We start from the raw sequence: 72,089 nt of genomic DNA on the forward strand, positions 1-72,089 counted from the left end.
TCTTTCTGCAACTAAAAGCCCACTTGACATCTGTGACTGTGTCAGTTCTGTGTATGCAGCAAGTGTCCCAGCTGCAGGGAAAAGATCTTAGTCCAACTCAGCAGTTACAATGTGATTAGGGCTGTCAGACACCTGAGGGCCAGACAACCTGTGATTAGGGCTGTCAGACAACCTGTGTAAAGTTGGTCACTCCTCAAGTTTTTCAAAAGAAAGCAATACTTATTTTCCAGGTGTGGAGAGGGAAGAGGATGGGGAGAATGGAACCATGATGTGGTGAGCAGTCTAATGTACAGTGCCTGAAGTAATGTCCATGAGAGCCAACTCCTAGTTCCAAACGGAGTTCAGAATCTCCTCATTCTTGATTACAATTTACTTTTTTAAATCCTTAAATCCTTCCAAAATAGGAAACTAAAGCCGAGGTGCTATAGGGTTACAGGGGCTCAGACAGGATTGCAAATAAATGTTTAGAATTTTTTAAAGAAATTGTTTCTCATCAAGGCCACCATTCTCCCAAATTTCAGGATTTTGGAATATGTTTTTGAAAATTGAGTTTGTGAAAGGACAGAAGGCTGCTGTAAAGAAGCGATGGTTTATAAACTATCATGTTGTATTCTGATTTGCCATAATGATAGTTTTCAGTTCTATGTTGTTATATATTGCTGTGTTAAGCCATCAAATTTATGAAAATCGAAAACAGTTCTGCAGCTAAAACAGCCAAATAGGAACATGCAATTTTGGTAATAAAGCTGCATGATATAATCTCTTGATTGTATGGAAAATTGATTAAAATACACCTTGCAAGTATGTATATGAGATCACAAGAAGATTGGCAGAAATATATGAGTTTATTATTTTGACAGGAAGAGGTCTCACAAAAAAAAAAAAAAAAACAACACCTAAAAGGTGTAGTTTTAAGTTGAAGTATTCTGCCTGTAATACTTGGCCTTTTTTTAACAAAGTATTTGTTTTCCTGTCCACCAGCTGTTATTTTAAAATTCATTTTGTGTTCTGTCAGGAATAAAACATCGAATACATTTAATAAAGCAAAACAACCTTGAAAATTTGGCAAGCAAATATAGTTTGCAGCAAATCACTTAATCCTGTTTTGTTCAACATAAAATCAGTTGGTTGTATGTTTTCCAAGTGCGTTTAAAAACTACCACACCTCCTGAAAAATGGAATAGAAGGAGCAAGAAGGTAGTGCTGGAGAATTCTAAGAATTCTATTTTATTCATCTAAGTATGCATGTTGCTTGTGGTAAATAGATCATATCACGTAACAGCAAATAATTAGAAAAGGTCCAGCTTACTTCAGGCATTGAAAATGAAAATTATAGCTAACTTTCATCTAGAGGAGAAAAGTGGAAAGAATAAGAATGTTTTCAGGAGAACTGGCAGCTACAAAGGAAGAATCTGCCATTGTAGTTTTCTTTGCTTCACTGTGACATTATCCCAGTATGCATGGTATTTTCTGTAGTTTCCCATTACTTTTATCCTCTGATGCTGTAACAACACATCCAAAAGAGGAAATGGTTGCCATACCAAATGGGACCCATACCCTTGAGAGCCAATGTTTGGAACATACTGAAGCAAAGCAGCAACACACTAAAAGCTATGCATTACCACAGTCTCTCTGAGGTTACAAATGCAGACAAGCTGGGTGAGAGAGACTGCTTTGCTCAGCGGTGTCCTGAGAACTTAATGAACCACTGCTGGTGTAACTATTCAGTCAGTGAGACTGAGCATCCACAGATGGGCTCTCCTCAGGATGGTCAGGCAGCTAGGCTCACCACAGTGCTCAGCTGCATGGGCATAGGCCTCCAGCTTTACAAGCTTCTCCCCTGTGTCCTGAATTTGTATTTAAAACAGTGCTGTGTTTTCAGAGTTGTTGGAAATGCTGGCTATTTTTCTAAGTGTTCTTGAAAGGTTTCCCCTTTATAGGAAAAGTAGCATTTATGTACTACAATAAAAAGGGCTCTTTACCAAGTGAAAATGTGCTAGTGTGATGAACAACTTACAGAAGGAATACAGGAAACCACAGGTGTTTTCTTGTTAACATTTATTGGGATAAAATCACCAAGTAAGGTCTTGTTATAATCAGATTTGTTTGTTAAATGTAGTTTCACACTGATAAACACCTAATAAATAAATTCCTTTCAAGGTTGTTTGTCTGTGTCAAAATGGACAATAACATGCTTTTTATAGTACAAAAGGTACTGCAGGCTTATTTAATTTTGAAAATCTATTTGCAATCTAACATAAATGTTCAGAAATTAAATTCCTCATAGTTTATTTGAAATTATTCCTTTTGAATAAAAAGTATAAATACGTCATTCTATGCTGAGCTTTAAAAAATATGAAAACTAAAGCAGTGATATTTTTAAATCCAGTTATATTATCTACTTAAAATTAAACTCTTAGCCCATCCCACCTACTACTTACCAAAAGATAAAGATCAGACAATTCAGTGGTAGAAAAAATTGCTTGATGGTGCCTGGGTGGTTTGGAAGATGATGAAAAACAAAATAATAATGGGATCTTTCTTTGCCTCCCTTTGACATCCAGAAATAACAGGTATTTGCACTAATCTTCATAGGACTCTGGTTCCACATAACCAAACAAATTGAATTTGCACTTAGTGAGCCTAGCTATAGAGCATATTGCATATTGAAAGCTGGCAGCTGGGTATTTGGCAGCTACCATGTTTATTCCTGTGAATAATATGGGGCCTATTATATGATGTACTCAGTTTTACAGTACAATTATATATGATTAAATTTCACAAGGAGATAATTGTATCAATCAGAGCACTATTACGTGACAGAAGTATTCTGTGGACCACAGATACTTTCTCCTACATGACCATCAAGAAGCTTTTTGAAGCCCACCCTTTGCATTAATCTGTGAATATTTGCAATCCTGCTTCAGCATACATGGCCACAACTCAGAAAGCCTCCCAGATGGGCTGATTAATACTGCAGCTGACTCTCCATGTAGTGAAAAATTGCCTGATTGCTTTCTGTGATGCTAGTTCTTTTTTCATTATCGTACCTATAGCAAGGAAAGTCACACATCTTCAAAAGAGTCTTGTTTTCCTTTAAATAAAATGATGACTAAAACCTAGCTGTACTTAAAGCTATTTTCAGATCCCATTCCTCAGCCTTTACTCAAGCAAAACTCTCTAACTGTAATTGTTAAGTGGAAACTTTTTCTGCATGGGGAATGTTGAATATGGCTTTTTAGGAGCACTAGAGTTTTATATATGTTTGTATGACACAAGTACGGACAAGTGTGCTGGTCAGGGTTAAAGGGAATATAGCTATGGGAGACATTACGGTGGGGATGTGTTACTGCCTGATCAAGGAGAACCTGCAGATGAAGCACTCCATAAACAGATAGGAAAAATCCTCACGCTCGCAGGCCCTTGTTCTCATGGGTGACTTCAACCACCCTGACACCTGTTGGAAGGACCGTACGGCCCGGCAGAACCAATCCAGGAGGTTCCTCGATTGTGTAGAAGACAACTTCCTTCTGCAAGTAATAGAGGAGCCGACAGGAGAGGTGCCATGCTTGACCTCGTGCTCACCAACAGGGAAGATCTCATTGGAAATGTGACTCTCCAGGGCAGTCTTGGATGCAGCGATCATGAGAGCCTCGAATTTGAGATCCTCAGGACAGTGAGAAGAGCATGCAGCAAGCTCACTGCCCTGGACTTCAAAAGAGCAGACTTTGGCCTCTTCAGGAACCTGCTTAGTAAGGTTCCATGGGATACAGCCTTAGAGGGCAGAGGGGCCCAAGACTGTTGGTTTATATTTAAGGATCACCTGCTACAAGCTCAGGAGTGTTGCATCCTAACTAGAAGGAAGTGCAGCAGGAGGGCCAGGAGACCTCCTTGGATGGATAAGTAGCTCCTGAGGAAAATTCAGTTAAAAAAAGAGGCATATAATAAGTGGAAGCAAGGACAGGTGGCATGGGAAGAGTACAGGGATGTTGTCCAGGAAGCTAGGGACCAGGTTAGGAAAGCTAAGGCCCAGTTAGAATTAAACTTAGCTAGAGGTATTAAAGATAACAGGAAGGGATTCTACAAGTACATAGCAAATAAAAAACAGACTAGCGACAATGTAGGCCCCCTCAGGAAGCTCTCGGGAGAACTGGCTACATGGGATTTGGAGAACGCTGAGGTTCTGAATGACTTCTTTGCCTCGGTCTTCACTGCCAAAGACTCTCACTGCACTACCCAAGCCTTGGAAGGCAGATGCAGGGACTGTGAGAATGGAGACCTTGTGCCCACTGTAGGAGAGGAACTGGTTCGAGATCATCTTAAAAATCTGAACGTGCACAAGTCCATGTCACCTGATGAAATCCATCCGTGGGTCCTGAAGGAGCTGGCAAGTGAAATTGCTAAGCCACCATCCATCATATTTGAAAAATCATGGCAGTCAGGTGAAGTTCCCGATGACTGGAAAAAGGGAAATATAACCCCCATTTTCAAGAAGGGGAAAATGGATGACCCAGGCAATTACAGACCAGTCAGTCTCACCTCTGTGCCTGGCAAAATCTTGGAGCAGATTCTCCTGGATGGTATGCTAAGGCACATGAAAATCAACAAGGTGCTTGGTGACAGCCAGCATGGCTTCACTAAGGGGAAATCGTGCCTGACCAATTTGGTGGCCTTCTATGATGGGGCTACAGAACTGATGGACAGGGGTAGAGCAGTTGATGTCATCTACTTGGACTTGTGCAAAGTGTTCGACACTGTCGCACACGACATCCTTGTCTCTAAATTGGAGAGACATCAATTTGATGGATGGACCACTCAGTGGATAAAGAACTGGCTGGATGGCCACACACAAAGAGTTGTGGTCAATGGCTCAATGTCTGGCTGGAGACCAGTAACAAGCGGCGTCCCTCAGGGATCGGTGTTGGGACCGGTCTTCTTCAACATCTTTGTCAGTGACATGGACAGTGGGACTGAGTGCACCCTCAGAAGTTTGCCGATGACACCAAGCTGTGTGGTTCGGTTGATCTGCTGGAGGGAAGGAATGCCATCCAGAGGGACCTTGACACGCTTGTGAGGTGGGCTGATGCCAGCCTCATGAAGTTTAACCATGGCAATTGCAAGGTCCTACACCTGGGTTGGAGCAATCCCAGGCACAGCTACAGGTTGGGCAGAGAAGAGATTCAGAGCAACCCTGTGGAGAAGGACTTGGGGGTGTTGGTTGATGAGAAAATGAACATGAGCCGGCTTCAGTGTGTGCTAGCAGCCCAGAAAGCCAACCGTATCCTGGGCTGCATCAAAAGGAGCATGACCAGCAGGTTGAAGGAGGTGATCCTGCCCCTCTACTCTGCTCTTGTGAGACCTCACCTGGAGTATTGTGTGCAGTTCTGGTGTCGTCAACATAAAAAAGGACATGGTACTGTTGGAGCAAGTCGAGAGGAGGGCCATGAGGATGATCAGGGGACTGGAGCACCTCCTGTATGAAGACAGGCTGAGGAAGTTGGGGCTGTTCAGCCTGGAGAAGAGAAGGCTGCATGGAGACCTCATAGCAGCCTTCCAGTATCTGAAGGGGGCCTATAGGGATGCTGGGGAGGGACTCTTCATTAGGGGCTGTAGTGATAGGACAAGGGGTAACGGGTTAAAACTTAAACAGGGGAAGTTTAGATTGGATATAAGGAGGAAATTCTTTCCTGTTAGTGTGGTGAGGCACTGGAATAGGTTGCCCAGGGAAGTTGTGAATGCTGCATCCCTGGCGGTGTTCAAGGCCAGGCTGGACAGAGCCTTGAGTGATATGATTTAGCGTAAGGTGTTCCCTGCCCGTGGCAGGGGTTTGGAACTAGATGATCTTAAGGTCCTTGCCAACCCTAACTATTCTATGATTCCATGATTCTATGATTCTAAATACCCAGATGTCCATTTATGTACCTTGCAGTGCTCCTAATTTGCATGGCTTTATAAAAACAGGCAGGTGAAAAAGCAAATCAATGAACAGTGTTTAGGCGTTAAGGCTTGCTCAACTTTGCTGCTTGGATTCTTCAGCATCTTCGAAATGACTTTAATACATACAAAATACCAAACTGTCTGAGGTGGGGCAGGCAATTCTTACAATGAAATCGTGCCATTGTGGAAATTCAGATACTTTAGAACTGTCAAGAATATTTTTTAGGGCAATATAACTACTCCTCAAAATGTAAATGAAAGAAATACAATTAACAGTTTTTAGTTTCTAGCTTTATATCTTTAGTCATGTTTTTACATCAGAGATTTTGCCTATACTAAGAAAGCTGGATGCTCACTGTCTTAGGGTAGTTTAATACTAACCTGTCAGACCCATCTGTTCCCTAGAATGCTTGATCTGGAATTTCCAGCATGATTATCTTAATCATGAATCTCTGGAGCTATCTTGGGTTCTGGCTTTTGAGGCTATCATTTTATTAAATGCAACCATATGCCTTCTGAGATTCATTGGCAATTGTGATATGTATCTCAGGAGCAGCATCATTTTTTCTGAATGCAAGCTATGGCTAAGAGGAATTGTTCTGCTTCTTCTTGCTTACAACAACATCAAGGAAATGCTAGTGTTTCTGTGATTGGTGAGTGCACCCTAAAGATTCAGTTTCACTGCAAAACTTAAATGAAATTGAAGGACAGAAGCAGAATAAAGGAGGGATGGACAGCAAATTGGATAAACAGGGGTTTCCTTCCCAGCAGCAGCCTATCCTTGCACTGAAGTAGACACAGACAGTTTTGGAAGACTGCTTAGAGTTTCAGATACATTCATTACCAAAGTATGATAGTTTTGGTTAAAGACTCCACATCTCCAAGGGTTTGCATCTTCATATCCTGGCCCAGTTTGCTTTTCTGAATCTTGCATGGAAGGGACAGGACCTGAATACAGCTCTATGCTCTTTGCACAAATGGTGTCACCAAGAAAAAGGAGTGGAAGTAGGAAATAATGGGAGGGGTTGTGGTAAATCTGTTTGCAAATGATTTATATTTATGATTTATAGAATATATCAAAGGATTGTGGGTGTGCTGCATCAGGTGGTGTGTGGCTGTGTAAATTTGCTTCCAAGATTTCAGAGCTGGAGAGAAAAAATGGGTTTCCCTGTAATAACTGTCTTTGAGAGGCCTGCTGTGTGAGTAGAGGATTGAGAAGGTATATCACCACAAATTCTGTCCCTCTTTTGGAATTCTTCTGAAACCAGGGTTAAAAAAAGTCAACAGAAAAAGTAAAGAAGAAAACTTGCTGTCTGATTTAAATAAATGAGTTTCCTAATATCAACCAGAAGTCATTATCTGTGTAGACTGCAGAAATCAGTACAGATCATTATTACAGCTGTAGCATGACAGAACATAAACACACTGAGAACCTGAAAGCTGCATCAACTGCTTACTGCCCCTGAGTGAAGACATTTGGAAGCTGTTGTAACTGACATCTTTAACCTCAAAAGATCAGGGTAGACAATGACACTGATGTCACCAAAATGGTAAGTTTCCCAGTATTTTCTAATGCTTGTGTAATTATACTACAGAAAAAGGACTGACTATTGAAACTACCTAATAATGTCAAAGCATAATTGCATACACCTAAGCATATATAAAAAGTATGGGGGGACAGAGAGTAAGGAAGAGAGCCGTCATTTGGGGGCATCCTTATCTGTTTATCTCCATGTGTTTTCTAGTATAAAAGAACTTTTGGGTGGACTACATCCAGAGTGAATAGAACTATGAGTCTCCTCTGAAAGTACTTATCACTCAGAGGGTAAATATTAACTTTTTCATTATAGTGTTTGAGTAATTTATCCATGTCAGATTTACTAGTGGTTTTATACATATTTTTTATTAACATTGTATAGAAATGTTTTGATCCAGATCTTGCAAAAAAAAAAAAAAAACAGAAGTGGTGAGGGTAATCTTATTATCTTCCTGTTGTGTGGCACTTTTTTGCTTTTTGACCCATTAATTACTTTCAAATCATGGATTTCATGCACTGCTTCCTTTCTCTCATGGTCATCTATAAACACATTGATTCTGTATTTCCTGTGAAGTGGAGGTAGAAATAGTATGATACAATTACTGTTCTTGGACAATGTGTGGACTGCAAATGAAGGCTCTTGCTCATTTTCACATTTTCATTGGTCGAACATAATATTGCCCTTTGTTTTGACTTCAGGGATTACTAAAATGCAGAACAATAGTTGTGTCTAGTGAATTGTATACTATTCTAGGCTAGGAAGATCTGAAACCACAGAAGGGCTTGTTGCTGTTCACATTTGGATGAGTACTAGAAATAACATAAATATTGTTGAAAACAGAATTACGTTTGAGCTGAAAATATCTAGGGTAACAAAACAAGAGCTGGGGTACTTATATTTGCTTAATTAAGGTGTAAGGCAATACGCAACTTGCTGCAACATACTACTGTACTGAAACATGGAGGCTATTTCTAAAATTTAAGGCATAAATAATGTGGCCATATTTAGGCAAGACAGAAGTTCTCCCCATCTACCCATGTGCTGTGTTTTCCATGGGAAGAAAACCTGGTTGCATGGTGTGGAGGGAACCTTCTTGCTGTCTAATGAGATCTCTGGAGATTTTTCTGGAGACATGCCATGAGATGCAACTGTCCTGCAACCTATGAGTGCACACAGAGAAGTTGGAAAGATGGAATGTGTTGGCATCGATCAGTTTCATCGTGTCAAAGCTATACCTGTTTATTTTTTTCCTACAGTATCCTTGCACTGCCAGAGATAAATCATATTGTGCTACTGGACACATGGTTCTGTCTGCAACCTTTTACTTTGGCTGTTCACATTCATCTAACTGTTTAAGTTCACACTGTAACCCACACTTTCTGTTGTGTCCTGCAGTTAAGGTTGTAGATTGGTCTTATTACCCTTGTGCTTTTTGAAGGATAGTGAACAGACAGTGAAAAGTCAGACCATACCTGGATCGAACTGGATTGAACTATATACTGGTCGTACTTGTGGTGTACTAGTGACTCTTCAGAAGTGTTTAGAAGATGCAGGAAAGTGCAGAAATAAGCTGCTTGATATCTTAATTCAGTGGTGACCTGACACCTGACATCCTTTGTGTATCATAATCTCCAGGGCTGACAAAATCAGACTATGATAAAATTGTGGCACCATGTTTTCTCTATTCCATAGAAAGTAGTTATAGCCTGGTTAAAAAAAGGGGTAGCAAAAAGTGGATTTCAGTCCAAAGTAATGAGAATTTGGTCCATACAGTAACTGAGAAAGTTACAGTAGGCCAGCTGAAATAAATGTTAGATATATGTAATACTGAAGAAGTAGAAAATGGAATAGCAATTGAAGCGGAAGCTAGCTTTTTTTTTTTTTTTTTTTTTAACACTCTTTCATCACAGTACTAACATGTTCTTTGGTTTTCTTTGCTGCTCCTACACTTATAATTAAATGGATGGTAAAGTTGTGTATTCAGTGGCAATAGAAAGATTTCTGAAAGCTGATTTAAATGCACTGGAGAGGGAGAGGTTGACAAAGATATAAAATTTTTTTATTTGAGTGATGTATTGGGCTATGGTGGGTTTAAACAGTGCTTACAACTAGCACAGACAAGCAGGTTCTATAAATACCTTTCTTTAGTTGAAGAGCACATTCTTTCATCCTTTATTTTAGAATGTCTTCCTAAATTACTGGTAATTTTCTGTGCTCTCAGCTATATAATCCTACTTGGTCAAAACATTTTTCTGGGAAGCTTAATAAAGAATGAATGCAACAAAACCATGCCTGCATGAACCCAAAACTGTAGCCTGAACCCAAAACTGTAGCCTGAACCCAAGAATGACAATAGCAAATATATGAGATAGTATTTTGCTGATTTGGGAAGAAAAGGAGTGAATTTGCATGTGACTTCTGAAGCTCTATCTCCATTTTGAATAGGTCATTTCCTGAATAGTTCCTTATCAGAAAGCTTCTGTGCAATGGTTTGCTGGCTGTGCAAAGTAACAGTTTTCTTCAGGTCTCCCTCTTGTCATCAACTCTTATAACTGAGAGAGAGAGAGAAACAGAAATAGGCAGTTTAGTATGCTTCTGAGGTTTTTGTCGATGCAAGACGGGTTTATTGTCTCTTTTTCACACACAGGAAATAATTATGGCTTTCTAAAAGTCAATCAAGGCTCTTTAAGATGTAAAGACTAAGTGTTTTTCATTCTCTAATACTTGTATCCATACAGCACTTTACAGAATTATAGAAAAATTACCTATAAGAAACCCAGAATCTATCTAGAACAGTTAGAAGTGGTGTTGATTGTTTTTTGGTTTTTTTTTTTTTGTTCTGCTTTTTGGTGTTTTTTTGTTTGTTTGTTTGTTTAGTTTTGGTTTTGTTTGAGGGTGTTTTTTTTCCAGAGTAATATTTCATTTCAGAAGGCATTTACAGCTTTTAAACACTTGTAGACTAGAGTTTTTGTTTAGAGATTTTATTTTGTTTTTTTTTAAATGCAGAATTTTTTAGCTGTAAATATTTTCTAATGTAAAATTTATTCCTGTTGTGACTTAGTTTGGTTTGTAGCAGTTATAACTGTAGTAGTTATAATTGAAACATTTGTTCCCTTCTCTTTTGAGTTTGTAACTTGAAAATGTTAGTGACTGATGGTGAGACCAAACGAAAGAAATTCAATGTTTTATAGTGATTCTAGTCTCATTTTAGAACACCTAATTTTCAGCTGAATAAATGCATTTTAAACATGTTAACAGTGATGTAAATAGGGAACTTCTGTTTTAAGTATGCTTTGTATTTCATAAAAGGGTTGTTCTGCACTTAGTAAACTGCATCTTCTAAACTTCCTTTTTAGTGAATAAAAACAGATTAAAGCATCATGTGGAGAAGTAGCTGTTGATTGCTGTGCTATTGTACTCTTAAATGAGATGAGTCATAAGCTATTGAGGAAAAATCACAAACGATTTTGCTTTATTAAAATATTAGAAGCTAATTTATTCTAGTGCTATTCTAAGCTGCAAATTCAAAAAGTCCTTCAGAAATCAATGTTTTTCATTTTCCTCCTGACTTGTCAAGGTGTCATTAACTTGAGAGCAAAGATAAAAACGCTGAAGATTTTTGATTGCTTTAAGCGAGGTAAAAAATGTAGAAACTTGCAAGTCACAATCATTTACATTTTGGTATCTTTTACGTTTTTCTCTGTGACTTTTGTGTCAACCACAAACCCTTGCTTTAAAAAAAAAAAATTAAATTTTTAAGTTGTAAAGTTTCAAAGAAAAAAGTAGACATATTGAGATGAGTAAGATTAAAAGAAGATGTAATAAACATCCAGTGAGTTAGGACTATACTGCACAAATTTTGTTCCTACAGATGCAGTAAATGAAATAGCATCTCACAATCTATGAACATAAAGTCAACTTGAGTCATCACTGAAAATATTCCATTCCAGTGTATTAAATATGTGTGTCTCCATGATCTATCATCTAATCTCTAATCATTAAGCTAGATGTGTTTTCCCATTTTCTTTGTCTCCCCTGAAGAATTTTGTAGTCTAAGATTCGGAATTCCCATACTACCTGATGTTTTTCAGAGTATTTCAGAAGGTGTCTCAGATTGTATTATACATTTTATATTCCAGTCTTCATGGAAGTCTAAACCTGTCGAGTCCTGAAGTAGGTTGTAAACACTTGCTTAAATTTACAGTGACACAAGTCTTTTCATGAATTTTCTTCCATTTCAGCACTTTAGTGTTTCTGATAACATATAGAATTGTCTGGACTGATCTGTTTCCAGATAAGGTATTTTTAACATAATTTTGCCAAGTTTTTAGTAAATGTTCTTTCCTAATCCCATGCTCTACAGAGAACAAGAAGTTTAATGACAGACAAGATGTCGTCAGGTTCTGTGATTTTACTGAAGCTTTTCAGAGAATAAATACAAGTTTAAATTGGAGAAAAAAATTAAAAACTCAGAAGGTCATTGAGGATTCATGATCTTTCATAAAACTCCTGGAAATGTATTAAGCTGTACTCTGTACTCTTCTATAAAACAAAAGACTCATTTAGAGTTTGCTTGTTTGAAGCAGCATTGGTCGAGCTTTAATCTCTTGTATTGTTAGTGCTATTTAAGTATATATGAACATATTTGTAATAGTTTTAGAAAATCCTGAAGTTTCATTGCAAAAGTGATTACTGCTGAAATTATTATAAAGCAGGGCTTCCTCAGGCAGGGTATGCTAGTAAGGGGTATGACAGAAAGCACTGTTCCCTGAAATATGTACCAGAGCTCCTGTACTGGCCTAAAGTTTTGACTTTTTCTACTGAAGTGTTCCCCTCTCCACTCACAACTCTTAATGTTTCCAGGGTGAAACTATCAGTCTCTGGACTTACGCATTCCAGCATTTGTTACAATTGATTGCCCAGAGAAGCTGTGGCTGCCCCTTCCTTGGCAGTATTCAGTGCCAGGTTGGATGGGGCTTTAAGCAACCTGGTCTACTGGAAGGTGTTCCTGCCTATGGAACCAGATGACCTTTAAGGTCGTTTCCAGCCTGAACTATTCTGTGTTTCTTCCCAATATTGCAGATAATTTTCTTTCATACCTATTTCAAAACTCTGTTTGGGGTTTGTAAGGGGGTTTTTGTTTTGTTTTGGGGTTTTGTTGGGTTTTGTTTGTTGGCTTTTTTGTTTCTTTTTTGCTTGTTTATTTTGAACAGTTTTAATGTTCACTTTTCATGACAAGTGCATTTTTGATCACTTGTACAAATATCAAAAAATCACAGTCTAACCTCTAGATTAATGTTGATTTGCATTGTGTAATTAGCTGTGATCTGAACTTGACAGAGACTTTTTTTTAAAAAAAAGTAAAGTACATGCTATGGCATAGAAAATGGATGAAGCTTTGATTTACCCATTTCTTTTAACTATGTTTAAAAAAAAAAATCCCAGACTTTCCCACATCCAGCCAATTTTTTTGTTGGAAAGTGGAATAAATTGAAATGAATGGATATGTAAGAAAAAGCATCTCCAAAGCAGTAACACTGAAAACAAAGAAAAATACCTTCTAGGAGCAAGGAAGGTGACCTAGAATGCTTTTATATTGATCTTGATTAAGTTTTTAAACTTGTGTTCATAGTTACAGCAGTGAAGACCATTTCCAAAATGACCCAAAGCTCTTGGAAAAGAAGCAGAAGATTGAGCCATCACTCACATTTAATAGCAGACAGACAATAAATTGTGTTTAATTTCCCTTTAGCCACACTTTTTTCCTTTGCATTTTATTGTAAACCGTAATATTTTTTAACTTTCAGTTTATACCTATAATCTGGAAAATGGGTTTGGTTAGTGCTTTTATTAGGCTGAGATAAAATGGCTGTTAGTACACTCAAAAGAAAATGTTCATTGTGATGAATGTATTTCCTGAAATACAGGAAAAAAAAAGGTTAAAGTTGACATAATAAATACAGGTCAGGAAGCTGATTAGGGACCTGCTTCTTTTCAGCTTGATTTTTCTCTCTATTTTAATAAAGCTTTTCCCAACTCACTGGTAGTGAGTAAGGAATGAAGCCTGCAGAATCTTTCAACAAATATTTTAACATTTTAAATTGTCAATGGGTCAGATTCATGGCATCTTGCTTCTGTACGACCAGCAAAACCTGTTAATGTTGAGATTTCATATTAATAATTCCTATAAGTAATTTTTTTCTGACTATTTAAGATATATAACCATCATCGTGTGGGGATATAGTGGCTATCTTTGTGTATAAAAATTTTCTAATATTTTCTTTGGTGTGTAGATGTCTAATAAAGTTATATAATTGGACATACATTCAAGAAAGTAGGCTCAGGGTACTTACTAACTCAAGGCATGAATTTAGGTAGTAACAGAATAATTACTTGCTAATTGGCATATGGTTACATTTTCATTGGCCTGTCACAACTATAAAAGGTACCCTAATTGCATTTCAAAATAATGTTGTACTCTTTCATGCAACTTTCTGTTTAACTGAATGGAAAATAAAACTATTTAAATACTTAGTACTGTTGATCTTCAAACTCTGGACATTAAAGGAGGTGGGGTTTTTAGAATGACCATTTGTGAAAACAAAAAAAAAAACAAAACAAAAACCAAAGCAAAACAAAATCTATTCCATTCAAAACTAAGTTTGAAGAAAAAAACCTTAGAGTGTAATGAAAGTCTGAAATTAACTTCCTAATTGCAGGATATTTCTGAACTCTTTATTGTATACCATCAGACTATTAAGGGTAATAACTTTTACATAATGATAGCAATTTAGTGAACATTTATCACTGAATATTTCAACTTACAATGTTTTAAGCTACACTGCTAGTCAATTTTAGAATCTAAAAATGGTGCTTCATAGCCCCAGGGAAACCACTTAAGTTAACCTAATGGCATATGGTAACACCCTGGGGAGGATGAAAAGTGTACACTAAGTGTTTTCTGCTTGGATCCCACTTGTGTTCTCCATCCAAAGCAGCAAATTGTAAAGATAGGCAATTCTCTGGGGAGATGCTCTTATGCCCAAAGCCTAACCTTCACAGTTGCCTTCATCTGTACACTCAAGGCTAATGGACTTACAAATTCCAAATAGCATTGGGAAATACCTGTTTTGCAAAAAGGAAGACATAGTGATGTGTACAGTTTTTAAAGCTGAAGCTTGGAAAAATTAAAAGCTCCTGAATGCCCACATATGGAAAGTATGTTTCTGCTTCCAACACTTAACTGTGGGAGACATTCAAATGGCATTTAAAAACCTCCTTAGAGTAATAGTCTAGTTCCATTTAAAAAAAAAAAAAGGAGAAAAATTGTGTGAGAGACAAAAATTTGTTTGTTTGTGTTCTTATAATACATAACAATGTAGAAATAAGTAACATGACTTTCCTGTTGCTAGAATAAATACAGGATGCCAGGCTAAAACCAGATCACAGAGGTCATAGAAGAATAAAATAAACAGGGGAGATGGGAGCAACATCTGCTAGGTCCAAAAAATTTTGCAGAGGTATGGAATCAGTGCTGCTGTTTTAACTATCTTTTAGTCCCCATGACTGAAAGCAAACATGGGAAGAAGAAAAAAATGCCATTTTTTTTTCAATTTCTTTCAAATACGTGACTTACAGCCTGGTAGCTGCTTCATGCGCATTCTATTTGAGAATAGGCCTGCTTGGGTATCATTTCTAATTTTAATTAATTTCAGTAACTGAGGAAGTGTAAAAAAGATGAGTACCATGTGTTGTCTTATTTCTGCTTCATGCATTAGTTCCTAAATTACGCTTGCAGTATGAGATGCCTGTTGTATTGAGAGCTGGTGTTTATACAAAATTTACAGATTCTAACGAATTTCTAAATTGCTCAGAAACCAGGTGGTTTTTTTTAAATCCATTTAGTTAAAAAGAGAAAGAACAACGATGTTTTCCTCCTAAAAATTTATTCAAAACCAGATTGTCATTAATGTGCATCAGTTCTTTATGACAGCATGTGTGTTATGAGATTTGTGTAAGGCTGTTGGCCTGATTAGTTTCCACAGTGCTTACAAGATATCTCAGTTCTTACAAGATACCTTGGTTCCTTTCCCTCTGAGATACCAAGATTCAATATTTTTTTCCATCCCAATGTGTTACAGAGAAACATATATCTTATCTTAAAAAACTCCTTCCATTGGAGTGAAGGCAGAATAATTTGAGAGGTATTGCTGCAAGATATTAGACTGATAACAAAGACTAACCAGACGCTCAATGGTAGTAAGAAGAAACACAAGTTCATTAGTATTTTTGCTGCTGCTGCTGCCAGTGTTGTCAACAAAAGTAGAATTTCTCTAAATAGTTGCCCTTACAGTCTGTGTACACTCTAGCTACCTGGGAAGTGTGTACAGAAGGATAAAAGAAAGCCTAGAAGGGTAGAGACTAATACTAAGAAACTTGACACAATAGGAGACATTGTGATCTTCCAAAATCTGGATTCCATCTGCAGGTGTATCATATTCTACAGTTACTATTACTCTCCATTTCAGTGTTGCATACAGGTTGTTGCACTGTAAACTGCATGGCTGTCACCTAGAACAGGTTACAGTACAAAATTGCTGGACAGTTTTTCCTGCTTTTCGCATCAATTAACTTTATCCTCATTTCTCTCTCCACTTCATCTCTCTGTTCATACAAGGCTCTTCAGGCACTTTATCCTTCATTGTCTGTAAGGATATATAGAGAATTTTTCACTCTCCCAGACAAACACAGAGAAGTTGCTCCACATTGCAGGGTATTTACTTCTTCTTCAGACTGCCTGAGATAAGGTATGGGAAAGTACCCAGTTTTTTACTATCACTCTTTTTGTCCATGTTTATTTTTATTAAAAACTGCTTCATTGAGACTTTACAGTCTAATGTGTCAAGTTTTGTTATAGACTGTATGTTACTGCCCATCTTGGTTCTAAACATCACTTAATAGCTTAAAATAGCTGTAGTTAAAGTCATGTGAAACTTTAAGCATCACTATGAAGTTTTACTTATGTGCAAAAATATGAATCTTGCTGAATCTGATGCTTAATTCAACCCCCAATATATCAAGGATCCTTTTTGGACAATTTTAACTTTTTTTTTTTTTAGATAATAGCTTTAGAAGTTTTCAGCCTTCTTCCATTTCTAAATGTGCTGCTGAAACACATATTTCTCTCTATTCTGACTCACCTCTTTGCAATCCCTAATGGCTTCTCCCTGCCTGCCTTTGAGTTATAGACCATTTCTGAAATGCTGTATGACAGCACTTTCTTGCAGTGCTTTCAAAAAAGAAAAACTAGCTGTTTATCTCTCAAAGTCTTGAAGAACTTTTGCTCTTAGCATTTTCAAGAGGTAGAGGGCCGAGGTTAGTTTCTCATTCCACAGTATCAGATGGGAAGACACCATAGGGAAAAGTAATACAGATAACTCTTTAATATAGGTCCCGACACTGCAAAGCACTAGTCTTTTATTAAGGCTGAGTATTCTCAGTTCCCACAAAAGGCAGTATGGGCCAAGAGCACTCAGTGGTATCATCACGATCTGAAATAAAATGGTGTTTAGCCTGAAATGGTGCATATATATTGAAAAGTTTCAGCAAATGGAAAACTACACATGAGGACGTAGGTGATCCAGTTTGGTGACTAACACTAATAATGAATAACTTTTCTTGTTTCTTAAATGAACAATAACCAACAGTAGATCTTGTACATTTTCACTTCTGATTGCGATTGTCTTTAGTAACAGATGACTTTTCTTGGTGAAGGGAAAAATATGAACCAGTGTAACCAAATGACCTTTGATCTGGTCAGTGTAAACTCAACATGATTACCTGTGGAAGTTCATCACTATTAAGAAATTTTCTGTCTTGAATATATACATTTTTACTGTCTGTGGCACATGACCTTTTAAAATATGGGCAATACTATGTTGTTAGAACAGTTATATGTTGTTATAGCTGACTTTGACAGTATTATATAAATCTGTTATCTGCCCTTCCTGGTTTAGTTTAAAAATTTTGATTTGTTTATTTATTGAGCCACAATTAATAAATCAGGGGGATATCTGCTGAATTGCTCTCAGCTCTTTTCAGTTATCATTTATGTACAATTTCTTGTGAAAATTTAAGGGGTTTCCATAATTCTTAAACATCGTATTGGGAGGGCTGTTCAGAGATACTGCCTCTAAAGGTACCACTCCAAACACGGAAAAAGTCTAGTCCCCTATTGTTTCTTTTCCATGCTGTTCCTGCACCCGTGTTTTGCTCTGCCATTCAGTCTATATTATAATTCTTCTGCCCACTTTTTGTCATCGCAGGAAATTTAACACATTGCTAGTTCTAAAACTGACTTTTTATAATTTGACTAGCACCAGAGTGTAACATCACAATACTGATAGTGCTTGTTCTGATTTAGCTTGGTCTTCCATGTATGGCTCTCATTTGCACTATATTTAACTTAATTTTTAATATTTTATATTCAGTTCTATTTTTTCAACTGCAAAGAATGACCTGTAAAGGAATTACCTGTTTCAGTCTTCTCTTGAAATTTGACATCACAGGATTATCATGGTCTTTTGGGGGAAGACACTTCAGAAGGAAACTGCCACTCATTTAGACTGCTTTAGGTGTTTCATTACTTGCATCCTTTTTCTTGTTTCCTCCCAATTAATTTTTTGTCATTAGCAAGTCCTTGACTGAACCATTTCGTGCAGAAGAGATGAAAAAGCCTGTAAATAATGAAGTAATGCACACTTACAGAGTGGGTACAGGTGGGCTGTTCGTAGCAGATTTTTGTGTTCAATGATGCTTAAGGCAATTTAATATCACAGAAGAAAGCCAGCCCCCTCCTTCAAATGAACAAAACCAAAATACAGATGTGGGGTTTTTTTAATACTGGCAGAACACTATGTGCATTATTTTCTTACTAATTTTTCTTTCCTGCAGTGAAATGCCACAGGCTATTCCTATTGGTGGCTGACTTTCTGTATTTTAGATCCTTCTAAAGGAAGTTCTTAATCTGAGAGAGCAGATTGTTTAACAGATATTGTGTAACAGATAAAGTGATAAAGAAAATTCTGTCAGGGAGAAAAAAAGTGAATGTGAAAACACTCTTTTAATACGTATTAATAAGTGATCCCCAAATGCTTTGCTAATCCTTGCAGTGCTCTTCATGGTAGAGAAATGTTACATGCTGGAAAGCTGAGTCACACAGAAGAGGTTTGAGTATGGGCTACCAGTGAAGAAAGAAGCCAGTCCACGGCAGATTCAAAACCAGTTGCTCCATTAGAACAGTCTACCAGTTGTGTTTTTGTGGTTTTAATCTATGATTTCTGTATTCTCTTTATACATGAAGACCCAGTGAGAAAATAGAGATGAGAAAGGGAAGCTATGAAAAGGGTGTGAAATTTAAGTAGTGGGAAGCTATGAAAAGGGTGTGAAATTTAAGTGAGCTCCTCTCATATTGTGCTGGCAAAAGCAGAGGTTTCTTGCCACCTTATATTAAAAATTGAGACAGTATCTCTCATGTACATGCCCACAGACATTGCTTTTAAACAAAATGTGATTGTATATTACTTCAGAAGTAAATATTTAAAAATATTATTGAAATCTTAGAAGTATTGCTTGATTATATATACTTAGCCCTTTAACCAAAGACACTTGTCTTTAAGGAGATGCCCATATTTATTTGTTTGCTGACCACATGATTTCTTGCTCTCAGATGTATTACTGATACTTCATTTATAACCTGCAGTTTAAGCATCTATTACATATTTAAGCGCATCACAAATAACCATAGCTAATGCTTATAAAGACATTTTCCAAAATATGCCTTTAAGTCACAGTATAGTAAATTTAAAGTGGAACAGTAACCATAAAAGATGCATTTTTACCTCAGTGTGCAGTTGGGCATTTTATGACTAAAGCTGTTACTTCTTTAACACTTGACATTTATCATTGGATAAGGAAAATAAAAACCAAAACACACCACCAGCAGCCGCAAAAAAAAAATCCCAACTAAAACTCCCCAAAAAGTTAACAGTAACACCTGGACTTTCTGTAATTAACCTAAACATCTCATTTTATAATAAACATACATTTATATATGAAAGGCATATTAGAGTATATATGTTGTATATTACATATCATACATACTATATACCCACTATGGGTATAAAGATTATTGTTGGTATATCTGAAAATTCTGTAAAATTACAAATACATTTGCAATAAATAAATGAATTGGAATGAGTTTATTGCTACCTATTTTTATTTCAGTATTCAAATTTTCCTGCTACACTCTCAAATGAGTACTGATGTGGTGGAAGTCACCTTTATAAAGTACTTTGTGAAGTTTTATTTACAGTCTGCTAGAGAAATAACACAAAAATTGAAATATGCATGTGGACATACAAGGTCATGAATATTAATTTTAGCAGTTACTCTGGACTTGTAACTAAAAGAGCAAACTGCATCCCTTCAGTTCCTCAGATGAGAGCCCAGATGCCAACTTGCTGTCATAAACCTATTTTATATCCTGGTAAAAGCTCTGTAGATCCAGAGAGCTAATTCTCCTGTGACTATGTTTTTCTTAGGGAAGAGAGGGAAGAATTTTTTTTAGTTCTCACTTTGTCAAACTGAAAAAGGCAACGAAATGAAATACAAAGTTGAAGTGATTGTGTATAAATAATAAAAGCACAGACATCAAAGTGTTGAAGGTTTTGTTCCTGTTCTGTGGTTTTGTATTATTTCAGTACTATCAGTTTGCATTGAAACGTCCTCATTTTTTTATGATGTAGTGATCACAGACGTGTCTCTAGTGAAGAAAAACAGGACAGTAAACTGGCATTTGAAACTTCAGCTGTTCTTGTTTGTAAATTATGTAATACAATCAATTCTTCATTTTAGCATATATCGTAGCTTATATCACTGTTTGTAAAGAATCATCATAATTTTCATTTTTCACTAAGCAAATATTAGTAAATTTGAACTTTACTGAAGATAATCTAACGCTATTCTATGTTACTATGTTCTTGTGACAACTTTGGACACTTAGGTGTGGTTTCCTCTTGAAGATAAACAAATTTCTCACATGGTATTTCTGACTTAGACATTAGCGTTGCCTGGATACAGCTGGTGCTATTCAAATAGTCTTCTGCAATGCTGTCATCATAGCCATTTTGTTACATTGATTTATAAATGCACTATCTGTAAAAGCAGCTGAGCCTTCTGCATGAGCGAAGGATAAGAGCCAATAGAATGTAATTTAGTTAGCTTTTTACAAGAGATGTTAGTTTCCCAATGTCTTACAAAAAAGTCAGATACTTTGCAACAGATGAGGGTTGAATGCTTTTTATTTACCTTTTAATGTCACTGTCCTGGGAGGCATGTTATTTGTATCATTCACTAATTTTTGTTCTGTGAGTTACAAATTTAAAAATGCCAATGGTAATTGTCAAATCAGCTGAGAAATGCTGGCACTTTACAGCTAGCATTTTTTGCAACTCTTCTTTAAGTTCTCCTAGTTCCTTTCATGTATACCATATTTTCAATCTTTATCATGACAACAACCTGGGAGTTTTGGAGTTTTACACTTACAGTGCATGTTACTGCAGTGACCTATACCATAGTGATCCAAATTCTCTTTATCCAGCAGTTTATTAACTTTGAGAGCTGAAAGCTAACACCTTAAAATTAGTACAAAATATGACTGTCAGTTTTTCCACCATTGAACCCCTGCATTTTAATCAAAAGTAAGTCTCTTAGTGTTACTATCAGAAATACTAACGAATGACAATGTCTGGGTGAACATATAGAGGAGAAGATGTTATCATAAGTTGAACATGCTGCAAGATTCTGCAGTAAAAAAAAAGTTAAAAATTTTAGTGGCAGTCACACCAAACCTTGCAGCAGTACATATGAGCTGCACTACACAATTTTAAACAGGATGTAATCAACATATGAAAGTCACTATTGAAAAGAATTTTTGGAGCTGAGAAGGAGACTTTTATAAACCCTTATGTTTCATGATTTGTTCTCTGAAGCATTTGGTACTCATCATTGTTTGAGGCAGGATTTTAGTAATGCCTTAGCCTGAATGTAATTAATAATTTAGCATTGAATTTCTTAACATAGCACACACTATGCTCCATTGCAAACACTGCATTATTTACACAGCCTACAGTAAGGGACTTAGACAAGGTACATGGTGTTTAAGCAGATTTGCAGGTGTTATAATGGTCATTTACAATTAGGAGTCGGTCAAGGCATCTCCAAAGTTGTTCTCTATTCAGGTAAAAGACCATGTTAACTCTCTACCTACCCAGCAGCACTGGGTAAGCACATTGATGATTTTGGATCGATCAGCTTTTCCCCTTGTACTGTACTGTAGAACTGAGATACTGAGATCTAGTAGATGCTGTAGCCAAATTTTACTAAGAGATTTTCTTGAATTAAAGAAATTGTTCCACAGTGTCCAGTAATGTACTGCATATTAACAAATTGGAGATTGTTCTCACATTGGTCTGGTGAGCTGAGTTTTATCCAGTTACTGAAGCTTATCAGAATGGACAAGTACAGTTCTGTGTAATGCAAGAAATTTGTATACGTATCATATAGAGGTCTTTATTTTAACATAACATACTGTTGTTTTTACCTTCTCGCATGGTATCCTACACTAAAATCTACTATACTTTAAAAGCAAGCTTCATTTACACTCTCTGCAGACCTCTGCAGGTGAGTGATTTAGGGCAGAGGCTGTATTTGTGTTCTGTGTGTTCAATTCATATCACATACCAACTCCCAGATTGATCATCTAGGTGCTATTGCAATAAAAAAATAATAATGATAATAACAAAATTAACAGCTATATTTAGCTGACAAGGTGAACATTTTTTTCTTCATCTCGAGCTGCTAGGAAATTGCAATACGGATTTTTCTCCAGACGTAGTCTTGTACTTAAGCTTTCCATTACGCAGAAAAATATCCCTGCATTTTCTTGCTCACTTTAACTGCTCATCTGCTTCAGTGACCTTAGTGATATGAAACCTCGTAAAGTAGTGAACTAACACTAACAGACACAGGAGGTCAGACACATGTATCTGCTGTAATGAATGATGCTTATATGCTTACATTAGCATCAGTGTTACTTCCAGGCTGTTACATAAACAGGTATCAAGGTTGAGTTTGCCACCATTATTGGAACTGCCTGCATGCCTGCTTTTTCTGTTTTATCACTGCAGAAAAGCTGAACAATTAGATTCCAGATCTTTTATTGAAGCAAAGTACAAATGCTCTAGGTTTCTTGCTCTGATGAAAATGTTTTTTTTGTCTGACTCCTTGTGAGACATGTTTCTGCAGTATGACTGTACTGAGTGCTGTGGCTGTTCCAGTTCATGGAGCTGTAGGTGTTTTCTGCACAGACATAGTAAACTGTTATATATTCTACTAATGCAATATGTTCATTTAAAAAAGAAAACAAGTATATTTTCTTGCAAAATTAGAATTGTTACTAATTCTTAGAAGTAATACTTAGTAATTCTTAGAGAATTTATACTTTAAAGCTTACTTTCTGCCTTCTGTGTGTGCCTTCACACAGCTGGTGTGAGCGGTATGACTTGTCCAGAGTCAACATTGCAACAACTGAGTATTATGGCATTATTTCTAGGTTTTGTGCTATTGTATCTGTCCTATCCCTCCTGGTCCCCTGCATTTCATAAGTCTTCTTGAGAGGAGCTACCTATTGAGCTGGCATTTTCAGAGATTCTCTGTAGTGTCTCCAAAATGTCCTATTAGGAATTTAGGTTACTGCCCTGTGAGTTTAATTTTTTCTTCCATTGCATGTGTCATGTGTCATTGTATATTGTACATTCCTTTTTTATTGTTCTTTGCAATTTGGTTTTGTGTTCTTGAATCTTTTTTTTTATAATCTGAAAACGCTGTCATCTCAGTCATCCTTGCCAGGGTGTTTCTGAACTTCCATGAAGATTTTTCTGATAGTACCCTCTCTTATCATAGAATCGTTAGGGTTGGAAAGGACCTTAAGATCATCTAGTTCTAACCCCCCTGACGTGGGCAGGGACACCTTACACTAAATCATATCACCCAAGGCCTCGTCCAACCTGGCCTTGAACACTGCCAGGGATGGAGCATTCACAACATCCCTGGGCAACCTATTCCGGTGCCTCAACACCCTAACAGGAAAGAATTTCCTTCTTATATCCAACCTAAACTTCCCCTCTTTAAGTTTTAACCCGTTACCCCTTGTCCTATTACTACAGTCCCTAATGAAAAGTCCCTCCCCAGCATCCCTATAGGACCCCTTCAGATACTGGAAGGCTGCTATGAGGTCTCCACGCAGCCTTCTCTTCTCCAGGACAAACAGCCCCAACTTCCTCAGCCTATGGGAGGTGCTCCAGTCCCCTGATCATCCTCATGGCCCTCCTCTGGACTTGTTCCAACAGCTCCGTGTCCTTTTTATGTTGAGGACACCAGAACTGCACACAATACTCCAAGCGAGGTCTCACAAGAACAGAGTAGAGGGGCAGGATCACCTCCTTCGACCTGCTGGTCACGCTCCTTTTGATGCAGCCCAGGATACGGTTGGCTTTCTGGGCTGTGAGCGCACACTGAAGCCAGCTTCAGTTCAGCTCATGTTCATTTTCTCATCAACCAACACCCCCAAATCCTTCTCTGCAGGGCTGCTTTGAATCTCTTTGCCCAGCCTGTAGCTGTGCCTGGGATTGCTCCAACCCAGGTGTAGGACCTTGCACTTGGCATGGCTAAACTTCATGAGGTTGGCATCAGCCCACCTCACAAGCGTGTCAAGGTCCCTCTGGATGGCATTCCTTCCCTCCAGGGTATCAACTGATCCTGAGATAACAGCTTGATATGATTTGATAATTCCAACATTAGAACTAAAGTCTTTATAAAACTAAAATATCATAATTTTTTTAAAAGGCACTTGAGATGTTAGTTCTAAATATAAAGGGCAACATCTGCAGCCAGAAAATTTCTAGAAGGAAGGATTTTGAGTTGCTTGCAAAGCAGTCAATAAAATAGTCTTCCATTCAGTGAAAGTTATAAGTTACTGATTACATAGAGTGATGATTTAATTAAGACTTTTCAAAGCTATGGTGTATTTATGTAACTTAAACTGTGAAAAGAATGAAACAGTTATGATGTTGTGATGTCCAAGCCAGTGTGTAGGCAGAAGAAATGAATATTTGAATTTAAATCAACGAGTTTGCTAAACACATCTAGGAATTTAAAACAAAAACAAGTAAAGGCTTCCTATATATATCAGTATTTTATACAGTGCTTTACAAGCCTGGTGTAGCTATGAAATTCAATATTAAAACAAATACAGAGCACAAGAAATTAAAGGTACTGAAATTCAGGAAAAATCCCCTATTTTAAAGTTACAATCTTCAAGTCTCAAAAGGCTACAATAAAATAAAGGTAATATAGGGTCAATCACTCAGTACTGTGCAAGATTTAATTAAAAACTACCCTACTGGTAGCAAAATTATTTTGTTTCCATTTCACCCTCTCCAGGAGAACACACAGTAACTTTCAGTTATCTCTTAGTGTTTAAGGATTTTATGTTCAGCTTTTTAAAATAAGAATAAATGGAATATTACCTGAAATTAGTAATAAGTTATTAAATATTATGTGTATAAATTTTTTAAAAATAGTGTTTTATCTATTAGAGATTTAGTACCTTTAATGTAAGTTGTAAAGATAAACTAATATCTAATATTATCAGAATACTATGTATTTGCAGCAGCATTTACCTACATGCCAGCAGTGTTTGCAGCAACCATTATAAATTCAGGCATCTTGTTTCAGTGATATGTTAACCCCCTTCTGAATCTTTAGTTTAATGTCTTATTTAAACCACTTCTGATATTGCTTCATCCCCAGTTTGAACTGACTCACACTGGGAACTCAAAGTACTTTCTTCCCTTTTAAACTTCTGACTCACACAAGTCATTTGCCTGAGTTATTTACAGGTTGTGGTAGATCTGTGTGCCCTCTTTCAGCAGGAGCTGAGCTGGTTAAATAGATTCACACCCAAATCTGCTCATGATTGTCACTCCTACCCGGGGACAGTGGTGTCTTAAATAGGCTGGCTGAGCTACTTTTCTGGTCACACAATAATTCGTATCAGTCTTATTAGAGTAAGTTGATTAAAACAGAATGTCAAGGTGTGATTAAGCAAGGAGTTCAGCTGCCAGTAATGAGGATGCAGTAAATTCCAGCAAGGAGACTGTAACAAGCAGCTGGGGACAATATTCTTTTCAGCAGCATATTTGTAGCCAGAAGAGGACAGATGTCTCCAGCCTAATTCCCTCTGAAATTTCCCTCAGACCATAATAAGCATTTAATATATACTTGCTTTTCTTCTGACCTCTCAACTTGAACCGAGCTTTGACAAACTACCTGAGTTGATTTCAAGTACTTCTTTTTGGTTTAGTGGGTTTTTTTTTTTGTTTTTTACTTCAGAAAAATTATTCACATCCTTCCCTGTATTCAGTCCGTATTTGCAGAATCACCTCATTTCACAGCTCTTAATTAGTTGCAAAGCCAGTGGCAGCCCTACCACTGTGCCACCTAACCCTCTCACTTACATTGCTTTCTTCTCCAGACAACACGTAACAACAGCTCTAATCCCATCTGTGGGATACTGTCATTTGTGATTTTTTCATAGCATCATGTGTAATTTTTTTTTTTTTTGCTTCACACTTAGATAAGAGGTGTTAATTTGTAAATAAAAAAAAAAAATGAAAACAGTGAAAGCAAGAGGGAGAAGCCACTGCCAACTAAAACGAAGATCAGGGAATTAAGAGAACCAAATCATCTTGCTGAAATGCTTGCTGGCTGTATTGATTCCTTGATTGATTCTGTTAGTAGCTCTGACTCCGGAGTTATGTATTACTAACAGGTTCTTTTAATGTTATCGTTTACACCATCCATGTCTCTTGGTACCAAGTTCATCAATACTGCATTACCTAAAGGCAAGGAGGTAGAAATAAGGTGTTTTCAGTCATGATGACCTTCTTGGATGAGATCAACTGAGGTCCGTCTTACTTGCAACCTCAGTTTTGCTTGTTAACTTTATCGAATTAGAAAAAAGCCTCCGTTTTTTTCTCTTGCTTTTCTGATATTTTGCTGAAATAGCCTCAGTTCATCTACCTAATCCAAACATTGCTTGCAAATCTAGTTAATTTTAGGGATTTTGCAGGTTTGGGTAGATTTTGGGTAGTTTTTGTTTGGTAAACCTCTGCTTCACTTAACATAAAAATCGTCTCATTGAATTTGATAAATAAAGCAAGAGACACCATAGTGTGTAACCCCAAATTAATCCGTAATCTATCTATAGGGACTTTTCTATTAAAACCTCATGTGAGCATCCTGAGAGACGAGTCTGTCAGTATGAGTCTGTATTTTTCTAATCTGGTTTCTATTCCTTGGTAAAACAATAGTACTCCAAATATTCTTCAAAACTTGAACTTTTTTAAATGTAAAAGTACTTCATATGATATTAATATATTTTTAACTGTATATATGTACCATTTCTGTGAAATTACAATAGTTTAAAGAATACAATGCCTTTATGATTGAGAATATTGGTATTACATATGATTAGAAAAATAATAAAGATACAAGACTAAAAAAATATAAGAAAACCTTTGAAAAAACACATCAGTTGTACCTTGTATAACTTGTTTTATATACACTTACAACTGCTACCTGATTCTGTTTTATATATACCAAAGAGCTCAAACTTTCCTAACACCTCTGATGTGGAAGTCCTAACAACCTGTGATCTATGTGCGCATGTGCATTCATATATGTAGGCATGCAATTTCAGGCATATATACATGCATCATATAGCATGCATTGCTCTGGTAACTGTAATGATTTTGATGCATCTTTTTTGAAAAGGACATAATAAAGCCTAATTTTTTTTTAATTTATTTTTCTTTTTAAAACACGCATTAAATGCTTTCAAGGAACAGTGATTAAAAAAAATGTTCAGATCATTTTCTCTAAAGATTTCTAACTAATTTAGAACACAGCAACATGTATTCTTTGCAAGTGGTTTCCTTCAGATTGAATTATCTTGTGTTTCTATATTCTGTTGTGGCAAGCTACCTGTAGGAATAGGACTTTACAATACTACTATATTTGTACAATGCATAGCTTTACATCCTAGATTTACTGACATTGCAGAACAGTAGGGGAAAATAGTTTCACATGAAGCAGGTTTTCGATAGAGACTTCGAGAACTTCACTTCTGATTTGAGTTATAAAATGAGATCTGAAATTACGTGTGTTTCAAGTGGTTTGAGGCTTTCTTTACAAATCCCTAGTGCTAAGCAGTTTCACCTCAGAACTCTGGAAAGGGATTTGCACATATTTTCGGCAGAAATATCAACATCTACAGACACTGAAAGCTCCTGGGTGCCTAAGGTCAGTCGCCATTTAGCAAATCTTGCATGAGGACACCCCTACGGATTATGCTGGCTATTGTTTTGCATTATTCATTGGTGTACTTGAAACAGCCTGAACCTAGCTGTGACAGAAACATGTAATTCGAGGTGAAGCCTTCATATTAATGTATTTAATAGTTGATGCACATTTGCAATAATTTAATTTATCCATATGCACATAATCTAAAGAGGTATTTAAATGAAGTTATGCAGTAAGTTTAGGAAATTATTCAAGTCACAGACCTAATAGTTCTCATGACCTTGATAGAACTGCCTGAGTATTTACACAGAACCTTGGGTGACATGTTCTAGGGTGAGGCATCCCAGCCCATGGCATGGGGGCTGGAATCAGATGATCTTAAGGTCCTTTCCAACCCTAACTATTCTATGATTCTGTGATTTAACATACCACTATTTTTTTCTTAGTTTATTTCAGCTTTTTTAATATTTAAGCTCCTTCATAGTATGTTAGCTGAAACATTACACTGGAATACAACATACATGAATAAAGACAGATTGCTGCTTTATTTCAATAAATACCTTGTGTTCTTTGTAGCATGCTGGTTTTAAAGAATAGCTATGAGAAGGGAAGCAGTGTGCCAGGATGAGTAAGATCTGTTTTGTTCCCATTTGTGCCTCAGATTGCTCAACAGTTTTACGAAAATCGCTAATTCTCTCTGACTGAGCTTTACCAGTAATAAAATTGTGATTCTGATATCTATATTCTTTGGAGTGTTTTGAGAACTGCTGATTAAATGTACCATGTAAGAAATGCATATTACTGTCACTATTCCAATTCTTTTGAGAAAAATACCTTTATGTTTGCATATTCAGTTTTATGTCCAAACAGAGCAGGTTGCTGTTTGATTCTGGTGGACTTGGAGTTTTTTATTGTTTATGAGAGGTACTCAATTCACCACAGCATTTACTACCTCATGGCAAAAGTATCTGGCTTGCTGCATTTTGCTCTTTGAGTGTGAGAAGATATGGTTGTGATTGCATTATCATGTCTTCTGTAATCCTTGAATTCTACTGGGATTTGCTTTAGCAGGTGTGTGCCTCAGTGCTTGGTATTCTTGTTTCGCAGTCTAACACTCTATATGTATTATTTTGTTAAATACTACTACTATTATTATTAGGATTTACAAGGCAATACCAGAAACTACTCAGTTGTTATATTAATATTTAATTTTCTAGATTAATTTTATGTTCCCAACATTGAAAGAAAAGTGAAGGCATTGTAGATAAACTGACATAAATGTAATAGCAATCTATTTACTTGCTCATTTATTTCAAGTACATAGATCTTTAACATATCAGAGGACAAAGACTGCAGTATCAGAGAAAAAAAAAAAAAATGTCTCTAGGGACCAGAGAATAAAATCTTGTTTAAAGGCCTCCAGATTCTATTTTCAGGTGTAATCTTATCTGGAAATGAAAAAAAAAGAATGCAACCACAAAGCCTTTGCCAATGGCTAGACAAGCTGAAAATGAAGAATTTAATGAAATAAAAGTGATAATTCTAGCTTTGTATTACACACTATTTTAATAAAAGATCATGTTATGGAGAGCCTGAGACTGCTGCAAGCATGGGTCTCAGCTTTTTATGTAAAGAATCCATGTAGTTGTCATCTAAGTTATCCAAGAAATGCAATCTACCTCCACTAAAAGCTCTTTACATTGCACATGGTAGTTGGAAGGGGACATAATTACATTTGCATGTATTTTAAATCTTGATTTTCTGAGAACATTTGCTATGTGTTTATATTTTCATGGAACATAAAGTCCCACCAATATTTCACACAAGTGAAAGGACAGAACAAGAAAAGAAATGCCAAACATTTGAAGAACATTCTCTTTATATAATCTGCACTCCAAATGTGTGCCCACATTTCTGCATGAAACTACAGCTCTATCTGCTTGACATTAGAAAGTTCAGCTCCTTACTTTTCCTTGGATGAATCTTACTGCTTGTGGTAAAATTCAGAATGTTGCAGAGGCATGATGGGCCTTCCTCATTAAAGACAATGCTTCACTGCAGAAGGTAAGTATTCTAAGTCCTTCTAATTGTTTAATTTTCTATTTGTGAGCTTATTTCCATTTACAAATATAACTGAAGAAATAAAATAGGAAATTACAGTTCTTCTCTACAATTAGATTCCAAAATGGGACAAAACCAAATTCACAAGTTTCCTAGCAAAAGAATATCACTGGAGAGAATGGAAGCATCTCATAGGGAATGGAATTAATTTTCCATACAGTTGTAGAACCATTGCTCTCATTTTTTATAAGTTCTCGCAAAAGACAATATGTATCTGTATGACATTGTTAAAAAGATAAATCTGAAGAATCCACAGATGGCAGCAGTCTGGAATCAGTGACAATACGATTATAAATTCTTTGTATTTTTCTTTATTATTTTGATTAAGCTGATTGTGAGCATAAGAACAGTGTTCAAGACCAAGCTGAATTGTGTCTTGGGTGACATGGTCTAGTGTGAGGTGTCCCTGCCCATGGCAGGGGGCTGGAAACCGATGATCTTAAGGTCCTTTCCAAGCCAAACTATTCTATGATTCCACAAATATACTAATAATATATTGGTTGAATTTTTGTTTGGTTGTTATTGCTTTTTAAGAAACTTTGTTCTCAGGAAACTATTTCAGTACAGCATTATTCTCATCTCTATTTAGATGCAAGCAGCCTTTCAATGTTTTTTTTGTCTACAACACTTTCCTAGAGCTGCTACTAGGCAACACATTTCCCCAGACTAGTCAGTTTACTAGAGAGATATGGGTGAGTCTCTTTCTTCTCATTCTATGATAGGCAAAGAATATTTCTGTTTCATTGAAGGTGAAATGCAGTTGAAGTCAAAATCAGAATATTTCCATTTCTAAGGGGGTTTTGGAGGTTGCCTAATCCAACCTTCTTGTGTTCAAAGCAGGATCAGCATGCTGTTCAGGACTCTGTCTAGTTGAACTTTTCTGATTGTGCAGTACCTTAATAAATGAATCTTTAAATCTGGGAATTCAAGAGTAAATTGCTAATAATACAACAACAGTGGCACTGTTTGTGTAATTTCTTAACAAGAAATTTCAGAGCGAAATGTGCAGCAGATTTCAACTTTAGTGTCTAACTCCCATGAGATAAGAAATCTTCTCAGTTGCTATGTATTCAAGTTTTCTGACTGATAGCCTCTAAATGATTTAAATCAGAAGCAATGATGTTTCTGAAAGGACACTGTGACCCCTCTTGAATTAGAATGAGCAGATTTATGAAAAAAAAAAAAAAAGGAAGAGTTGTAGTCCTTAAATTAGCAAAACTTAGATTGCTTCTAAGATTGCTTGCACTACTTTTCACCATAAAAAGAACTGACATGCCCCCTAGCATTAGTCTTACTAAAGTATGCTTGTGCAATAGTAACCATCTCATTGATAATATCCTAATTTCTTTCATTGCTCTTTCTTCTTTCTTTATATTGCTACAACAGCACAGATTTTATAATTCATTAGTAATTATTCTGAACTAGAAAATACGTATAGGCTTAATTTATGTAAGCGGCGAGGAGAAGCAGACAGGCCAACCCAATATGGGTGATAAGCAACTTCTAGTTTATTTTTGATGCAGTTCACACATATATAGGAGTGGTATTCAGCCACTCCTTCTTGGCACAACAGTATTGATTAGCCTCCCCACAGCTTCCTCCACATTCTCCTCCCAGGTCCGGTCTCCGGCTACCTGTGGGGGCCACCCCCTGCCTTGCTTGCACAGTCCTCCAGAACTCTATGGTCCTGCTCTTAGAGTCATTCTGCAACAAATTTACATAGTCTTTAAACTGCCATTCTCTCAACTAACCAGTAAAATGAAATAAAAATGTAAAGATGACATTTACACTTGATTTGGAAACTGTGGTAGATCTTTTATGTTATCCACCTTGAATAAATGCAGTCTTTGCACCTATTAGGAATGTGGATTTTCCATAGTAGTAAAATAGTCTCTATAGCCTAGGCTTCAGTGCTCAACATAATGACAGCCTTTAAAAATGTAGAGTAATTCACTAACATAAGTAGCAGGACATCTGTGAAAAGAGATGAAACATAACTAAGATGACAAATTTTACTTTAGCAGTAGAACATCAGCTATGCTCATGAAGAGGAGGACAACAAGAATACAGGCTATGCTGCATTCTTCACTGAGGAACCTGCCTGTTGTTATGCCATTCTGCTGTAGGGCATGGTAGAGTCTTCTCACAGGCTCTAAATGTGTCTCATGCACCATTTTTATGTGCATAAGTTAACACATCACAGGCTTGCATCAACAATTTAAGGAGTGATTATAATAAAGCCAGATATCTTGCATAACTGAACAAAATCTGACTGCACCGTGTATCCAATGGTTGCAAAACATTAAATTTTGATACATAGTCAGCCTCTTGGTGCAAGAAACACAAATGTGTTCCTCCAGTCAAGGTTGTCCTGGGACATTGGTTTTATCCTTCCCTCTTCTGAAAGGTTCCATGGTTTTGGGCTCCTTGCCCTCTCCCAAGGCTTTATGGATAATTTTATCTGTGAGCTGCAGGAAACAATATTGTCAAGAATATTTTAAAATGTGCATATGATTCTTGATCCAGATATCAATATCCACACCCCATTCCTTTCAGCCCCCCAAATTTAACTGTGAAGTTTCAGGGCTGGCCATAGAATCATGCAATAATTTAGGTTGAAAGAAGCCCTTGAGTGAGATCATAGTGTTCAACCTTGATATAGTATAGTTCAGATCAGATAAACTGAGAAGTTGAGTCATTTGGCCATGAAGGAGGGGAAATTACACCACTCACTGTGTCTGGGTTGCTGTCGCCATGCCTTTATTTTGCTAAATGCCTTTTCATTAGAGACACTTTCAAATATACAATCAGATTACTTGAATTATGCTTTCAAGTACTTGACTCAAAATTTTGCATGTCATCTTAATATATGTTTATACATGTGTTAAAAATCTGTGATGAAATTGCGGAAGATAAGAAAGAGTTAATTTGGTTGCAGGCACTCTTATTTAAATTCTACTCCCTAAAAGAAAGGTAATACTGTTGTCACAATAATCTGACGGGGATACAGATGTGGCAGTGACACATTTAATGCCTCCAAAATGATCTTTGTGTCAAACCTCATGCATTGATTAGGTTTTAGACAAAATCATTTGGTTCTATTTATTAGTTCACCCAAGAGCTCCACGTATACTGTGCCACTGATTTTCTCTTCTGTTCAGCTAAACTGACAATCAAAGAGTTATTTCAGTTCTGTTTGGCTTTTACCTTTTGAACATAAATATGAATCAAAACCTGGCCATCTTTAAAAAGCTGCGACAGCAGATGGACTTATTAACATCCCTCTGCCTTTTTTCATTTGAACTGTGGCAACAACCATCTAAATTGAGGCTAATTAAATACAATATTTCTACATAATTGTATGATAAAGATTTCTAGTGCCAGTCTGAGCTGTTTTGTATAGTTCTCTAAAATTTCTTGGTTAAGAGAGTAATTTATTCTCAAATCTAATTGATGATGATGAGATTGTTAAAGTTGGATAGTTTGCATTTCTTTCTGTAATTTCTTTCATTTTAAATAAGAACAGAGTAATTCTAAAATGGAATTTGATTCCAGTGTTATAAAAGGATGGTGTACAGAACTGCAGACCTTTCCTGGTATAGGATTCCAAGCGTCTTGTATATGAAAGAGCTCTGATAAAGAAACCTGTTATTATTTATGCTATGTTTTCTTCTTGAGAATTGTGGTTTAAATTTTCAAAGGAATCTAACCTAGTTACTTTTTCTCCCACTGAAAGATTAAGGATTTTATGCTTACTTACACTAAAAGACTGCAGACTGTCCTTGCAATAGAAAGAAATATTAATTTATCTTACCCAGTAGGTTTTGTATCCCTGTGTTATTTAGGCTTCTTTGAAAGGCCATCCTAATACAAGCAATCATATTTTCACAAAAAGATTTCCCTTTAAAGAGGGCAAAGCTGCTGAAATAAACTAGATCTATTCATGTAGAATCAGATTCTATCTGTCCCTCTTGGTTTACAATTTACAGACTTTTAGTTCTTGCCTTTAAGGACTAAAAGTTTTGCTCTTCTCATTTTCTTCTCAATATACTTGACAGTTAAGCTAGCTTGTTGCTTTGGATTCAAGTACAAAGGAAGAAAGTTGATTTAAAGATGAATCAGGGTGTTTCTTACATGTTGTTATGTCTAGAAGCCCTATTGTTTGGTGAAGTTCATAAGGAAGTTGCAGTTACTTTTCCCATGAACCACTGCTATTCAGTGCACTCCCAAGGTATGGGCCTACTCATAGGGGAGGTTGTTACTACTGGAAAAAAGGGAAATATAGCCCCCATTTTCAAAAAGGAGAAAATAGAAGACCTGGAGAACTACAGACCAGTCAGTCTGTCCTGGGTTCAGCAGTAGCAGTCATGTTTTTCCTTCAGCTGTTGTAAGGGTTCTGTTGCTTTTGTGTCTTCATTTTCTTTCCTAAGCCAGTACATTCTCTACCTTTACTTTATTAACAAGGGCTATTTTTTGAGTGCTGCCGTTCCGGACATGCTAGAACTTCAGTATGAACTAGAGTCAAAGGCAGCCAAGTGGTATGCCACAATTGATATTGCCAATGCATTTTTCTCAATTCCTTTGGCAGCAGAGTGCAGGCCACAGTTTGCTTTTACTTGGAGGGGTGTCCAGTTCACTTGGAACCGACTGCCCCAGGGGTGGAAACACAGCCCTACCATTTGCCACGGACTGATCCAGACTGCACTGGAACAGGGGCAAGCTCCAGAACACCTGCAGTACATTGATGACATTATTGTGTGGGGTGATACAGCAGAAGAAGTCTTTGAGAAAGGGAGGAAAATAATCCAAATCCTGCTGAAAGCCGGTTTTGCCATAAAACGGAGTAAGGCTGGGGGAGGCAGTGGGATGCCCACATGGGGCCCACAGGGAGCATCTTGGCTCCAGTGAGGGCCAGATGGATGACGAGCTGTCCTTTCCAGAAGGAGCCATCATCCGCATCTTGAACAAGGAAAATCAGGATGATGATGGCTTTTGGGAAGGAGAATTCAACGGGCGCATTGGGGTGTTCCCATCCGTCTTAGCTGAGGAGCTGACGGCCTCAGAAAACAGAGAGACTCAGTGGATTGGAGATATTCAGGTATCCCCAACTCCAAAGCCTAACCATGCCCTTCCACCGCTGCCCCTGTATGACCAGCCTCCCACTAGCCCCTACCACAGTCCAGATAAACGAGGTTCTCAGTACTTCCCCAGATCACCCTCAACTAATGAAAACAGCTTCAGCTCAGAGTCCCCTGGATTCTCACAGCCTCTACGAGTTCCTCCTGAAAGTTCCTATGGAAAACTGCGACCTGTACGAGGAGCACCACCACCCCCAACACAGCATCACCGCCGGACCACAGAGAAGATAGAGGACGTGGAAATCACCCTGGTGTAACGATGGGACTAGTTAAGTAGTAGTGCTACAATCAAGACCAAACGTGGTATTTGGTCAAATCTCAGTTTTTAGGCACCTTTGCATGATGAAGACTTTGACTAGAACAAGAGAGGGAGGATTTTATGTGGCAGTGACCTGGTGGACTCCTTCCCGCAGTCATGACTATTTTGTGCCTTTTGAGTTTGTTGCTTTGATTTATATAAGTCATTCTTCCTCTCTTAGCACAAAGCAAGACAGGCCAAACAGCAAGCAGAGGATTGCCTTGGAGCAGGTTTCTCTCTTGGCTGAAGATGGTCAGTTTTTATACGGAGGCTGAAGAGAAAGAGCCTCCTTCATGCAACTTAGTTATAACGTCCTTCGACCACGTGCATTAGTACAGTATATTACTGTTGCCATAGGAATGTGTTAAAAGATTGTCCATTCTTCAAGTAGCATTTACTTTGTCTGATTAGGGATTAATCAGATTTGCAGAACGAAAAGAAAGGGAACTGAAATAAGTATAAATAGAGGCTGGCTCCTCTTCAATCCCCTTGCAGAAAGGAAGAAACAGGCAAAGAATCTTCTAGATGAGGCAAACTGATGCAAACCATACGTTAATGCACACCTCTTCAATGATGAACAGTTCAGCTGTTACGTCCTTTGTATTCATATTTATGCAGTACATTTAGGAATAGAGTATCTAATCTGGAGGTGCTGAATTAGTAGCAACATCTTGTTTCATAGCATAAACCAACTGGTAGAAAAGTTAAGTGAGATTTTTGTCTAGATCTGGAAATTGAGCTTCTTTTTTTCTTTTCTTAGCAGATTTTGGGGGGGGTTTGGTTTGGGTTCTTGTTGCCCAAGTATCTGGGTCACTCTTCTCCCAGTTATTGCCGTGTGCTTTATTATCCGTCATTAGCAGTGTATCTTTGGCATCAGGACATCTTCGGAGTTACATTTAGAGTATTTACATGCATTAGTTAGTTTTGGCATTGGATGGTCCTGTAGCATATTCCCACATGGACACCCATTCATTAGCCAAAGCCAGGGAGCCAGGAGAACCTCTGGCTCCTGTGAAGCCTTCAGGCCACCGTGGCGGCCAAGACCACAGCCTCCAATTGCTCTTATAGGAAAGAAATAGAGAGTAAAAGAACTTCCCAACCACTTCTCAATTGAGATCTCTGAAAAAAAGGATCCTTTTTGTTCTTGAAATGGTTGTAGGAGAGGGGAAAACTGGAGGAAAAGGGGTTTTCTTTATGAACTCAATGATTTTCAGCAATCTCCATCAGATGAAAGGCATCATCACAATGTAGGGGTTTCTCAGCTGTTGTAAGCGTTCTGTTGCTTTTGTGTCTTCATTTTCTTTCCTAAGCCAGTACATTCTCTACCTGTACTTTATTAGCAAGGGCTATTTTTTGAGTGCTGCCGTTCCGGACATGCTAGAACTTCAGTATGAACTAGAGTCAAAGGCAGCCAAGTGGTATGCCACAATTGATATTGCCAATGCATTTTTATCAATTCCTTTGGCAGCAGAGTGCAGGCCACAGTTTGCTTTTACTTGGAGGGGTGCCCAGTTCACTTGGAACCGACTGCCCCAGGGGTGGAAACACAGCCCTACCATTTGCCACGGACTGATCCAGACTGCACTGGAACAGGGGCAAGCTCCAGAACATCTGCAATACATTGATGACATTATTGTGTGGGGCGATACAGCGGAAGAAGTCTTTGAGAAAGGGAGGAAAATAATCCAAATCCTGCTGAAAGCCGGTTTTGCCATAAAACGGAGTAAGGTCAAGGGACCTGCACAGGAGATTCAATTTTGGGGAATAAGATGGCAAGATGGACGTAGACAGATCCCCACAGATGTGATCAACAAGATAACAGCAATGTCTCCACCAACTAGTAAAAAAGAAACGCAAGCTTTCTTGGGTGCAGTGGGGTTCTGGAGAATGCACATCCCGAATTACAGTTTGATTGTAAGCCCTCTCTATCATGTGACCCGGAAGAAGAATGATTTTAAATGGGGCCCTGAGCAGCAACAAGCCTTTGAGCAAATTAAACACGAGATAGTTCATGCAGTAGCCCTTGGAACAGTCTGGACCGGACCAGATGTAAAAAATGTACTGTACACTGCAGCTGGGGAGAGCGGTCCTACCTGGAGCCTCTGGCAGAAAGCTCCAGGGGAGACTCGAGGTCGACCCCTCGGCGTTTGGAGTCGGGGATACAAAGGATCTGAGGCCAGCTATACCCCAACTGAGAAAGAGATACTGGCAGCCTATGAAGGGGTTCGAGCTGCTTCGGAGGTGACTGGCACTGAAGCACAGCTCCTCCTGGCACCCCGGTTGCCCGTGCTGGGCTGGATGTTCAATGGCAGGGTCTCCTCTACACATCATGCAACTGATGCTACATGGAGTAAATGGGCTGCACTAATTACACAACGAACTCGAATAGGAAATCCCAGTCGTCCAGGCATTCTAGAAGTCATCATGGACTGGCCAGAGGGCAAAGATTTCGGAATGTCACCAGAGGAGGAGGTGGTGCGTGCTGAAGAGGCCCCACCATATAATAAACTGTCAGAAAGTGAAAAGCAGTATGCCTTGTTTACTGATGGCTCTTGCCGTATTGTGGGAAAGCATCGGAGATGGAAGGCAGCTGTATGGAGTCCTGGATGACAAGTTGCAGAAACTGCTGAAGGAGAGGGTGAATCGAGTCAGTTTGCCGAGGTGAAAGCCATCCAGCTGGCTCTGGACATTGCTGAACGAGAAAAGTGGCCAGTACTTTATCCCTATACTGACTCATGGATGGTGGCAAATGCCCTGTGGGGGTGGTTGAAGCAATGGAAGCAGAGCAACTGGCAACGCAGAGGTAAACCCATCTGGGCTGCTGCACTGTGGAAAGATATTGCTGCCCGGGTGCAGAACCTGGTGGTGAAGGTACGTCATGTAGATGCCCATGTACCCAAAAGTCGGGCCACTGAGGAACACCAGAACAACCAACAAGTGAATAAAGCGGCTAAGATTGAAGTGGCTCAGATGGACTTAGATTGGCAACATAAAGGTGAATTATTTTTGGCCCGGTGGGCCCATGACACTTCAGGCCATCAGGGCAGAGATGCAACATACAGGTGGGCCCGTGATCGAGGGGTGGACTTAACAATGGACACTATTGCCCAGGTTATTCATGAGTGTGAAACATGTGCTGCAATTAAACAAGCCAAGCGGTTAAAGCCTCTTTGGTATGGAGGACGATGGTTGAAGTATAAATATGGGGAGGCCTGGCAGATTGACTATATCACACTGCCACCAACCCGCCAAGGCAAGCGCCACGTGCTTACCATGGTGGAAGCAACCACCAGGTGACTGGAAACATACGCTGTGCCCCATGCCACTGCCCGGAACACTATCCTGGGCCTTGAGAAACAGATTTTGTGGCGACACGGCACCCCAGAGAGAATTGAGTCAGACAATGGGACTCATTTCCGGAATAACCTTATAGATATTTGGGCCAAAGAGCATGGCATTGAGTGGGTATATCACATCCCCTACCATGCACCAGCCTCTGGGAAAATCGAACGGTACAATGGGCTGTTAAAAACGACACTGAGAGCAATGGGTGAGGGAACTTTCAAGCATTGGGATACACACTTACCAAAGGCCACCTGGTTGGTCAACACCAGAGGATCTGCCAACAGGGCTGGCCCAGCCCAGTCAGAACTTTTACATATTGTAGAGGGGGACAAAGTTCCCGTGGTGCATATGAAGAATTTGCTGGGGAAGACAGTCTGGGTTATTCCTGCTTCAGGTAAAGGCAAACCCACTCGTGGGATTGCTTTTGCTCAGGGACCTGGATATACTTGGTGGGTAATGCGGGAAGATGGGGAAGTCCGATGTATACCTCAAGGGGATTTGATTTTAGGGGAAAGCAGCCAATGAACTTAATTGTATGCTGTTGCCTGCTGTGTAATACTTTTATAGCCCATCAGCTAGATGTCTCCAGGTCACCAGCTACTGGCCCTGACTTCCCTCCAGCCATCATCCCAACAGAGAATGAACTTTGAACATCATGGGCCGAATGGACTCGGCAGCATTATAAGGATTGGTCCATGCACTAAGAAAATGATCTTTTCCTCTTGGTCTGTATGTATATGGATGTATATATGTGGGAGAGGGATGGTGTATTGAAAATGTGGGATCTGAGCACGACGTGAATGGTATGGAATAAGGGGTGGATAATGTCCTGGGTTCAGCAGTAGCAATCATGATTTTTCCTTTGTGTTAACTGGTGCAGTGCTGTGTTTTGACTTCTAGTTTTGAGAACAGTGTTGGTGAAGCCGATGTTTTCGGTTGTTGCTAAGTGATGTTTACCCTGACCAAGGACTTTGTAAGGCTCATGCTCTGCCAGGGAGGAGGGGAAGCTGTGACGAAGCAGAGATAGGGCGCCTGATCTGGGCTAGCCAGGGAGGTATTCCATACCACAGCACGTCATGCCCATGGTGGGGGGGTAACTGGGAGTTACCCGGAAGGACACGGGCTTCCGGGTGGAACTCGTTTTCTTGGCCGGTGGTATCGTTTTCTCTTCCCTTGTTATTTTCCCTTATCATTGTTGTAGTTGGTGGTAGCGGTGGTGATTTGTGTTGTACATTGGTTGCTGGACTGTTCTTGTCTCAACCCGTGGGAGTTGCACTCTTTCGATCCTCCTCCCCGTTCCTCCGGGAGCGGGGAAGGGGAGAGCCCCGGTGGGGGGGGACACGGACCTCGATTGTTGTCAGCTCGGCACCACTCACTGGGAGTGAGTGAACAAGTTACCTGACTGGGTTTAAACCAAGACACAGTCTCACCTCTGTGTCTGGCAAAATCTTGGAGCAGATTCTTCTGAAAAACATGCTAAGGCTTGTGAAAAACAACGAGCTGATTGGAGACAGCCAGCATGGCTTCACTAAGGACAAATCCTGTTTGACCAATTTAGTGGCCATCTATGTTGGGGTTATAGAACTGATGGATGGGGCAAAGCAGTTGATGTCATCTACCTGGGCTTGCTCAAAGTGTTTGACACTGTCCCACACGACATCCTTGTCTCTAAATTTGACAGGTGGACCACTTGGTGAATAAAGAATTGTCTGGATGGCAGCACACACAGAGTTGTGTTCAATGGGTCAATGTCCAGCTGGAGACCAGTAATGAGTTGTGTCCCTTAGGGATCGGTGTTGGTACTGATCCTGTTCAACATCTTTGTTGGTGACATGGACAGTGGGATTGAGTGCGCCCTCAGCAAGTTTGCCAATTACACCAAGCTGTGTGGTTCGGTTGATAACGCTGGAGGGAAAGAATGCCATCCAGAGGGACCTCAACATGCTTGTGAGGTGGGCTGATGCCAACCTCATGAGGTTTAACCATGCCAAGTGCAAGGTCTTACACCTGGGTCTGAGCAATTCCAGGCACAGCTACAGGCTGGGCAGAGAAGAGATTCAGAGCAGCCCTGCGGAGAAGGATTTGGGGGTGTTGGTTGTTGAGAAAATGAACATGAACTGAACTGAAGCTGGCTTCAGTGTGCACTTGCAGCCCAGAAAGCCAACCGTATCCTGGGCTGCATCAAAAGGAGCGTGACCAGCAGGTCGAAGGAGGTGATCCTGCCCATCTTGCTCTGCTCTTGTAAGACTCCACTTGGAGCACTGTGTAGAGTTCTGGTGGCCTCAACATAAGAAAGACGTGGAGCTGTTGGAACAACTCCAGAGAAGGGCCACAAGGATGATAAGGGGCCTGGGTCACTTCCCGTATGAAGACAGGCTATGAAAGTTGGGGCTGTTCAGCCTGGAGAAGAGAAAGCTTCGTGGAGACCTTATAGCAGCCATCCAATATTTGAAGGGGGCCTACAAGAATGCCAGAGGGGGACTTTTCATCAGGGACTTTAGCAATAGGACAAGGGGTAATGAATTTAAGCTTCAACTGCAGAAGTTCAGGTTTTATATAAAGAAGTCCTTTACTGTAAGGGTGGTGAGGCACTGGAATGGGTTGCCCAAAGAAGCTGTGAATCCTCCATCCCTGACAGTATTAAGGTCAGGCTGGACAGAGCTTTGGACAGCATGGTCTAATGTGAAGCGCTCCTGTCAATGTCAGGGGTTGGAACTAGGTAATCTTAAGGTCCTTTCCAACCCTATTTTTTAACCGACTCTACGATTCTATGGTACATGTAATGGCTGGCTTTCTGTACATCTGTGACTGATCTGCACAAGTGAATAAAATCCTTTTCACATGCATGCATGCTGGTTACATGTGTTTAAGATGGCCCTCATTCATAACATGTGTGGAGTAATACTTCTGAATTGACTTATTCCATTACCTTCAGTGAAGAAATTGTTAAAGAAAGGAAAATATAGAGCCAACAAATTATGGTTTGCTTTGCATTTTTTGAGTTGTAAAGAACATTTTTAAAATGAAAAGTAATTAGTTGCATATTTATTAATACAGACTAAGCAGATTTCCATTAGAAATAATGATCTCATTATGCTATGATTCCTAGATGGTTGAAAGCATGTGTTTGCATTAGGGATATATTTATAAGCGAAAAATGTAGACCTGTAATTTCTTAAAAGAGTTTTGGGTCCTTTTGGCATGACCATATATGGGTGGGGGGGAGGTATTTACTTTTGTCCAGTTTCCAAGAGCTCAAATGTTTAGAGAACTGCTATTAACTATTCATGTTTTGGCTCTGTTACAGTTTAAACAAGACCAAGACTAGCAGCAGTGGTTTTCTTATTTTACAAAATCAGAACCACCTAGCTTGTCAGAACCACTTGTGCTCTCCCCCACTCCCTTCCTTCCCCCACTCCCAGAGGGATGGGGAGGAGAATCAAAACAATGTAACTCCCACGGGTTGAGATAAGAACAGTCCAGTAACTAAGGTAAAACAGAAACCACTGCTGCTACCACCAACAATAATAATGATAAGGGAAATAACAAGGGGAGAGAATACAACCACTCACCACCCACCGACCAATACCCAGCCCAACCTGATCTGCGATCTAGCCCTTCTGGGTAACTGCCCCCAGTTTATATACTGGGCATGACGTGCTGTGGTATGGAATACCCTTCTGGCTAGTTTGGCTCAGATGTCCTGTCTCCCCTCCATCCCGGCATCCCCTGCTCCCTGGCAGAACATGAGACTCAGGAAGTTCTTGGTTGATGTAAACATAACTTAGCAACAGCTAAAATCATCGGTGTTATCAACACCGTTCCCAGCCTGAAAGTCAAAAACACAGCACTACACCAGCTACTAAGAGGGAGAAAAATAACTGCTACTGCTGAGCCCAGGACAAAAATAATTTTGTAAAATATATCACTCAAGTCTTGAGTTTTGTTTTTTTTTATACTGAGTTTCGTCCCTTAGGGAACCTTTCATATGCAGTTTATAACTTCATGAAAATAGGAAGATTATACACAAAATAAATAGCAGACAGCTGTGAGCTATGAGTCTATAATGCCAGTAAAGTGATTTGATGATTTCATAAACCAGAAAAGCAAAGTTTTATCATCTTGAACACTGTTCAGACCCTCAAAATGGAGTATTCTGTAATTGAACTCAGTTTTTATTTGGATTTGAGTAAATGATTCATATTGACAGGATGGAACCCTGTGATCTTACAACAGTTCCCATATCATCTCTAGGATAGTAGCACTAACCATTTAATTTCTATTTTCTCCTTCGTTCTATTTCCTCTTTAGCATGCCCTTCAGTTCTACCCTGCCATACAGTCCATACTTATTTCTTTTTCAGACAAGCTTCAAATGCTGGTGTTGAACAGGAGCCAAAATGCCTACCTATACCTATGCTAACAGTTTGAACTTCTCCACTATGTGCTTACCCCAGCAGTCTGTTTTAAGGGGGCATTGATGGCTACAGATTTCATGAAGCTCACTTGCTCTGAACAAGTGATCTAGCTGAATTAATAAACTCTCATGGGAGCCAAAGTGTTTCAGAGCATGGTACAGAGACACTTTCATAGCCCTGTTAGGCCCAGCTGACAATCACATGTGCTTACTAGCACCAGCTCAGCCTTTGATGTGGACTGATGACAGAACCAGGTCTTCCTGCATTCTGCTATATAACCTGACCTATAACAGTCAGGTTTTCCCATTTTCTAAAGTTTCAGAATCTCTTAAGTGTCACTTAAACAGCTAAATTATGGATATCCCTTTTCTCAAAAAAGATGCGAAACCAAATCCCTGATGTCAGTTAGAGTAATAATTTTAATAAGTCTAGAAATTATAAAAGCTGTGTGGTGTTGCAGTAATAATTCATTTTCCAAATGCAAAATATTTTGATCTGAATTTCTGTTTGTATCTTCATGTTGTAAATGTTTTGCAAATTATATTAAGAGTTACTGAGCAGTAAATAAGTATCATGGAAATGACAAAGAGAATAGGCTTTTTAATCTTTTGAATAAGTTAATAAAGGCTTTGATAGCAAAAGGCATAAATAAATACTGAATTGCAATTCCCATTTGTTGAAATTCAGACAGCTACTTGATATGATGTTAAGTAGTGTCTTGGCTATAATTTCCTGTCTTGGGTGAGGTATTTGAATAGAATTGTTTCATGCTTGCAAAACCAAAATTGCTTCTAACTATGAGAACTTATTCATGGTAATGTTGCAACAGTACTTGTCATTTCAGGTGAGTGCACAGAGATTATTTCTCCCCAGAGCTTTCTCAGATTTCTCTGAAGTTTAGTGTATTCAGCTGGAATTCTAAGATAAGAAAAGTATTTCTAAAATGTTTTAGTACACTGCATATCTTAGTCAATTTATCCTTATTAATGGAAATGATCTGGAATAGCCAACTGACCTAATCAAATCAAAGATGTTCAGCTTCAGGCAGAATTCTGATTTTCAGAGAGGAACTCTGTAACATAAGTTCATTTTTATGAATCTAAAATTTCAACATAATATGTTAGTTTAGGGTAACATTTGATCAGCATTTAAAAAAAAATCTGTCAAATGTGTGCAGTATGGTTTCTTACACAAAATGTGAATGGAAATCTACCTTTTTCTCAGCTGGGCTCTTGGAAATGGACATTTGCTTATTGAACCATTATAGAAAATACTGTTCTTCTGACAGCTGTACAGGTAAATCATGTTCTGCTCTTAAAACAGTTATAAGTAGTACCATTTGGTGATTTTGCAAGAGAACAGTTATTTTCCTGTCAAAATGCTGATTCTTTGAGCAAGCATGTTGATTTCTGACAAGCAGAGTAGCAAAGTACTGGAATTGTGCTTGTCAGGAAGATCTCAGTCAACTCTCTGGTTGGTTCAATAATGCTAGTGGGTTTGTGAAAAGTCGTGAAACTAGTGAGAATTTTCTTAATTTCATCTAACAGCTACCAGGTACTCATAGAAGCATATTCTCAATAAAAACACTGTTGCTTTCATTGTTTCCAAAACAATGTAATAATGTAGAATTTTATTTTGGTTATTTAGAGAAAGCCAACTTCATTAGGAGTAATCTCTCTTTATATCTTTATGCCAGAAAAAAACCAACAACAACAACAACAAAAAAAAAAAAAACACCCCCCCCAAAAAAAAACAACAAAAAACAAACAAACAAAAAAAAACAACTAAAAGCAAGCCAAACCCATCACTGACCAAAAATACATTTTCTTGGAAGTTTTTATCACCAATCTTTTCATGTCTAAAACTACAATCTTGTGTGCTATATCCTTTGAAAAAGATATTAGAATCTCCCTAATCATCTCAGCATAAACAGGGATACGGCAAATATATCCTTTACTGTTTTTTCTGTCCAAGGTGTTCTACATATCACATTTTGTTGGTGTCAGTACCAGCTGCAGTGTTCCCTTGGGCATCTCAGGATTCTGACTATAACACATGATTTTTTTGAGAGCAGAATGCTACCTCAGTTATAAAGTGGGTGCTGTAATGACCTCAGAGGTAAGCATCATTTCTTTAACTTTGTATTCTCTCAGGTATGAGGAAAAGACTCTGCTGCCTGACAGCATCAGCAGATCATGAAAGGGAGAAGGCCTTAAAATATTAGCATGTAAGAAGGGAAATCTAGCTTATAAAGAGTATCTTGTGCATACTATGATGGTACAGCTCCAATGAAGTCAGTGTTAACAAAGGTCATCGTGAAATACCTTCAGGTGTCAGGGAAGAGGAATCATTTCTGGATTGTAAGGTGGAAGATCCTTCCAGCTTGTTAAAGGTATAGAAAACATGGAGCTGCATTATTTAGAATAGATTGTGCCAATATGGGAAAGATGAAATTATGCTAATCTTCAAGTTACAGTGTATAAAATTATATACTATTTGCAAAACATTGTATTCTCAGCAGGGCTTTTAGCAAGCTGCTGGCTATCCAAAAGAGACAGCTGGCTTGAAACATACAGAAAAAATGACAAGGGAAATAAATGAACTATTAAATAAAATGAAGCTTGGATAAAATCATAAAATGAATTTGTGCAAACTTCAACTTGAAGACATTTTTTAACCCCGTTTTAAAGACACAAAGTCAAGAGAGTTATAATTTTTCACAGAGCCCTTAGCTGTGTCCTTTTTGACAGTATCTGTTAATGGTCATTAAAAATAATAGACCACTATACAAGTTAACCAGCTTACTATCGCAATATTTTGGCACAATTGAGCTATAAGAAATCTTTACTGAAAAAGAAGCATAACAATTTACTCTTTAGCTGCATTCTATTCTTATCCACAAATATGATGGAGCCATCACAAAATAAGGTGCTTGTTTTCTATTAAAACTTTATAAAACTTTTTGGCCAATTAAAGAAAATTTATCAGGGAAAGAAATTTGAAACTTAGTTTCTGGATTATTTCTACATGAGAATTATGCCTGAAGTATACCTGACTCTTGCATCTGTGTGACAAAGCAGTTTTTTGCTCCCCATGCCCTATTATTTTTAAGATTTTACAAAACTTCCACCACATTCAGGGTCAGATGTAAACTTTTTATTTATTTTGGTGGACTTTTGACGCAATTTGTTGATTAATAGCTGTTGGCATTACTTATTACGTGTAGTAAATTACAAAGGTGAGTGAGATGTCAGGTTAGTGTTTGTTCTACACATACCTATATTTTCTGTCATTGCATTTACGAAGAAGTCCATTACCCTAAGAATCTGACTGAGCGTATGGTAAGAACTTCAGTAGACAGCAGACCAAAAGGATGACAGCAGAATTATTTTAAAGGAAAATTTAAAATCCACCTTTTGTCTGTTCAGCGTAACTGTCAATGTTGAGGTTTTATATATTGTTACTGTATCTGTTCATTAACGGCTGCACATACGTATAAATATTCCAGGGTAATAACAAGTTATGCAGGCAAAGTGAAGACAGTGGGAGCAGATTTTTAAACTAGGTCATACTTTTTATAGTGCAAAAATGTACTCATCTGCAGTGTGGAAATGATTCAGTAGTCAGACATCTTCATTGCAAATTACTGCTGCAACAAAGAATGAAAAATTATCACAAAATAATTAAAACCAGGAGATTTTTATGCACTGACTTCAAACTATGGTGAAGAAGTGACAGACAGAAAAGGTAATCTAGAAATGTTACAGGCATGAACCTGTAGAAATTAAGACAGGCATGAAGGTTGGAAGATCTGCCTTAAGAGTTGTCTTTTTTATAAATAATGATGTTAGTTTGTAGAGGCAAATTTGTAGCAGACCAGAATCCTTCCTGCTCTTTCACAATGAAGCAATTCTCTGGGCATGTTAATACTGTGATAGAGATCTTTGATCTGGTGAGCATACTGTACTGGATGCTAATACTTGGAAAAAAGGAAATCTATATCAGGGAAGTATGCTAATAATGAATTACAACATAGAATTGTAGTAACAGCAGGCATAAAGTTCTGGAGTATGCCAATGAGGCAACATGAATTACAGCATAAAAACCTTGAAATGGCAGGAGAAGAGGTTCACCACCAGCTTTATTTGAACAATTAAAGGAAGCTCTTGGACAAAAATGACAGGCCAAATTCAGAAATTACTCATGCATTTCTGCAACTTATATGACGAAAAAAAAAGAGCAAGATTTAGAGCAGCTCAAAAAGAGTAACGAGACAAAGCAGATTTTTTTCTGTTTTCTGACAATCTTCTATAAGCTGCTGATTTTTAAACACAAAATCTTTTTCCTCTATCATATAACTTCTATTTATTTTGCAATGTCGCACTATTTCAGAACATCTTTGATGGCTACAAATGGAAGAAAATAGAAAAATGAATAAAAAAATAGTAAAAGCAGCTATTGAGAAGAGAAAACCCAATAAAGGAGAAAGAGAGGGGGTAAAAGAAAGACTCAGGAAGAAATTATAATCTTAAAAAATACTAATGTTTTCCCTTCCCTTTGAATTCATAAAGCTTTTTTTTCTTTCAAGGTACCTTTAATTGAAAGGTATTTGGTCAACCTCTGTATTACACTTGGAGAAATCCAAAACAGAATGCAGCCCTAGTCTTTAAATTGTAGTGATTATATGTTTTTAATGCCTCTATCATGGTTTTCTAACATGAAGGAATGCATGTCAACAGAACATGACCAAAAAAACCACAAGGATAAGGCAATTTATATCGGACAGTATTGCAGAAAACCTGAGCAAAGAGAATTGTAGGGGCTGAATTTATTCACTAACACTGCTATGGACTCAGAGAGGAAAGCATACATGAAAATGTGAACATTCACATGCTGTTATTCTACAGAGAATTAGAAATGTTAAGATAAAAGATAAAATCTTCCTTCTAATCCAGAGTGGATGTGTACAGGATATCTATTATATATTCTGTACTTGTCCCAAATACAGAGTTCTTATGGACACAAAAATACAGCTTGGACTTTCAAAATTGGAATAAGTACTCATTTGGGACTTTGAAGGATATGGAGCAACATCTCACTTGAAACAACAGTGGAAGTTCAGTGTTAGAAAAAGCTCAAACTACACAGACACAGAAATGAGTGATTGTAAAATCAAGAGAATATGGTCTCTGAAAAAAAATGTTTGCTTGGTTTTAAAGACTGACAAAGTTTGTTGCTACAAAAACTGTCCCTTTTGACACACAGAATCATAGAATCATAGAATAGTTATGGATGGAGAGGACCTTAAGATCATCAGACTCCAGCCCCTCTGCCACGGGCAGGGACACCTCACACTAAACCATGCCATCCAAAGCTCTGTCCAACCTAGCCTTGAACACCGCCAGGGATGGAGCATTCACAACCTCCTTGGCAACCCATTCCTGTTACTCATCAAGCTCACAGTAAAGAACTTCCTCCTTATATCCAATCTAAACTTCCCCTGTTTAAGTTTTAACCCATTACCCCTAGTCCTATCACTACAGGCCCTAATGAAGAGTCCATCCCCAACATCCCTACAGGCCCCCTTCAGATACTGGAAGGCTGCTGTGAGGTCTCCACGCAGCCTTCTCTTCTCCAGGCTGAACAGCCCCAACTTCCTCAGCCTATCTATCTTCACACGGGAGGTGCTCCAGTCCCCTGATCATCCTCGTGGCCTTCCTCTGGACTTGTTCCAACAGTTCCATGTCCTTTTTATGTTGAGGACACCAGAACTGCACACAATATTTCAAGTGAGGTCTCAGGAGAGCAGAGGGGCAGGATCACCTCCTTCGACCTGCTGGTCACGCTCCTTTTGATGCAGCCCAGGATATGGTCGGTTTCTGGGCTGTGAGCGCACACTGAAGCCGGCTCATGTTCAGTTTTTCATCAACCAACACCCCCAAGTCCTTCTCCGCAGGGCTGCTCTGAATCTCTTCTCTGCCCAACCTGTAGCTGTGCCTGGGACTCCTCCGACCCAGGTTTAGGACTTTGAACTTGTCATGGTTAAACTTTATAAGGTTGGCATCAGCCCACCTCACAAGTGTGTCAAGGTCTCTCTGGATGGCATTCCTTCCCTCCAGCAGATCAACCGAACCACACAGCTTGGTGTCTTTGGGAAAATTGCTGAGGGTGCACTCAATCCCCCATGGTTCTACATTTTCATTGAGAAGTATATTTTCATGCAAATGTTTATGTTTTGGGTTTTAATACAGTATTCTATATTTGCGGGTTTTAAAATCAAGAAGTGAGATATGCAGGCAGCTTTTTAGCATAACTTAAAATGTATTGTTCCTCATTAAATATACATTAAATTAAAACAGAAGTCTGAATACAAGGTTTTTCAATGACTTAATTGAAGACATTAATTGTTTTTATTAAAATTATGTCATTTGGGTGTGAAAAGATGTTAGAATGTTAGAATGTAGGACCAATATTAGAATGCAGAACCTTAGAATACTACATTCTTAAGGGCCTTTCCAACCCTAAACATTCTATGATTCTGTGATTCTGTAGGCTTTAAAAAGTTCCTCATACACACAGTTTCAGAACCTGAATCCTAATAGACAGCTAACAGATAAATAAGCTTAATAAGAAGCACTAGAACTGAAAAGATACTGATACAAAATGCATTTTTCAGCTTCACTGTGGGTGTGAAATTGAGGGGTATATGGTATTAATATATTTCTCCACAGTGAGGATCCAGAAACTGAGAGTCATCATTCTGATAGCCAGAGTATCTTTATGCGCAACATATTTCCTCTCACTCTTTACCTATGTAACATAAATGTTTTAGGCTAATGAATTAAATATACCAGATGCTACATAAGAATAGCTCTTAAATTTGCCCCTCTCAAGATTAACCTTTTGAATTATTTGTTCTTTTTGGTGATACTTCTGTGTCAAAATCTATCAATTTTTTATAATTTCACCTAGGGTTTAACCTTCAGTACTTGAATGCTTTTTAATACCAGAGTTATAGTGCATCTGGCTTCATAAAATAAGTGATAGTAAATCAAAAGGAAGAGTTGTGCACCATGAAATGTATCTCAAATTGCTAAGAGCTACTTATTTAATTATGCATTTCTCTTATGCCCTGAAAACAAGTCCGTATCTTTTAAGCATCCATCCCCAAATGGCCAAGGTAAATGGCAAGTCAGATGAGGCTTTTTCATGGGTTTAATTTCCTTAGAAAAAGGAACCCACATTTCTTGTATGCAGTAAAAATGAGAGCAGGGTTTTTTTTTTTGTAGGTCAGTGATATTAGAATGAAATGCAAATGCACAATAAAACTACATAACATAAATCCTGCTATTTACTCTCTTGGTATTACTTTGTGTTTGGTGTAATGTTTTTCTAACATTTTATGAAGTTTTTCAATTAAATATTAATGTAACTTCTTCAAAGAGAAACAAAGATTTATAACCCTGAAGTGAAAGAGAGAGGATGAGAGAATTGACAGTGCAGTTGGGCAGAAGAATTCTGAATGAGCTCTGAATACTCTTTTCTCATTTATTTGAGAAGTTAAATATAATATATAAACCAAAATATGTGTGTGTATAACCTATGCTCTAATTGTGTGTGGTGCATGATCATACGTAGTAAATTAGAATCTTTCCACCCCAACAACAAACCATGTGCTGTTATCCCTGTTTTATTTTTAAATATTTCTTTAATGTTCTTTTTGACTACCTAAATTTTAAATCCCTTGAACATTTTTTATATTTTTGAGGGGAAAAGGAGGGCAACCCAAAACATTACATTGGAATCTAAAGTTAAGGCAACAAATATATTTTGTATTTTAAAATTCAATTTCACTTTTCATAAATAATTTACTTAAAACAGTGCAAAAAGGAAGTGATAACCAATCTTGCCTTTTGGAAAGAGTGGGTATGTGGTGTGCCTGATGCATCAGGTGCTAGACAGCAGTAACTCATGTATATGGAACAGACTGTAACGTTTTCCAGTTTACTTGAGGGAATAAGAAATGTTTAAGATTCTGCATACTCCTAGATATTCTTCAAGGTTGCCAGAAGGCATAAAGACATGTTCTGAACTAATTCATAGGAAAAAAACTGCAAAGAGAAAGATCTGTTATTTGTAAAGTTCTTGCGTATTCCACTGTGAAGAGAGGAAGGGCAGGATTATGTGATTGTGTCATTCTAAACTTTTTTTCCTAATTCTGCCCTCTTAAAAAAATATCTAGCTAAGAAAAATATGCCAGGAGAACACAAAGGAATTAATCAGCAAAGCTTTTGCTTAAAATGCAACAGTGTGAAAAACGCCTAGTTGCTGTAGGTCAAGTTGAGGCATTGCATAGGGTCATAGAAGGTTTGCTAATGAGCAGCATTTCTTGGGTTGCTTAATGTTTATTATTGTTATTTATTTATGCGTAATTCTCATATTCTTTGTTCTCCTGTCAGACACAGAAATTCTATTCATTCACAACCACACACGGTCATTCACAACTATTCACAGCCTGTGCTCTCAATGTAACGGAAGAGTGAACATTGCCTGTTTTGTATCTCTTCCATCACGACTTACTTGCATTCATTTAGTGTTGACCTGGATAGGAATGATCAGTAAGAAGTGATGTTTGCTCCTTGAGATCTATATACTAGAGGGGAATAATAGAACCTGATTTGACAAAGTCAAATTAATTTTAATGGGCACTTGATAATGCCTGATTCTGCACACAAGAAGAAGATGCCAGAAATTCATAGATACTTCGTTCATATATGTTCCAGTAAGTAGTGGCAGTCACCAGATTTCTCTATTTTCTCACTCTATCAAAATTTTTAATATTAAATTATTTCTTTGGGTAAAACCATAAGAGAAAAAAATGGTTTATGACCTTATCTTCTTTCTATCCCAACAAAAGAAGAAACCATCTGAAAAATGAAGATTATAAAACTGCAAATTAAGATGGCAAGAGAGTATTATGTAAACTCAATTCAAGGCCAAAGTGGAGGAGGATCATTATACACTGAGTTCATGCAGAAAGTTATCATTGAATAGAATGGAATTTACTTTAAGAATAGGTCTATACTCAAAACCACAAGAAGAATGGCAGGAAAAAACATAATTATTTTTTCATCCAGTGATTTTTCTGTAGAGCCTTTTAATGATGTTCGTAAAGAATAACTTATTAAAGACTTATTAAAAGTAAGTCATCATGAAATAACAAAGTGTTTGAGAGGGTGCTACCCTTAGAGCAGAACATCAGGAAGAAAAAGAGTGAGCAATCTGGTAACTCGTGAAACAGCAGCAGCAGCAGCAGTTTCTGACACTGTAGAAAAAATATTCCTTCCTCTTCCTTTGCTGAAAAACACGAGAGGAGCATCAGCCACACCACATGTTAGGGAGTCATGCCCAGATCCAGTCCAAGGCTTGGAACGGAAACAAGATTTCTTCCAGGGATGAGAAGATGGTTCACTTGTTAGTATCTCTTTAACATTATGACCTTTATGGGCAAAGCCTATTATCGTAAAAGTTATTTTTGATTCTATAGAGAGGAAGAAAATTAGTTGAGCAACATTGTTGACAGCAAGACTGTAATTTTTAAAATTACGTTATAATGAATATGAGTTTCAGGAGAAGACTGCAGAGTAGGTCCCATCTGCTTCCCTCTGGACTGCAGCATGAAAGGGAACAGATGGGCATGAATTATGCCAAAAAAATGGCTGGGAGAAGCTAGACAGCTCCATAGTCATAGTCTATATTATCATCAGCCACTCTAAGATCCCATTCCTGTCCTTCTCTTACAGCGCACTTCTGCTATTGAGGGAATGAGGGAGTAGGGAATACGATTGGAAGGAGAAAGAACTTGGAAGAGGTCATGCTGTACATATAATTCTGCAACATTAAACTAAAGTTCAGGTGCTAATTTTGTTACTAATTCTAGTTTTGCCTCTTGTTTTGTCCTGGATTTCACATGAGTAACCTTACATTCTGAATAGTTATGAGAAAACTATACCTTTTTTTTTTTTTTTCCTCCCTGTACATTTATGCAAAGTGTGGGTGTTCTGGAACAAGAACTTAGCTTCTAAAATCAATCTCATCTTGATGTGTCCTCAGATTAAGTCAGGATTTTGCTCTCTGCAGATGTCTTTTAATACAGAGGGTTTATCATACCCAATTCTGGAATAAAGTGAAATCACATTGCAAATAGCAGACTCAGGAAGTTGTTCCTTTTCAAAAGCCTTTGCAGATGAGTTGATTGCACACTCTGACACAGAAAGAGTCAAAAGTTTCTTAGATTTTTCATGTGTTTTTGTGTTTCTCCAGTTAAAAAGTCACATTCAGATACTGTGTTACATACTTTTAAGAGCTACTATAGTAATGTTGTATAATGTTATCAGATATCTATATCTATGCCTGAGGTTTAGCCATTGAAATGTAGGTTTGCGAAACAAATATTAGAACTCCCATTCAAATTTTGCTTAAATTTATATACAGTTTACTTTACAGTTGATGGCTGATAATGTATTTGAACTTGTAGTATTTAACCTTTCTGAACAATGGTTGGTGATTGGTAGCCATCTCTTAAAGTGACAGAGACAGCCTTACATAGTGGTCACATCTTCCTTTTGAAAACAGGCATTTACTCTTTTCTAATATCATTTTGTGTTCTATAATATACAAAAGGCAACTAATGCAATCAATTATTATTGTAATAGTTTTTATATTTTTAAAACATCTCATAAATCTCTTGCATCTCTTGTTCTTTTCTGGCTATGTACAACATCAAGTGGCTAAAGTGCAGCTTAGATTGTTAGTAACAGCAAGCCTTGCTACAGCACAGTGGTGCTGAGTCTGGTTTTATATCCTGTTGTTTAATATTTATCCTTCAGTTAGCTTTTCACTCAACACCTGTTAAAATTAGCAATTTAAACTGTTTATTACTGTGTGAGCAAACTCCTTGTTAACTCCTGCAAGCCAAGCCTGATATATTAAAGGCTATTTTCGGGCTTCTAAGTGTGGTTGGTTGGTTTGTTTTTAGTTTGCTGTGTGGTTTTTTTTCTCTCTTTTTTTCTTTTTCTCTCTCAGTGTTTGCTTTCTTATTAACTTCATTTCTTATTAACTTCATATTCAAAATTTCATGGTAAGAGTATTTAGCTACTTGGTGAAAGACCATGCTTGTGTTTGCATGATAAGTGTTATAAAAGTGTCAAAAATTACCTCCCAACTTCCATTTTTGAAAATAAAAAAATCTCTTCTGTCCTTTGACAGAACATACGGGTGCATACTATATTGATTTAAATACTCAGGAAAACAGTAGTTTGCATTATAATTTATTCTATGAGAAAAGGAGGGAAATGTTCATCAATGTTTCATGCAAGACTATGTTGGTTGTTTCACAACCCATGTTTTTAAAAACCCATTGTAATTTAGGCAAAATTAGAGTTGGCACAGAAATCTTACTAAAACTTAACGAGTGAGATCTATGATGCATATTTCTTTATCTCTAAATGCAGGAAGTTGTTTACTTTCTGAAAAGATTAACATTGTATCAATGCACCTTACTATTTGGAAAAAATGTAACTGGGAGGCCATATTCTCAGAACCACTGGACAGCTACAATCATTAATCAGTGTTTTTGCTTCTTGTCTTCTTTATGTTGCGAAGTCAATGTTTTACACTTTGGCTGCCTCAAGGTCTACATATACCTCAGGGCTTCATTGAACTAGCAGTACACCAGTGTAGAAAAATAACTCATTTGGGTTTTTGCCATGAAAAATGTGAAGTCTGTCTTTGAACATTGACTAAAAACTCATTACTTTGGTGGCAAATGAGGCATGAAACATATTGTCAAAAATATAGAGCCCAAAACATAGTGGCACTAAATATTTTATCTTTGTGGAATGTACTACAAAAGGTTTGAACTCTAAATCAGACAGTGCACCTAAGCACACAGCATCATTCATCAAGTGAGCAGTCTTTGTTGCAAATTTGTCTGTGATGGCAGCTTTAATGAAGTTCCGTAATTTCTTTCAACCTCAGAAAACTATTATTTAACTGTCTGAAGGCATATATCTGCCACCAACACTTCAGCCCTGGACTTGCTCAAGGCTTAGACTATTGACCTTATTGTGAGAATTGCATGGTAATCTTTCATATCCTGCTCATTCCTGTCTAAGTGTTAGATGTGTAATATCAGCTTGCTGTTCACAGGCATGGGTGATTGGAAGGAAGTGCAATTGCAGAAGTGGAACTGAAAGGTTATTGCTATAAGTCTTGGTTATTTGAGACTTCATGGCATGGCTTTCTGAAGTATTCCTGAAGTATCTGCACTTGTGTTCCCTTTGATCTCCACAGAATAATTCTGTTACTACATGGCTGAACCAACTTAACAAGACAAATCTATTTTTATATGTAATATTTAAGAGTTGTGGATCTAGAAAACAAGTAGTATTTGTAGTTAGACAATGAAATAGCCAACTGATTGATATAAACAATGGTAAAAAATTCATTATTTATGGGCATTTCACTTTGAACAATAATGTTTGATTTATACAAAGCACCCTCATCTCTGTAGGTGACAGATTTACTTCAGTCAGGCACAAGTAGTACTCAGCATATGGCAGTTCACAGGAAATCATACTGTCTCATGAACAGAGTACTGGGTTTTTTTCTACTGTGTTGAAATGAGGTGTGCTGTGACATGAGAACTGAAAATCTATGTAAAGTATGTATGCTTTGGAGAAGAGAAAAATTGCATTCTGATCTTCCTGAATGATAATGAACATACAATGTGTAAAGCCATTTTGCTGTCAAGATAAGGAAATAATCTCTTTAACTGTCTTGAAATGTGGTGTTGTTTCTCTGTGTGGTTTGTACTCTTCATCCCATACAGATACTTTTCTTCAACCATCAAGCATTAAATTTTAAGGGGAAAAAGCCTGGATATTGATCAAAGTGCTCACAGCCAGCATACACTGAAATGATTTACTAAAACCACAAAATCAACTGCAGATGGATGAATTTTGATATGAATAGAAAGTTGCAACTTTCCAAATTGTTTTATGGCAAAACCTGGAAAATCTGACATCTGTATAAAATGGTACGTGAAGCCATCATTGCTTAATAGTCAAAACAGAAAAAAAAAAAAAAAAAAGAAAAAAAAGTCCACTTTACATGCTCTGGGACAGGCTTCATGCCAGATAATTTAAGGAATACTTACTTAAAATATATCTGCTTCCATTTTAAATAGGGACCGATCTGCAAGCTGTAAAAAAGATTGAATAAATCATAACCTAAAAAAAGAACTTGTACTATCTATATAATAGTATAGCTTTGTGGAGGAATTTGTTTACCCTTTTATAAAGAACTGGTGTTTTCAGAGTGTTAGATATTTTAATTTCTCTTTACTTGCATAAAGACTCAGGATCATCATTTAGACAAAAATTGTTTTACAAAATAGTCTATATATTTTCATAGTACATCATAAACAGAAATATTTTTGGGCTTGATAACATTCAGTCTTAGAAATGGTTGTGAAGAGTTGAGCCAAATCTAGCCCTTTTTATTTTAGATTGCTGGTTAACGGATTTGATTTCTCCCACTGTTTCAAGCATTCTATCCTCCTGTGTCATTCAGGAATGAGGGACAAAAGTCAATTTGAAATGCGAACTGGTGCAAGTAATTTGGAATTGTTCATTTGTCCATAGAAAGTAAGAATGTTAAGAGACAGAATTAACTTCTTTATATTTGTGTGAATTCTTGCACAAAATACTTGGGTTTGCTCCACTCTTCTGGTATAAGTCAGTGCTGTCCCAAGTAATCAAGGCAAACATGCTGAGGTTCATTCCATCAGCTGAAGCCTCTTGTGGCTTCTTTTAGGCAATGAAAAAGTATTAGCACTCCAGAGTACATTCACAATTTATATGGGTTGAAGGAGTTTTTACAGGTAGCTGTGTTACTCCATTTGCTCTGAAGAGGGGATATCAAAGTGACTATTTTGAGACTTCAGTAATCTAAGGTTATATGGGACAAATTTGATTAAATGTAGCCATTTATACGAACAACAGATAACTAGGTGCATGGTTAGACCTTACATATTTACTCTTTACATCAACACAAATGCATTTGCTTTTCCATATCTAAAAATACAGCTCCAAGTTTCCGAATACAAAATACACAGGCAGTATGGAAAGGTTGCTCTTGAATCAAGAACACTTCAGTTATATGTTGTCCAATGTTGTTTTCAGTAAAGGTGTATGCAACTGTCTTGTTTTGTTTAAATCTATATAGGGAATAAAAGGGAACAAAAGAACGAAAGAAAAAAAAAAACAACACAAAAGTGGTTTTCCTCAGTCCCAACAGAATGGGAAAGTTGTTTTGGAAGGACAAATTTAACTTATACAATAAATTCCTGTTGAGGTTTCTCAGTTACTGTTGTAAAAAAAAGATAAATCTGTACAAGTGGTACATGTTCTGTCCAATATTAGCTTAATGAAAAAGTTAATGGGGTCAACAGAAGCCAGAAATTAATATCACACACTAAAACATCCTTAGCAGAAAGCAACCCCTGCCATTCACAATCTCCCCAGAAGCTAATGGAATGATCCAAGTAATTCAAGTGCCCCTGTTAGATAACCAAAAAGGCAGGATAGTTTTAAGTCCCATTTTCCATGATTTGTGTAATCATAGCATGATTTGGGTAGTTCATGGATATCAAAAAAGGTACTTTATGCATGAAGTAGAATCCCTCTTGGGGGGTTGGTCCTGGGTTTTTATGTTAATGTTCTGCACCTAGTTCCACTACATATTAATATAAAAGCTCAACTAAAAGTAAATACAAATTCATTCCTATAAATTAAATATAATTTAATATATAATTGAAGGCCATATTTTTTGAAGGATGCTTTGAAAACAGCTACTCCAGAGTTGCAGGTTTTGTTTTGATAGATTTTATACTGAGGTACATAGTTTGATATCTTGATATTATATGCATGAGCAAGGATCTGTGAGTGATACAAACTTTAACTCCTCTTTTTAATTTGCTATTATTTCTGTCTAATTAATATAGCAAAAAGGTTGTTGCCTAAATCAATGTATGACCCCAATGCAATCATATTAATATCCCTATATCCAATAGATCTTGTTCTGTAATTCCCCTGGAAGAAGTGGGGCATGTCAGATAAATTAAATGAAAAGAACAGATGTAGATTAAGAGAGATGTAAATTTCAAGCCTGCGCTTTTAATTTCACTAAATATTATTTTCCATCTTCATGATCACATTACATTGAAATGTGGAACTTCAATTTCCTCCACTATTTCATTTAATAAAACCTTTGTCTCATCTGAGCTCTTGAAGAGATGTTAGCTTTAAATCACATTGACTTCACCCTACCCAATTTACATATGCTGAAGAAATAAAAGTCTTTTCAAGAGTTGCCATGGGGCTTCAGAAGCCTCAAAGGAGTATTAAGACCTTGAGTTTAATGTGAACTGCCTCCAACACAAAACACAAATCTTCCCAACAGAATACTAATGGTTTAGCATACAGTTACATTTTCTGTGCAAGTTTGTAAAGTAAATAAACAATCCACATATAGGAGAAAAAAACCCTAAATTATGTCTGAACATTTGAATTTAGAAGTATGCCAGCTGGAAATGAAAAATGCTTTCTATAAGCCTGTATTACATAAGAAATGTTATGTGGTTTGACAGATGTACAAAACAGAGCATAGGATAAATTAAAGGGGGAATTCAGAGCTCCTCCATTTTTTCTCTAAGGACTGTATACCTGCAGAATAGCATTAGGAGTTCTCAAAGTCACTGTGAATAGACATATAAAGTGGTTTGCCTTAGATCTATATAAACAGAAATGTTTCCACCCTGGATTTACTTTGTTTTCTCTTGCATAAACATATTTATTTTTGGTTTTAGAAATCATATTCTGTTTTAAAAGATCAATGGACTACATTGTGTACAATAACTAAGGGAGAAAATGTTTTCCTAATATGACCTCAATCTCATCTCTATAATGGATTTCTCATTATAATAATTACATCCCATTAAAATGTCAGAACTGGTTTAAAAGATATCTAAGAAGACATGTCTGTCTGAGCAAACTAGCAAGCAGAAACCTTGATGTTAATTTCCTTGGCATCATTTAAGGGAAAGGGAGAACTACAGTGCATAAAATGGGAATCCTTGTGTGACACAAAATGCAAGCAGATTGACTATATATAGTATTAGCACTTAAATAATTGGTCAGTCATAAGTAATTAGGGAGCATTACAATTACACAAAGAGAAGGTTTGTTTCAAGTGAAGAGCAGAGTGAATGACTCAGAGTGAATACTCCTACATGACAAACCTAGCCCTGTTTTCTGCTCAGGAATTATCCACAAGCAGGCAGACTTTTATTCATTTGTTTGGGTGCAATTGCAAACCCTCCTCTTATCTGAGTCCTGTTCCTGGGGTGGTGGTGTTTCCAAGAGCAGTGGCTCAGCGTGAATGGGAGGTGCTCAGTCTCACCCTTTGGTAAGAAAGAGCGTCTGAACTATTCTGGCCAGGGTCTGACAAGCTCTCCACACAAAGAACCAGCTTTAAATGATCCCACTTGTTTCAGTTCAGCAAGCTCATCTTGGTCTGATTCTTTATTTAGAATGATTTTCATTCCTCGGGTGTTCATGAGCAAGTCACTGTGACAGAGTTTCCTGCCCTTTGTTATCCATTATATTTTGTGTTCAGTCAGACTTTGATTCAGCAAGTGATTTCAGGAGAAAATGAAAGAAGCCCCATAAACTGAGTTTGGGAAGATAGGCACATGCATTGTGTTTTGTTGAAATCTCACTTTCTCACCCATGCTGATTTACTATTCACCCAGGTATTTTCTGGAATAATGTCCTTTAGTCACAGACAGGACTTTATAAATTCTAAATTGAAGCAAACCACAATTACCAGAAAACATGAGATTCTCTTCTAAAATGATCATTGATAAGTCACGACTTTTAATTCTTGTTGTATCTGATCAACTTAAAAATATTATGTGAAAGCATGTACGTATATTTTTGCTTGTAAATTCATAAATATTGGTAGAATAAAAATAGTAGTATTTTCTATTAATACAATTCTGGATTTTATATTTAAAAAAAAAAACAACAAGACAAATATAATTTGGAACTCAGAGTTCTTACAATATATCACTGCTCCTGTGTGCGTATGATGCACGTGGACTAGTAAGTAACTTCAGATTCAAAATAAATTGATCACAAGCTGACTTCCAAAGAGGAATTGGTAATAGAGGCAGAACTCACACTTCTTATGCAGGCAAATCTACCATTAACTTAAAGTGCCTTTCCCTGAATGAATGGCATGTTGAAACTCCTGGAAGAAAGCCACGCTACAAAGAATCAAATTGAATGGAGTCAGCAACAGTCCCCAAAAGCCTTTTTAAGCTTGGAAAGCACCCTCCTGGATTTCTTGCCAAATGCAGTATTTCCTATCACATTATATAAAGAGTAGCCTGCACTCCTTCAGAACTAGCTTACTGGTATTTGCCAGTCTGCAGAGTGCAGACAGTGTAAACAGCATCCCTGATCCATCCATCTTGCACAGGCAAAACCTGTCCTGGTTGTCCCAGGGTCCTGGCCATGTTAGGTGCTGTTGATCCTTGCAAAGTGCTGTTTATTTGAACTGGACCACAGACTTCTTGGTCTTCCCTGCCAATGTTTTCATTTTGACGTACATCTAATTCTTTTCTTTATCGTAACTTCATCATCATACAGTGGTGCATAGTGGTGTGGCAAATATATTTACTGTGTTTGTGTCTATTTATTTTCTGAGACTGGAAATCTTTTGTCTTCTTAGAATTCCAGCTAAAGTTAATAGGGAAAACCTGAGTAAACAAGTCTAATTACCCTATCAATTTAGATTAAGTCTTTGAAATGTATTGTCAGAAATTAGTTTATGTATGTTACCAGTTTAAGCGTCCATTTATCTCTCAGATGTTTCAGCTACCATGAATAATCTCCCTACTGATCAGAACAAAGAATTGGGCACATTTGTTTCTCATTCCTGTGCACGTGCTTAAATGGACTTTTAAATTGCTCTGTATTCATGACTTGAATTTAAGTTTCTTAATTTTCTAATTTTTTCTTGTGTTGCGTTCACTAGTTTTTCTACTTAGCTCTAGTTCTGTTCTCTAAATGATTTGATGTTTACACCCAAACAGATAACCAATAGGTGGTGACAACAGTACACTTCTTGATTTAACCTAGTTTTGCATCACTTAACAGCTTGGGCTTTCTTTTTAAAGATATCAGTTCTTCCAGTGTAAGCCTTAGTGTTACTACAGAGACAGAAAATACATTTGCTTTTAAAATTCAGGGGTACTTACAGTGGTGTATGGTCTGGTATGGCTGGTATGGTCTGTGGTAGTACACATGAGAAAGTAGTGCAGTCAAGATTTAAACAGCCCAGGATTTAAAATCTTGCAGTAATTACCTGAGAACAAACTCTACAGAACAAAGTATACAGTGGCACAGCTTTTAAAGTGTAAGATTCTGCATCTGCAAAACGCAAATTCAGATATAGTAATTTCAAAATTATAGATATCAGAAGAGCCATTTCAGTGCTGTATTAGAAGAATCTTATTGTGAAGCAGTGCAATGAAGGTCCAACTGTTTAGTATGTGCAGGTTTAGGTATATGAAACTTTTGCGAAAATTAAAGATTCATTCTGTGTTTAAAATACATTCTAGATATATGATACTGTGTAGGTGTGTGAGTTAAATTTCCAGGTACAGGTTAACCTATCTGCTATCCATTTTACTTACTCAGAGTTAGAATTTTGTCTTAATTTGAGAAATATAACATGATGACATTGACATCATATAATCAATAGTTTGTTTATACTTGATTTAACAGCCTCCTAGAGATTTGTAAACAGGACAAAATTCCAACCTCAGGTGAAGTTAGTAGGAATTTTGCCATTTACTTTATTGGGCCACAGTATTAAATTCTTCATTATTTTTTCACAGTAGGTCATTTTCCATTACTGTAAACCATTTTTATAGTTACTTGCAAAGAAGCATAATAATAATAATAAATCTTCTGTATTTAAAGTGTTAAATTATAGTTACTTCTTTACTTAAGATGTGGGAAATGTTTATTGATATACCCTCTTTATCCCACTTTTTTACATTTTGAAATGTAAATTTTCATTAAGACCATGAAATGTGTGATCTATAGTGTTGCATTTATAGTGCTGTATGCTGTATTTGAAAATATGATGATGTTTAGAAGTCTTTTATGTCTCATGCCTCTGCTTTACAGAACTCTGCAAGCCAGTGAAGAATAAACACATTTCTCACATTCCAGAAAATCACAACAAAAGTCACAAGCATCATTAGATCTACAGGATAAACTGAAGAAAGTGTCTACTTGAAGCTCCACTTCTGTGTTTGGTTATAAGGTGAAATTTCAAAATATTTTAACACAGAAAGAAAGAAGAAAATAAAGACAAATACATACATAATTGATGACAAAAATCAGTCTGGTATTCCAGCAGGTAAGAAGCAACATTAAAATTGCTGTAAAATGACCCCGAATACTTGCCAGGACTAGTGTTAAACTATGGATTTGAAATATTGTATATTATACTTGACTAAGAACTGTGATATTTCAGCAGTTGTATTGAGAAGTACAGTTATGCCAATTCAGCAATAGCATCAGGAAATTCTCCATCAATAATTAACATTGCTTAAAGTATCAGAATTTCCATTCTGCATGAAACACAATATTAGTTTTGGGCTGTTCAGTAGGTTTCAGTTTAATTTCAATGTCATATATCATAATCAAACTGTTGCATTCTGGTAAGCCCTAACAAGACATTTGATTCAATTGTTTTTAAAGGAATGTGGTCAAATGATAAATTCCTGGGAAAAGTTTTCTGCAAAAAAAAATTCTTTCAGGTTGTTTTTCTTTTTCTTCTATTTTACTTGCTTTAGTTGATTACTTTCTAGAATACTGATTGAAGGTAGAATACTATACAGGGCAAATGAAGGCAATGGTTAAAAAAAGAGCTGGGAAAAAAACATTTTCCACTCAAACAAAAAAAGCAACAGAGATGTATGCGGTGGTGTTATTTCTTCAAGTTTCCTGAAAATACATTACACTCCTTTTTTGTCATATTTTTGTGTTCTTGTTTAGATCTGGAGATTGAAAGAGATCAGGCATTTTACACAATGGAAATGAGTTCCAAGAGGTGTCCTTTTGCCATAATATAAAAGACTTTTTTCTTATACTTCTAAATACAGTTTTTAAATTATTATTTTTTTTAATCTCAAAGGATGTCATATATGCTTTTTAGTGTTCAGCACATATAATATTTCAAAATGTTCAGCAGTATGACCCTGAAATATATGAAATACCTCTTATTTTAAAGACATACACACAAACTCAAAGTACGAATACTTTGGGACAATACTGCAATTAATACTGCCGTGCTTGAAGGTTTAGAATGGGTACTTGCCAGATGTTGTTTCTTAATATATTACTGCTGGCCTGTACATTGTTAATATATCATGTGAGCAATACTCCTGCTGGTCATTACTGTGTTAATGCATCATTTAGTGTCATTCGATTCATTAAAATAGCAACAACTACCAGGAAGCCATTAAAAAGCTTTGAAGTCTGCATGTTTTATTCTAAACAACTTCACATTTCTTAAAAGAACGATTTGGATGGAATGGAAGAAAAAGAAAATCTAATGAATAAGACTGGATGCTAGCTATGGTCTTAATCCAATACCTGTTGAATGAGACTCCTTTTGACATCAGTGGACTTCAAAATTGGACTATCTTAATTAACAGAAATATCACATTTTTTAGCCTTTGCAAGCCATATTAAAATCTGAACACTTCTGAAAACTACAGTATTCTTTTATTTTAATGTGATAGTAAGAAATTAAGGCTAAAATATCATACAAAGTAAGTCAGGTACTTTTCTATAAATGTATACATGTATCTAAACATATTCAGTTACAGAGTTCTGACAATTGTATTGGAACACTCCTGTGAGCAAAATTTTATCTATAAAACTTGCAAGATTATGTTCAAAATTGACAGAAATACAGTCTTGGATTTTGTTATGCTTTTGTGGCATTTTGGGGAAAATGTATTTTTGTAAAACTAATTATTACAAGTTATATATATTTAATAGCAAGTAGGATGCATATTTTATTTTTTTTTTAAAAGTACTTCTTTTGATGCAAGGCTCAAAAATGTTGTGTAGTATTGGAGTTTACAGATCAACATCCCATAAACCATACCAGAACAACTCTCTCAAACACTCACATGAATTACGAGATTATTACAGTCAGATGTAGTAAATCATAGTAAGAAAGTTTGTTACCTTTAACAGCATAATGACCAGAAGACTGAATTTTTCTTTGTTGGTTTGCTTTTATGTATGTTTTTTTTGTTTCTTAGATATAGATTTTGATTTCTGAAACATTTGTGTTTGTAGGTAATCTGACTCCAAAATCTTGCTCTGATAGTTGTTGAAGGATAAGAATCTGAAGTAACTTGGAGCAAATATTGTCTCCTTACATGATGTGTTTAAAAATGTTATGGTAACACACAAATCTAGTGTAAGTCCCATAAGGATTGAGAAAAAGGGAGTCAACCAGTCCTTGTTAGGTGCATTTAAAATAATATTATTTTCAGAGAAAACAATTGCATAGAGCTTAATTTAAAGTCAGGGTCTCAGAAAACCACACAAAACTGCAAAAGTCAGGTTGACTTTTACCAGACCAGTATATTTTATTGATAGCATCTTTTAGAGATTTTCTAGGTGTAAAATTGATTCTCAGTCTTAATGTGGTAGCTTAGAAGAACCCTTTCTAGGAAGAACCGTAAAAGGAAGGTATTGAGACTTTAATAGGGATCGATATATTATAAATCATTATGTCAACTATGTTTCAGGCAGTGCTTTTGTAACCTTCAAAACCTGCGATTGACTGAAGCGATGGTTAATGTTCCTGCTGCTGACTGAGCACTTAGGAAGCTCATAGAGTCAAAGAATCAGTTGGAAAAGATCTGTAAGATCATCTGGTCCAACCAGTACCCTAGGACTACCCAGACTACCCCTGAACATATCGCTGAGGGCCTCATCTACATGGGTTTTGAACATTTCCAGGGATGGTGATTCCACCTATCCTGGGAAGCCTGTTCCAGTGCCCTCTCTGTGAAGAAATTTTTCCTAATATCCAATCTAAGCCTCTCCTGGCAAAGCTTGAAGCTGCTACCTCTTGTCCTTTCACTTGCTACTTATGAGAAGAGACAGACCCCCCACCTTACAACAACCTCGTTTCAGGTAGTTGTAGAGAGCAATAAGATCCACCCTGAGACTTCTCCTTTCCAGACTAAACAACACCATTTCCGTCAGCCTTTCCTCATCACACTTGTGCTCCAGACCATTCACCAGCTCCATTGCCCTTCTCTGGACCTGCTCCAGCACAAGTACAGGGGGATGATTACATCCCTGGCCTTGTTGACTACACTATTTCTGATACAGGCTAGGATGCCTTTGGCCTTGGTTGCCTGGGCACAAGCTGCTCATGTTCAGCTTGTGATGTTCAGTTTCCCCAGGTCATTCTCCACTGAGCAGCTTTTCAGCCACTCTTTCCCAAGCCTGTAGCATTACATGGGGCTGTTGTGGCTCAGATGCAGGACCTAGCACTTTGTTTGTTTAACCTCATACTATTGGCCACAGCCTATTGATCCAGCCTGTCCAGGTCTCTCTGCTGAGCCTTCCTATGCTCCAGCAGTCAACACTCCCAGCCAACTTGATGTCATCTGCAAATTTACTGATGGTGCACTCAATCCCCTCTTCCAGACCATCAATGGAATTGTTAAACAACACTGTCCCTAACTGAGCCCTAAGGGACACCACTAGTGACCAGTCGCCAACTACATGTGATACTGTTTTATCATCGCTCTTTGGGCTCAGCCATTCAGGCAGTTTCCAACCCAGCAAAGAATACTCCTATCCAGGCCACGAGCAGCCAGCCTCTCCAGGAGAACATTGTGGGAGACAGTGGCAAATGATTTACTTAAGTCCAAATAGACAATGTCCACAGCCTTTTCCTCATCAACCAGATGGGTCAACTTACTGTAGAAGATCAGGTTGGTCAAGCAGGACCTTCCCTTCATGAACCCATGCTGAGTGTATAACCTTACATATGTAACCTCATATGTAACCTTAAGAACAAGATTGCACTTTTAAGGCTCTATTCTGCACTGTGTTCATCTCAAGGGAATTTCTGGGTGAGACTCTGCTTTACATGCTTTGTTAAATAGTAGCAGGAATATGGTCTTTGCAGCCTTAGGTTGATACTTGGCATACTCTCTTTATTTGTAGACCTATCCACTAGGGATATCTTAAGCTGTTATCCAATCTCCTGCTACCTTTCACTTTTTGAGGAGTGAATTTCACCACCTGGTCAAGAATGTGCTAAGAGACTGCATTTATGCAGAAAGAGAGGATATGGGAAACACAAGGTCTCTGTGCACTTTTTGTTCTTGCACACGTATGTGTAGGTCAGTAGTAGTCTCTCCTTTAATACCAGTAATCTGGGTAACTGCGTTGCTGCCCTGCCTTCACAGAGGTCCTCATACATAAGGGAAGTAATTAGTACCGATAGAGCTGTTGGATAAAAACACAAATAAAAACCTAGACTGGTCTGCACTCAGACTGCATGCATTTACCTGAAATCCTCAGCCAGTCAGTAGCTGTGTAAGTATTAACTCTGCAGGAAAAAAAAAAACAAATATGGAGTATATTTATAAATGCTGCTAGGTCATATTTTTTGAGATATGAATTGTGGTTTTCATGATAGATTTCACAACTGCTCAGCTTTTCTTTGTTTATTCTCACGCATATATGAAAATGAATTTTCTCATGAAATAACAAAATGTATTTATACTTTTCAGTATAATGGGAAATGCATATTGCCTCACCAATATTAATGAGCTTGACAAATGGTCTTACTGGAGAACTACTGTAAATTTTTCAAACTGGAGCTGAAGCAGAGAAAGTGTCCCAGTGGAAAAAAAAGGAAATGTCCCATGAAATTAACCCCTCTCCCAAAAATGCACTTAAAGACCAGAAATACAATTAGAAATCCTTAAGACTGCATCAAGATCTCGGAAACTTAAGAACGTAGTTGTGACCAATAGCTGTTTCATCAAATAGAGCAAGCAAATAGCTTAAAATTATGCAAGTTACTCACGGAACATAGACCCACAATTTATATAGTCAGTGAAAGGACTGAGCCAAATAATCTCCTGTAACACAGAATGTCTCTGATAGGTGATACTAGGTGATAATTCTGAAACACAGAATTATAAACTTGGAGGGGTCATTCTTTTGATATGTAAAGTGTCTCTGATGTCTTGATATAAATAGGGATATGTAATGAAGACAGTCCATGCTCTAGACTGCTTGCCTCTTTTCTGTGAACAATTGTGTAAGTTAACCTTTTTAAAATATTCATTACTTTAGATTTTCGTATCTTTTATTCGTGGATCATAGGAAATGCATATTCAGTGAATCCAGCCTGTGCTTTGTTATGAATATACTTGTATAGCATAATGTGTAGTTTCTGTTTTACATTTTAATGCCATATCTATTGTATATACACATATGTATATATATAAAACTTTCCTGTGTAAATAAGACTACATGATTAATAGCTGAAAATTATCTAGGCATGAAACAGTGCATCTCCTATATATTCTAGCTTTAATAATAAATTACCATTAGCATTTTTGCTGGAACAAAATCTATGCCTTTATATCAATGAAAGAGCTCCTGCTAGACTCCATTTTTTCAGAAACAATAAAAGGGAAAAATAATTTTATTTGCAAGATATTCATCATGCACATTCCAGAAATAAACTCGAAAAAGGCAAACTGCAAATAGGACTGATTCTACAGACCCTTAAAACAAGTAATTTTATTCACTTCATACTGCATAAATCGTATTTGTTTGATATATGACTACTTTGATTGCTGGACCTTCGTGTCTTTCATTACAAGAACATAGGTTTCATCCACTTGTATCTCTACATAAATAGTCCTGACTTGCTTCTGGGATGACAAGTTCTTTTGTACCTCATCAGATTGGTTTCAAGTATATACAGAGAAGACAAATAAATTATTTTAATTTTTTTTTCTCTTTAAAATTAGTAGCACTACTTCTTTGGACAAGGTCTTAATTTAATTTCTAGTTCTTAGAATATGAAAACAGAAATGTTTCATCATAATATCATCCTTGTATTTTACAAATATGTAAAATCTTTGTTAAAACAGTAGAAGTCAACAATATATCTCTATAGATTTATGTTGTTTTAAACACCATGTTTGAAATTATGGTGGAACATTAATTCTTTTTGCTTGCTTTTTGAATTAACCAGTTAATTTAGTATTTCAAGGAAGCACAGTCTATGAATAACAAGATTTTGGTGATTCCTTAACTGTAAAAGTCTAGTTGATTAGTAATAAATCTTTAATTTCCTCAATGTTTATTTAATGTGGATTAATGCTTTATGTCTCATTGAGCCTCACAGTCTTTATTAAAGTAAATTTAACTATAGAAAAATAAGAAATCTACACATTTCATATTAAAATAATATATAATTTACAGTAATAGATTGCAGAATATGTGCTTATAGGATAAGAGAAATAATTTGATGTGCTTTTAAATAGATTATTATGCATCAGTATGTTGCAAAGCTTACTGAGAATGTATACCATATATAGCATAAAAAGAATATGTCTGCAGTGTTTCTGTAAAATGTTTAGTATTTTACAATTGAACATGTCTGTATGTTAAGCTAAAAATACTGATCTGCACTACAGGATAAAATGATCCAGTTCATGAAATTCAAAGGGACACAAATAAATTAACATTATAAATAAAAAATAAATTTGTTTAGCTGAAATGTTATCTTAATTTATGACTAAAGGTGGACAATATTTTGGATGCACAGTCATAAGCATAAATACTTCTCTACTTTCAATCAGACAATGTTACTTAAACAGCAGAGTTATACAATAATGTTTGTTATGATTATGTTTCCATTAACCACTCACTGATGAACCCAGATGAGTTTTTACAAAATCTGAGTCACTACTATATGCAAAGATCTGTTGACAAGTGACTAACCCTTTACCCTAGGTGTGCCATAAGTATCCCACAGCAACCACGACCTCTTCATTATGTTGGTGTTCTCAGTATTTCTAATGCTCTAGCCTTGCAGACTCTAAATTTGTATGGAGATGCTTATTATGGGTCAAACATGGTGATTTACTTGGTGGATAAGCATTGACCAGAACAGCAAGCTACCTAAGAAACATATAATTCTATAATTGGTAGTAGTAATTTTAAATCTATTACATATCAGAATAACAGAAAGGAATCTATAGAACCCAGATTTGAAATTTGCATACCAGAAATCTTTAATGCAAAGAATTGTGAATTCAAAGGACTTCAGTAAAATGCTTTGCAACATCAGTGCCAAAACCTCTGTAAATGGGGATATTTGTTTGTGCAAATTTATGATTTGTGGCTTTTTTAAAGGCTCAGAATTTCTGAGTTTAAATCAGTTTTGCATGCACATGAGTGCAGTATTGTGAGAGTGCCAACAGTTCTAATAACAGATTTTAAGACTGAAATGTTATACCTGCTACAGGGAAACCTGCTTATGAAAGATCTGATTCCTCTGAGGTGACCATCTCCTCAATTCAAGAAAAGCTAAATGTTGACTCCTTTCATGGGAAATTACATAAACAGAGTTTAATAGCTAATTAATTATCCACTTTTCCAGGTGAAGGATAATGTGAAATAAACTGAATCATTCTGATCGAATAACATGTTTATTTTCAAAGGCAATGTTGGGGCATTCATTCTTTCAGAAGCAATATATCTTGTGTCTGCTGCACTGTATGGTTTATTAACAGTTTATTAACCCCAAATGGCTTTATAACCTATTAAACATAAGCCATATTTGAATTATTAATATTGCTATTTGTGATGTGCTCTGTCTGCTTTTATCTTTCTAGCCTTTGTTATTCCTTCTCTTCCCAGGCCAAGCGGGGCTCTTTATGGTATTTTACAAACCCTCACCCCAATGAATAATTAACACTTACTCAATTTGATTTATTTTTAAAGAGATGACCCTGGGAATGTATATGTTGTACATAGAAATTTCTGCATTTCTTTACTGATCATAGTATGGACTTAATGGCTGAATGAGTGAATGCCTGTCACATTTTATTCATCATCTGTACAGTACAGATGGTAACAGTCCTGCTTTTCAGAGTTCTTCCAATGGCCAATCAGTTATAATCTTTTGATTGTAGGCTGCTCTATTATTAGTCCCTGGAAAAATGCTTCACCTGCTGAGTGATGTACCTGGCATTCTCAGGAGTAGGTGACAGTGGCATCAAAATTTTATCTGTAAGAATTATAGTATTTTATCAATTGTCATACTACTGAAGCTGTGCATAAATTCTTCCAGGGGAGAAAATTTCAGGTGTATCAGTCAGTGATCCCATAAAACTGAAACGCGCTACAACTGTCAGAGGGTACCCAAGAGAAAATGAATCACTAAAAAGTAAAACTAAAGAATTTGTAGTGTGGTTTGATAACATTTTAGAGTATTTAAGTAATCTTTCTCAAGGCATGGAATGTGTTGAGGCCACCTCTGGTAAGTGTACAAGTAGTTTAGATCTGATTTTTTTACTCTATGTGGTTTTAATACTTTCAATTTTACCTGTTCCACAAATATTCCAATTATAGCAAGTGCCTTGTCTGATATTTATGACAATGAAGTCTAGTAACATAATACTATTGTTTTACAGTTTCATATTATATCATTTGTTACATGTTCACATTACTGGTGTTAAAAATATAATTGACAAAAGTTTTACCTTTAGGGTCGCAATTTATAATATAAGTTATTTAGGCCTAGTATAGGTGACTTCATATTCTGTAAATTACTGCTATCATTAATTGCTGAGGAAAGTGGTTTATCATTTCTCCATTGTACATTTCATGCTAAGAAATTATGATGTCTACAATACTCTTTTTATGATTCTGCCATTTAAGGCAGAATTTTTCAACATGCAGAGCCCTGGTAGGAATTGCTGCTTTGCTCCTCTTTACAGTGGACTTTTCAAAAGCCCTGTCTTTAAAATTTGTTGTTTAAAGTTCAAAGCTAGTATATTAGGTTAAAATATCTTGGGAAATTCTGGCTAAAATAGAAGAACTAAAGGTTAAAAAATAAATCTCTGCCTTGTCCAAAGGGTAGCGGCAAAATGACATTTGTTCTGGCAGCTTGGGTTTGAAAAATTATTGCTGAATCATGCAAACTCTAAATGATTTTCACAGTCTTGAGGAATGATTCTTCCTTTCAATCCCTTCCTTGAGATATTCAAGCTCTTCACTCCTTTGGAAGACACATACTTACACCTCACATAGCAAGAGAGGGATACATAGTGTATCTATCTTGTTGCTTTCTAGCTATGCTTTTTTTTCCCCTCAAACATAGGTAGTAAATTAAGATACAAATGAAAAAGTCCTTCTCTTTTGTGACAACCTTTAGATATAAATGTAGACTGCCATCATAAACATTCCTCTTCCCTGATCTCGATTTGGAAAGTAGCTAATTTCAGGTGCACTGAAGAAAAGTAGTATGCTATTTGTTTTTGGAGTCCTTTGCTCTTTATACAGTATTGTTGCTATGATCTGGCT

Source organism: Pezoporus wallicus, unplaced genomic scaffold (assembly GCF_028554395.1).
Source record: "Pezoporus wallicus isolate ANWC-B61680 ecotype Strahan unplaced genomic scaffold, APGP_CSIRO_Pwel_v1 contig_7331, whole genome shotgun sequence".
Taxonomy (NCBI): domain Eukaryota; kingdom Metazoa; phylum Chordata; class Aves; order Psittaciformes; family Psittacidae; genus Pezoporus; species Pezoporus wallicus.